The sequence below is a fragment of the Lissotriton vulgaris genome, chromosome 11, assembly GCF_964263255.1.
Source record: "Lissotriton vulgaris chromosome 11, aLisVul1.2, whole genome shotgun sequence".
Taxonomy (NCBI): domain Eukaryota; kingdom Metazoa; phylum Chordata; class Amphibia; order Caudata; family Salamandridae; genus Lissotriton; species Lissotriton vulgaris.
The window spans coordinates 458,836,047-458,908,135 of NC_141699.1; positions in this window are offsets into that span (position 1 = coordinate 458,836,047).

A 72,089-nucleotide genomic window follows, 5' to 3' on the forward strand; every position below is an offset into this window, starting at 1 on the left:
AAACTTTTTCTAATCCTGTGCTGAGTTTTTGGTTTACTATTGGCATGTGACTGATTCACCTGAAAAGAACAAGAGGGGTTAAAAATGAGTAAGTAGGTTTTAAATTGGGTGTGAAAGTAACTACGAACAAAGATGTGCCAGGACATTTTGAAGAATCATGAGTATGTTGGTGCGTAGGAACTGAGTGAGATTAGCACAGTAAGCGTGTTTTACATTTGTGAGCAAGAATAGTTTAAGAACGGGTTTATAGCAGCTTTGGGGTAGAGTCAATTGTAAAAAGTTAAAGGTTTTATTTCAGAGATAGGTGATGCTTTTCAGAACACCGGGTTGTTTGAAAAAAATCAATGGGTGAACGATATGCCTTGGCAATATTGATGATTATGGAATTGTGTCATTCAGCATGCAGTTTGTGTAACTGAGGTTTTATTTACAAAGAAATGAATAAGAGGGTGCATGTTTTTACATTGCGATCAGTTGTACAATACTTAGGTTGATGGTTTGTTTATGAATTTTTTATAGATACCCCTGACGAAGGGAAATGTCCCAAAAAGCATTGGGTGAATTACTATTAAAGTTGTGACATGAGGAAACAGCTTCTGATTATGGAAATGGTTTATAACATGGAAATGAGTATAATAAATTGATGAAAAATGAAAAAAAAAGGAGAAAAGAGAAACGTGGTTAGACAAATGGATGAAAGTAAAGAATAGAAGCATGAAATTGATTTATTCGATTCATTGTTAACGGATATGGCTGTGCATCTGGAGAGTAATCTACCAAGGCCCTAGTGTGTCTGTTTTATATTGCAACGCGCAAATAAGCGGAGCGCGAATCGAGTTTGCACGCCTACATACGACTAAAACAGTTAAGCATTGTTATATTATGGAGTAAACGGAGTGGATCTCACCACCACTAATCAGCGACGGCTCGTGGAGGGAGTTACGGTGGGGCAGGAGGGCGGGGAGGGGGAGGGGCAGGGCGGAGGTTGCTAAAAACCGGCATATGGATAATTGCAGGTAAGTAAACAATTTAATTAATAAAACGAATTTCGTAGCTCGCACTGCATTGCATTTTGCGATGCAAGGCGCACTACGAAATTCGTTTTATTAATTAAATTGTTTACTTACCTGCAATTATCCATATCCCGGTTTTTAGCAACCTCCGCCCTGCCCCTCCCCCTCCCCGCCCTCCTGCCCCACCGTAACTCCCTCCACGAGCCGTCGCTGCCACTAATGTATATAGTGTTTCTTCCCAGACCTAATCCAGGCATGCGACAGAAGGAGGTGGCACTTACACCTGAATAGGTTGTGTCCTGTTCCCACACACAGGGCTGCATACCTCCCTGGAGTGATTCTGGAGCCAGAGCTGGTGAGGGAGGATCTCTGTGCACTTCAAAGCCACTTTTTGAAGTCTCCCCCACTTCAAAGGCACCACTGGTTATAAGAACTGGGCTTCTGACCCTATCCCTTCAGTACTGTACTAGACCTGTGAAGAACTCTCCCTGACTGAAGGACTGCTGTGATGTAAAAAGGACTGCAACTCTGCTGGACTACTGCTTTGGAAGAACTGCTTTTATGCTGTGCTGCCCTGCTGCCTGCTACCCTCTGCCCAGACGGAGGAAGGAAAGGACCCATCTCAGATGAACCCAGAGTGACTCTAAGGGTTTGCTGTCTTGCCCCCTGTTCTCAGTCTCAAGAACATCAAAGATTTAAAATCATCCTCCCACAGAACCTGGACTTTGCTTGCTGCAAGTCTTTTCCTGCCAATTGATACCAATCCAGACTCCCTGGCACTTGGAAGTGGGTATAATGTGTTCCTACAAACAGAACCGGTACAACAGTGCTGTTGCACCAATCGGAACCAGAGCATCTCCCTCAACACAATGCATTGCCACTGCTGAGAACTGTAGACATTGCATCACTGACTATGAAGCACAATGTCTCCAGTTTCTAATGCATCTCCAACTTTTCACAGCTCAGCGCCAATGCTATACTGTCAAGCCTGTGCTTCAATGATGACACATCCCCTTTTGCTTCCTGCATCCCGGCCCCGTTGACAATGTATCTAAAGCACTGTAGAGGGGGTCAAGGTTGGTCCCTATATTCGACCCATGCTCCATCGTGGTCAGCCTAAACATTTGGATTCACCCCTGAGAGACCAGATAGCCGCGGTTGGCGTTTTAAGGCTTGAAGGACTACAATGTCATGTAATCTTTAAAAAAGCATACCTCCACTTATGATTATTATATTTTTGTTGTTTGGTCTTGTTTTGTTCAACAAAATATTCTCTATTGTTCCATCCTAGAGTTGAGACTTTTGTGATGTTTTCACTGTGTTACTGTTTGAAGTGTTGCACAAAGACTTTACACTTGTCCTCTTAAGTTAAGCCTGACTGTTCTGTGACAAGTCACAGAGAGTGAGCACAGGATAATGTAGGATGTATAGTGACTCTCATTGAGTAGGACTGTGGTTCCTGCTTGGACAAGGTACATAACTCTGTCAACCAGAAACCCAGTTTCTAATAGGGATGGAAGACAGGGCAAGGACATGTTTTTTTTTGTCATTACATTTGTTGATAATTATAGCCAGATCTCTGTGCCTTTGTTGTAGCTTGTATTTTTGCTGGCCGTCTATCACACATATTTTTGCATACAACGTTTGATATCTATTTTTATAAATTCCATTAAAAATTATCTCTATTCCCTCTTCAGTGATTCTATTCACTTTTATTCTGCTGTATTGATACGCCGTTGTACTATTTTGGTGTCTTGCATTTTATTGTTGTGGTGTAGCTATCATGTCCTGTAGTGGCTTTATTGCTGCATTTGGCGTTGTTGTATTGGTGCTGTTTTATTGTGCTTTTGTAATGTGTGATCTTGTTTGGATTTGTCATTTATCTACCTCAACTGCAGTCTGATGGTAGTGTGAAATTGCATAGCAATGTGAGAGTAATTGTGCAACAGCACAGGGTATAGCAGTTATTGGACATTGTGATGCTGTGACCTGGAAAGGAAGTGATGAGGGATGGTGATTTGGTGGTAGTAGATGCAGATCTTTGGTGAGAGGTGATAATGTGGCGCTAATTGCTGAGAGTGCTTTTGTTGAGATTGTATTGCAATTGGAGGAAGGTGGTAGCATAGTCGTGCAATGTTTCAGTGTGGTAATGTTCATTTGTGCTGAAGTTCTTTTACGTACAAGTGCAGTGGCAGGGTTACTGTTCTGTGGTGGATTGTAGTAGAGTGGTGGGCATCAGTGAATTTCTGGTGTAGGAAGATGGTGATTTGATGGCACAAGTTGATTATTGCCAGTTGGGCTCATGTGTTGCTATTGGTTAGTGGCATGGTGCTGTGGAGGCGATGAAGGGTGTTTGAGAGGTTAGTTTTGGTGTAATGTTGTATAGTGACAGGCAGTAGTTGCATCATGGGTTTGGTAGTGTGCAGTGCGCAGTGGTAGTTCATTGGTTTGAACTGGTAGTGCTGAAAGAATAGAGTTGTGCTGCAGAGTGCATGTTTAGAGCATTGACACCGGGTGGCCCCTTTGATGGTTGTGGTACGGTGATAGTGATGGGTAGTAGTGAAGTATTCTGAGGTGGTATTGTAGGGGTGTGAACAGTACTGCAGCTGTGATTTGTGGCAGTGGTGGCAGTACGCTGCTTTCAGGTATTTTGTAGTGATAAGAGAGAGATGACAGTGTAGTGGTAAGGAGGGTGTGAGGCACTGTATGTGGAAAAGAAAGCCTGAGATAGCAGAAAACTGTTGTTGGAGCAGTAGCATAGTGAATAGGGGCCATTATTGTGCTTGTGTGCGTCGACAGTGGTGTCGCATTAGGTGCAGAGTAGTGCTTAACTGGTAACACCAGAGAGCTAAATCATGGGAGTACAGTAGTAAGGGATGATACTGAAATTCTCTGGGGCGTAGAGTGTTTTTGTTGCGAAGGTCTGAAATAGCAGAGCAGTTGTGGAAGTGGTTTACAGTTTCAGAGATGCATTAGTGTAGTGCTAGGGTAATCGCATGGTGTTGGACTGTGAATATACAGTTCAGTACAGTTGAGTGCAGTGCTGAGGAGCAGTGGTTAGGTTTTCTGGGTGGTAGTACAGAGATAGGCAGTGTGATGTATAAAGGTAATGGGGTTGGTGGGATGTAATAAGGCACTGGCCAGAGGTAGTATATAGTGGTGGGCATGGACATTTGTTAGGATTGGATGGCAGTGTGAGGCTGAGATAAAAGTCTGCTTATTGACAAACACAAGAGGGTTTGGGGTCAGGATTTCAATTTTCATGACAAGTGTATACCGAGCTGCATCGCTAATATGTCACTTACCGAAATGAAATGCGAAGAGATGGCAAGCTTCAGGGGAACAAGGAGAGGTACCAACATACACAAAGTGACGGCAGGCTTAAAATCAAACTTGATAGGTAGCTCCCAGATTGTTGCAATCATAAAAAAGCGGTCATTGAGGACAAAGGTTACTCTAAATATGGCCATGTAGCAGGATCGTAGTTTGAATTAAGGCATAGCAACTTGTATAACATTACCAATCAGAAGTATTTCATTGTGGTAACATTGCAAACTGAAAAGCATTCTCTGTTTAATTCGTTTTGTTGTATTCCATTATTCCTAAAATATGCAATACAATATCAGTCCATACACTCTCAAGGACATATAAAAGTGGATTATATAATGGCAATTAATCTTAAAATAATATTTTTTAAAGGAATTGCTTTAACTTATTGCACTTCAACTAACAGGCTATGTTTCGATTCCAATGTTACCTTTTTGGTTAAAACTTCTTTAACATGTCTATAGGGCTCAATTCACAAAAGGTGCACAGTTGCACCTTTAGGGCCAGATGTATGACCGCCTGATTTTGTGACTCGTAATGTGCAGGAAAATAGCGAGTAGCAATTTGCGAGTCGCAAAAAGCAATGTACGTACCCAAGTGTACCTCAATTTGCTACTCACATTGCAATTTAGCGACGATTCAATTAGCGACTCACTAATCGCAAGCAAATAGTATTACCGGCTGAAAAGAGCATTTTTGCAGGCACAAATAGCGAGCGCAGCTGAAAGCTAATTTTTGCATGCACAAGTAGCGTGCGCAGTAGGTAGGGCCATATTGCATGCGCAAATAGTTATAGCTAGAACATTTTGTTTTTAAAACACTTCCTGTGAGAGGAGAAGAACCCCAAACCAGGAAGTGGTGTCCCAGGAGAATCCTGATCAAAATGTACAGCACATGGCAAGGTGCAGCAGCACAGTCCAACACTGCAAGTCAAACAAGCTAAGGCAAGCAAGATGTCCAGTAAGTCCAATGAGAAGGCAAGGAAGGAGAGCCAGCCATCCAAGCTCAAATCCTCTGAGAAAGTACTGAAAATATTGACTGAAGTATGCTGCAACAACCACAAGCAGCTTTTTGGGAGGTCATCACACACTGTACCTGAATCAGAGAAAAGGCGAATCTGGAGAGACATCCAGCTTCGCATAAATGCCCTGGGTGTGGCTGATTGGTCTCTGGACAACATTAAGAAAGGTGGTACAAGCTGCATTCCAGGGCCAAGGAGAGGGTGCCAGCATGGCTGCATGAAGCATAAGAAACAGGAGGAGGGCCATCGAACGTTCTTGAAGATTCAGCAGGAGAGGCAACGGTGGAAGGTACCCTTGAGAGAGAGGCAGTAGAGGCATATGGGACCCTCAACACTACTCAAGCTCCACCACCCCCCATAAGTGTGAGATGTGTGCCATATTAGTATGTCAACCAAAAGCCAGCTCCCCACATGCATGTCCCACACCCAGACCCAACTGCATCTACATGCTCCCTTTACATGATCCAAAAGTCATTATGCATTATGAGAAATGTCATACGTGACATGAACAGTGCAGTTGTGGGGTGACATGTCTTGTGAACTTAGTACCACCAATGAGATAGTGGCTCAGAATATACCCTTTATTTCCTCTTTGGCAACACAGATACACATCTGGGAGGAGAGCCAAGGGGAGCTGTAAGAGATGCGCAGCAGAAGCTGGTCTGGATGGAGGCAGGGCATGATGAGCCATCTTGTTTTAATGTACTGGCAAGTGCTGCGCAGAGTTCATTACAGGTGAGCATGAGCGCAAAATCCGTTCCACTCACGGATTTTGCAAATTTTCGGCAAATTCGCGATCCGCGAACTCCTGCGAATTTACCGAAAATTCGCAAATTCGCGAGCGGCGGATCCGGGGGGCAAAAGTTCAAGCCTTCAAGCTTATAACTATTTTAGGATGGCGCCGGCAAGCTGCCAGCGCCATCCTAAAGTAGTTACTAAGTTAGCTTCAACAGGAAGCACTTATAGATAAAATAAAGCAGGTGCTCGAGCACCTGCTTTATTTTATCTATTAGTGCTTCCTGTTGAAGCTTATTAAGTAACTATTTTAGGATGGCGCTGGCAGCTTGCCAGCGCCATTCTAAAAGAAAACAGGAGTGGGGGCAGAGTGCAAAAGGGCACAGCAACGAGTGGGGCAGAGGGCAGAAGGGCACAAAAAACGAGTGGGGCAAGGGGCACAAGGGCACAACCACGAGTGAGGCAGAGGGCAGAAGGGCACAAAAAACGAGAGGGTGACAGTGATGAACCAGAGGGTGCATTGCGGGCTTGCACTAAAAAACCCAGCGAACACGCAAAGTGCCCCGGGAACACGCAAAGCGCCCCGCGAACACGCCATGCACCCCGCAAACTCGCAAAAACAAAGAAATCCACAAATTTGCGAGAATTCGCTAATTTTGCGAATCGCGAATTTGCAAATTCGCAAATTCGCGAATCGCAAATTCGCAAACTTCGCCCTTGCTTAATCACAGGCTTCAGTGCATGACACAGCAGCAACACAGGAGCAATCACCATCCTATCACACTCTCAGCACAAGGGTCCGTGTCCCGCTTCCAACACAGCAGTCCAGAAGGCGGCTTCAGTCTCAGATCCACACTTCCACACACACTGGAGCAGGCACTCATCTGGCATTTGGTGGCTTGGAGCAGGCCATGTTGAGGATTCAGCACCTGCAACAAAAGCAGATCAGGCTGATTAATGCAAACCTGATCCAGGGGTTCAACAACATCAGCCACAAAATGGCTGAAAACCAGGCCCGCATGTAGGGTTAATTTGATGCCCTTACACGGGCAATTGGGCAGCTATGCACCAAGGTGTTGGAGGAGAGAGTGCAGCACCGAAGAATGGAACGTAGCATGGCACACAGAATGCGCGCAATGAGAAGGGCAATTGGTGGGCTGGCAACAGCAACAATGCAACACAGCAAGCCCACCATGGCTCTGCAAATTGAAATGGGCCACTACAGTGGTGACGTTGCAGGAGGGCTGCAACAGATTACAGCTGCAGTAGAGGCATTCCAGACAAACATGGTTGCTCCAGGGGGAGCCACAGCAGATACTCCTATGCAGCAGCAAAGCAGCAGTTGGCATCCAACAATCCCATCTGCTCGATCCCCACATGCTGGACGTAGAGGCAGAAAAGGATTCTTCATCTTGAAAAGTGCCTGTAATATTTTTGGGTGGTGCATATTTCTAGTTTACGTTGGTAATGTGGATTGCGATGGACAGGTTGTCCAGCATTGTCCATTGACATGCCCTTCAAATAAAGGGATATTCTTTTTGTGAAATTCACATTTCGTGATGTCATTTGTTGTATTTAGACTGCAAATGTTAATGACGTACTTTGCAAAATAATGTCTGGCTATGTGTTCCCTGTGCCTTCTCCCCTCTGCTGCTGAGCTTCCATCACCTGGCTGTTGGGCAGGTGGGTCAGGGTCTTCATCTCCCAAGTCTGAATCAGACACCTCCATGGACAAGCCATGCCTCTAGGCAATGTTGCGGAAACTGGCACAGGTAGCCACGATTTTGCAGACTGTCTCAGGAGCATACTGCAAGGCTCCACTACTCTTGTGTAGACAACGGAATCGTGATTTCAGGATGCCAAATGTATGCTCAATGACTAACCTGGTACCTCTATGTGCCCTGTTGTACCGCCTCTCAGGCGCGTTGGTGGGAGACAGGTACAGTGGGATGATCCATGGATGCAGGGCATATGCACTGTAACCTAGGGGGTGAAATATGATGGTAAGACAACAAGCATGCAGACCCCATAGTGCAATTGCATTTCTCAGTGGTCATGATAATCCAGTATCTAGTATATATCCTTCATCAAAGTCACCTCTCTCTAATTTCTGGTATATGCCACTGTGTCTGAGGGTGTATGAGTTGCTTGCTTCCTGGAAATTTGACAACAGTGTCTGTGGTGATGTTGTTTGCATCGCAGACAACTTGGATGTTGACGGAATGTGTGGTTTTCCTATTATGGAATATGTATTCTATGCGTGGGGGGACATATTGGCACATGGGTCCCATCTATGTGTTAAATATTGGACGGATTTGTTATCATGAGCTGAAAGCCATTTTGGCAGCCATTTTAGTTAGCCATATGCTGCCACATGCTAGCCATGTGCTCTGTCCTCCCTCAGTGTTGACTTCTCCTGTAGTCTGCCTAGAAACAAACTATATTCCGCATCTTCCACCTTTGCACATGCTCAGTTGAGCTTGTAGCTGTCCTTGCAACTGTTCCTAGTCTGTAAATGTCAGGATGTGTTTTCCAAAAACAGACACTGTTAGCTCCTTCCACTTTGTTGAGCAAGCAGATCTTGTATGCCCATATTAGTTATTTTGCATGCTTACATGAGCCAGGACTGCCCCTTGATCTTATGCTGATTATGTAACCCTAAGCATAAATAAGGCCCCAGTTTTCTGTACTCCTTAGACTGCCTCATTCAGTTGCTGACTCTTCTGTGTGACGTCGTCTACCTCATCTGAGGTGAATAAGTGTTATATTGTTATATTACAGCTTCTGTGCCAATTTCTTCTTTGTTGGTTTAAAAGGACCACATATCAGTGGGACCCCTGAGAAGGTTTGTTGTTTTCTTCATTTGCACCCGATGACCTGTGAAAGCCTTGCTATTCTATAAAATCGCATTTTTCTATTTTTCAGCTCAACATCAATCCTGGGCCGGTAGATATGTGGATGGATTTGGTTTAGCATGGCATCTAGGAAATGTTGAAAGAAACTCGAAAGTGTACTCTGGGGTGGGGTGGAGTTGCAGGCACCGTGAATGGGGAGACAGGGTCCTCTCACAAATCAATGGATGATCATCCCCCATGGAGTGCATGATGCCTCAGATGGTCCCTTGATTAAATCAGGATCCCGACGTTTTGTATAGTATTGGATTTGAACCACAGCTCATCCTTTTCCTTAGATCCACCCAGACAGGGCGTTTATCATTTCATTATTCAGAGTGTTTTCTCACTCCTCCCTATTGCTGCTATGAGCCTGTGTTGTTATCTCTGTCCCCGCCATTGATTTGTGAGAGAACCCTTTCTCCCCATTCACCGTGCCCCGCAACTCCACCCCACCCACTCACTGTCCTGAGGAAGACCCCCCCAGTAAGGCTCTTTTTCAAGGGGGTCGAAACATCGACAACTATCAAATGCCAGTCTTATCTAGAGAACTTTAATTACTGAGAAATTATATGTCACATGGCATATACGTACAGACATTGTGTACCTCAATTTTATGTTACCTGATTCATGTTCTTCTCTGGCATATGAATAATATGTGCTTGCATTATTTGTGATTTGCACTCTCTCCATCCCACTACTTCACCAGAACCGCAACCTTTCCCACCCCCACCCCTTCCCTTGGGCAATGCAATGTTGCTAGTTACATAAAAAAATGTACTATAGGTTTTCTTCCGTCTGGAGAAATTCTGACCAGTCTCGGTGTGATTAAACAACACTGAAACTTAAAGTCTGATATGATTTGTATATTTTGAATCTTTTTTACAGTTTGTCTTGACCTTTGACAATAGGTGAAGGGAGCACAACATCTGCACATATATGGGGATTGCATTGCTGCGCACAATTCTGCTTTCCAATTGTGGCTTCAGGGTGTCAAAGAGGTCTAGGATGACAGTGCTACTCAGCCTGTCATATATCTCTTCCTCTGTTTTCTCAAACGATGTCAGCCTGAGTCTGAAAATCCTCTCCTTTCACGGCCTCCTCTGCTGAGCAGCCAGTATCCACATCCTCCTTGCTATCACATACAGAGCAGCCGTTTTGTAAAGATTTCAGATGCATTCTGGGCACCTTTTTATAGGGTGGGCCAGCTTACCACCTGGTTAACTGGCAGTAAATTGCATGCCCCAACAGGCCAATTTTCGCATTTTTGCGAATGGTTTGTACATTGTATTTTGTGATTCGCAATTTGCGTAGCGCAAAAAAGATCACCATTTTTGCGAGTCGGTATTCGTTTGCATTGGAATTTTTACATTTGCGAATGCATTTCGTATATTGCGGTCGTTCGTTTCTGCATGCGCAAATCGGTTTGCGACCAATTTTACAATCACAAATTGGTCGAACATCTGGCCAAAATTTTTATATCTGTGTAAAACTGTGCTACTTTGACAACAATCTGGTAAAACCCAAGGCTGGCTCTAAAAGAAATGTTAGGAATGGATAGACAGGTCTATGTTCTCTTCACTGGTTGGATCTCATGAAAACCGATGCAATCTTTGTTTGGATAGTAAATTATTACACCTAGGTTTTTAAAGCAGACTGGATTAAAATTAATCATGGATAAATATTGGAGACTGGTTGAAACCAGATGGTTTGAAAAAAGTGTGAAAGGTAAGCTAGTCTTAAGGTACATTAACGAGAAAACATTTATTGGAAGAGAGATGTAGTTTGATTTGATTCGGCCTGTCAGTTAATTGAAACTTTATGCCTAAAAGCAATTTCTCTAGCAAATACAAAAATTGCCCCTTATGTTCAGACCTTCAGTAGTCTCTTTGTAGAACCTACTGGATAAATTACTCTTGATTGATGTTTGAGTAATAATATTAGGGCATTCCTTGTGGTACAGGAAAGATATGATGAACATGTTCACGATAACAGCAGGACAAAGCGCAAACGGTTGTACGACATGCATGCCAATACCACGCATTGTTTTTAGATTTAAAAACAATGTATTTGTGGGGGGAGACCCCCGCCCACCTACCCCCAAATTACCATAAATGCATGGTTTTGGCATGCGTTTTAACTACATATTCGCGTTAAAAAACATGCCCACCAAAAAAATGTAGGGTAAAGGCACAACGAGGTTAAAACCTTGTTGTAAAGGCTGTTCCACAGTGCAAACGATATACATGGATAAACACACAGAATTGTTCAAGGCTTGCTATAAAATGGCCCAAACGTTATAGTCCCTGCTTTAAAAGGTTCTGTATAATAAAGTTTAATGAAACAACTGCAATTTATGAGTAATGTGTATTTATGCTGTGGTTTATAGGTATTACATTAATTTATTGGTTAAGTCCTCTCTTCATGTAAATTAAAATATGGCGGAAAGTGTAGTGATCCAGGAAATAATTTTACCCCTTTGTGACTTGAAAATAATTTATATAAATATCACGCAGTAACAAATTATGCGAAAGAGAACTTTTGATTATTTCAATTGATTTCTAGTAGGAATGGCGTTAGATTCATTTGGCATGCTAATCTGGAGAAAACCAATTTGATTGACCGACTTGACAGTGCTGGGAAATCCTAATATTTGCAGAAGAGAACCTAAATGGTGGGTGAGGATTTTAATGAAGGACTTCAGATAAAGGCTATGACGCTGTGCTTTGCTTTTGTTTCCTATCGAGGTTTCCTTCGAAGCACATCCCAGTCTTGCTATCTCCCCAAAGCTCCAGCTATCTTCCTCTTTCTTTTATTTACCTCACCATGAGCAAAAGGGCTTCAAATAGTTGGTGTATCTACTCCTGTGGTGGGTGGTGGCACTCACTGTGCAGCCCCCTTCACACACATTAGACATACCTTTCATGTTGCAACCGTCTGGTTGTCCTGCACCATGTTTTTTGTCAGTGCTGGATTGCTCGCTTTGCTTCTGTTATAGGGAAACAAGTGTTTTAAATAGACTGATACTCCCTAGTACTCCGTACTTGAATTGCTCCTTGGCCTAGGAGATTGCTGGTATTTATGTTGGCAGCCAGGAAGGCTCTGCTGTATTAATATGTCTAGTCTAGTGCAAGTGCTGCTTACATAAGTGCTTTTAACAGAGGAGCGTATTCTGTTCACCACAGTACCAGCTGACAGTGAACGTTGGTAGAGGGGCAGAAGTGATGGGGTGGGAGACAAAATAAAAATACTTCCTACCTTTTTGCCGGCTGCGTCCTCTCCTACGTCTTCTTCGGCTTCGTTCTTCCTGCAGTCCTGGCAGCAGGAAGCACCTGGCTCTCAGGCTCCCCTGAGCCAATCACAATTCTGCAATGCAGCGTTGTGATTGGCCTGAGCACCGTGGTTTGGCTCCCAGACGGGGACAGGGAGGCTTTGAATGTTCATCACTAGGCTGTGTAATGCAGCCTGGTGGCGGACATGCAAAGTGAATGAAACTGAGGTTTGGGGATACCCCAAACCTGTGGGATGCACAGCTTTAAGACCCTCAGGTCTTCTCCAATACTTAACCGTTCTTAGTCAAAAAACTTTAAACAATGTATTCAAACTCAAACACATGAAGATTATTGGTTATGCTCAGTAACCTTATATTAACAATTGTGAAGATGAAGTTTGGTGCTTCTGCGCTTTACAATATTATTTGGTTCATTAAATCATAAAATCATTCCATTTGAATGCAGTAACAAATTGTTACAAACAGTGAAATTAGCAGCTTTTCATAAATCCCAATGCATTTCTGGTCATAATAGATCCTTCATCAGGGGTATTTCATGACAATGTGTTTATCTGAACATCAGAAAACAGTGGGTGGAGATCCTCTGTGTGGAACTACAACAACCAAAAATAATACAAAGATATGATAATATCATCCTTGGAACAATGTCAAATTTTTCTAATAGGATTTGCACTCAAAAGCCTGTGAGTAGTACCCAATGTACCGCATGCATTAAATAAAATGAAATGAGAAATGAATGAAAATGAAAATAAAAATGAGATGTGAATGTAGCACGACTACTCTAGTACTGATGTCAGTATGAGAATCAAACCTTTGTTATCACTAATTCTCAGTCAGTCAGTCAGTCAGTCTTTGGCAGCAGTGGGGCATACGAATCGGGAGAACCAAGCTCCCCAGAATAAAGCAGGGCTAGGAGCCAACGACACGTCCACGCCCAGGTGCTTATCTACCTCTCGCGTTTCCTGCTCCGCGGGAAACGCTCGCAGAACTGGAGTCAGTGTTTGGCAGCAGAGGGGCATACGAATCGGGAGAACCACGCTCCCCAGAAGACAGCGGGGCTAGGAGCCAACGAAACGCCGACACCCAGGTCTATTTAACTAGCCTTTCATCTTCGTCCCGTGAGACGCGCGCGGACGCGCGCCGGGCGAAGCCCGGGCCAAGGGCAGGCCTGTTTTAGCCCATTCTGGCACGGTCAAGGACGGGACGGGCCACCCCCTTAACAACAACAATTAAGGTCAGTGAGCGGTTGTATCTTCTTATTGGGTGACATTGATTGGGCATCATCTGCTAATTGATAAGAGGAGCCTTATCCATCCCCCGCAAAATTATGGCTACTTCTCCAATTACAGGTGGGAATGGAAGGAAATCCACTGAAGGGACACTAATGGGCACTCTGGATAGCTTTCTCGTAAGAGAATCTACAGCCTTGGCCCGAGATATTGAACTTACAGAAAAGAGACTATCTCTTGATACTCCTTTTGATAAGAGATCCTCAATGGGAAGTTTGGCGAAGGCCCGGTCACCGGACCCCCAACAGCTTGATACTAATGATATACTGCCCTCCCGGGGGGGGGAGAGAAGTGAGATATCACAGCCCGCTGTGCCCCTGGCACTCCCGATAGTGTGTCCCGCTACCTCGATGGTCGCAAGACCAACAACTAATTCAAATACTACTGCGAGGAGTTTGCCCTCACCTAACATCAAGACTCTGTCAGCTAGTAATGCTAAATCGGGGACATCGCAGCAATCGCTGTGTTTGACATCCAAAAGGAAGCGTACTGGGGCACAAGCACAAGCAATTAATTGGGAGAAAAGCAAAAATCAGGAAAGAGACTTTGCCCAATGAGTATTTGCCCCAATCTCCTTCCTATAGCTCTGCCATGTCACAAGTAGTTAATGAAGGAGTCAATCTATCACCAAGTGGGGGGGTGAAGCATTGGCCGAGATGGGTTCGTCTTTCTGGAAAAGGTTGGAATGTACTTTCGAGAAGATATGCTTACCAATATATGATAGACTGGACAAATTGCAGTAGACGGTGATCCTTTTGCTCCCCCCAAATGTAGCGACAATGTTGTTTTTATCGAGCCCATAATGCCCTGCACCGCACCTGCTCCCATAAACCCGGCAGGGGCTGAACAATCAGCACAGAGAGATAGGACCCAGCAAGCAGAAGCTAGTAGATCTGTAATCCAACATCAAATATTGTCTAAATCCCCCCTTGCTCAATTTGTAACTAGCCTACCAAAAATAGAACTCCCCCCAGAATCAGCCCCCCTATGTTGTGGTTTTGGCGGGGGTCCCTACACTGAATCAAGGTAAAAGGGTGACATATATGGAACTGAAGAACAAGTGTATCTTCTGGCTTAATGCTAATCGACCATTGCCAACCCATGTATGTGTAGAAATCCTATTTGCCAGAAGAGTGGACTGGGTGGGTAAGCAGCCAAAGTCTGTTGTGGGGGATTGTATAATTATCAATTTTAGGGATAGGAGGGCTGTTGAATACATCTGTAACTGTCCCTAAAAAGATTTATCATCCCAAATTCAATAATTACCCCTGACTTACTTTTATGCATCAGCGTAACTTTCACAAAGGGAAACATTTCCAAATGTGGGGACAGTGAACTGTTGCACTCTAGGGAACACAAGGTTATTCAATAGGTTTGATGCCTTATCTGGACGGGAAGATTGCAATTGACAGCAAGCATCTGAATGCTGCCCTAGGGCTAGTAAAGTAGCGTTCTCTGAGGATAATGTAGCTGAGAGTACAAGTCAACTGACCAATAATGTCAGCTCCCAGGGTGGGGTAGCTGTCCCTAAGCCAAATGAAGACAGTGTAGCCTCTACCCAGAAGGGCAGCAAAGTGCTATCTCTGCATGCACTGAGTATGAAGAATCCTTCGACATACTCGGAGCCGAATATATTGGCTCGGCAAGACCCTTTTATAGTGGGGGCTGGTAATGTTGGCAGATCTCTTAACACAGTCTGCTTGACATCGTTAATATCATGGAACTTGGCGGGCGTGGGGCCTAAATTAGCCTCGCCAGACTGGTTGGATTTTATTGATAAATTAGACATTTGGCCCTTCCAAGAGACTTGGTCTGTGGATCCCGTATTTAGATTGGGCTATCTTAATTTTCATGTTCCCGCTGTGAAAAGGCAAAAGGGTTGTCCAGTAGGAGGATTGGTGATCTGGGTTAAGTAGAAACTAAATTGTAACATCCAACTTCTTCCGGTTTCAAACTGTGATATCCTTGCAGTGAGACTTAGTTTTCCCTCTAGCCCAAACATTGATATTTTCAATGTTTATGCTAGGGGCTTACCAGGAGGGAAAAAGTCAGAGGTAATAACAGCCCTAGAAGTTCTAATTGAGACCCTGCCAACTAACGTATTGCCCTTGATAGCGGGAGATTTTAATACGACCTTTGAGCCACTGGGGCATGACGACCTGAGCCTAACAGAGGAGGAAGACTCAAGATGGGGGGTTCCCCAACTTGAGTTGAAACCCATAAGTAGATGGACAGAGGCCGCAATGCACCTGAAGGGGCTCTGCCTGGGGAATCAGCTAAAGGCCGCTAATGGCCGAACACCGTCAGACAGGATGGGAAATAGAACACATGACAATGGTCTCAGGTCTAGCTGTATAGACTACTTGCTTGTCCACCTAAAATTGTGGCACTCTCTTGTGGATATGGAGGTAAAGACCCATATAGAGAGTGATCACAACCCTCTGACCTCACTGTTTAGATTGGGACTAGATGGAGTAGCTGTAGCAACTCGGGGTATAATAGACGCAGAAACTGTTCTAGCAAACGATGAGCACCACCTTAAGTGGTGTAAAGTGGCTGAGCATCCAGATACCTTGACTGCTATTAAGTACAATGTAGATAAGGAATTGGAAATCATGGGGACAGGTGTAACTAATGGGACAATGAATACTCCTCTTATGGAAGCCCATACTAACCTTTTTGCCAAACTCAAAACATATTTCTGTAAACCGAGCTCAGATAGGAAAAAAACAAGGAAAAAACCCGAGTGCTGGTATAATAACACTTGTAGGCAAGCCCGGGCTGAGTTGGGCCTAGCACTAAAATCTAGGGATCCTAGAAAAATAAAGGTGGCACGAGGTAACTACAGGAAAACGCGGATTGGTGCAAAAAAGGTATGGGAAGAGTGTAAATGGCAGGAACTCAAGGAGGCGTGTGCATCTAAAAACTCAAAATCATTTTGAGATATGTTTAAATGGGATAGGGGTGGGTGCCTGGATTGCCCGCAGATTAATGTTGCTCAAAGTTCGTGGATTGAGTATTTTAAGCCACAATATGCTTTTGGGGAGACAATGAAAGTAATGGCATTTCCACTTTTACATATTATAAAGATGCCGCTTTTAGCTTAGGGGATGTTGATTGGGCGTTAGACTCAGTAACAGAGGGACGAGCCCTGGGTATGGAGTGCTTCCCCGCTGATTTGTTTTTAAATGATAAACAAAGATGCAGACTATATATTGTTTATCTAGCAAATGCCATAGCCCAAGGGATGGCTGTCCCCCATTCTTGGAAGGGAACAGAAATCGTGCCTGTAAATAAAAAATAGGACACGTCTATAGCAGGCAACTATAGGCCTATTAGCCTAATCGACTCTATTCAAAAAATTATGGGTCAATTGGTTGTGGGAAAAATATAGACCTGGATAGATGACAGGAACATCTTGAGCCCACTCCAGGCCGGTTCTCGCCCCAAAACAAGCACGATTGACCAAGTCTTTCGGTTTTTATCATTCTCTACTGGTGGACGGTGGTTCTGGAGAAAGGGGTTTTGTATGCTGTGTTTGTAGACTTGAGAGCAGCTTTTGATCTAGTACCACGTTGCAAATTATGGAGAGTCTTAAAAGGGCTGGGGATGGCCCCGGAGTTGTTGACCTTGGTTGTGCGCTTACATGAGGATAACTTCGCTCGAGTTCAGTAGGGAAGACAGGGAGAGGTTACGGAAACGTTCCCCATAGAGCGGGGAGTGCGTCAGAGTTGCGTCATGGCGCCTACCCTGTTCTCGCTCTTCGTGAACGGGGTGGCAGACTACCTCTCCCTAGTCCCCACTGATGCCCCTATGATGGCAGGTAACCGTGTCCCAATCCTCATGTTTGCGGACTATACCCTGATAATCTCCAAAACACCGAGTGGTCTTCAGCGGGCCCTCCGGCAGTTCGAAGATTTTTGCCTGCTGCGCGGACTAGAAGTAAATACTGCTAAAACAAAGTTTATGTCCCTCAGCGAACACAAACCTTCCAAGGTTTTTAAACCTTTTAGAGGAAGCATATATATGAATAACTGCCCACTAGAGCAGGTTGACACCTTTACCTATCTGGGGCTCACCCTGCAGAGGGATATGCGCTGGAATAGCCAACTTGAACTGACTACATTAAAGCACCAGCAACAGTCAGGACTTCTTCTGAAAAGGTTTCAAACCTTGATAACCAAACCTATTAGCCCACTTCTTGAGATATATGGGATGAAGGTACTAAGTTCGGCCCTTTATGGTTCCGAACTATGGGGGTTTGAAAACCTAAAGCGCCTAACACTAGCGGAAAATGAGTTTTTGCGAAAAGTTACTAGCGCCCCGCAAAGTACCTCTTTAACAATATTGCTGTGAGACCTTGGTAGGAAAGCAGTTAAAGACCTGGCTACCCTTCGCCCACTGTTATATTGGCATAGAATATGGACCACCTAGGAACTCCTGCACTATGATCGGGGTCTAAAGGATAATATTGAAAAGGATTCCTTCCATAAAATAAGCTGGCTGAAGGAAATTAGATCCCTTCTAGTGAGGTTGGGAATGAGAGAATTGTGTGATGACCCCTCAAATGCAGTATTTCTCTCCAAAAAAACCTTGAAGGTCAGATATTGGTAGATGATTTATTTAACAACATGCTCAAAAGGCCTTTCCTCTCACCTTAAAGGCCGATTTCTTGAATTCAAGGCTTATCCAGAGCAATGTTCCCTCTAATTTTTTTCCTCTGTGTGCGTCAGTGGAGGGTCTCTGTGCGCTGCAACCATGGCTATGTGCGCCAGGAACCAGACCGCGCGTGCGGTGCCAAATGTCACTCAAAACGTTTACTTAAAATAAAAAGTGAAAAATGGTGCATTTTCACACATACAGTGCCACAATAAGGGTCTTAAGGGCAGTTTGCAAATTGGATAAACACGAGAAAGGGCTCTGATTAACATCAATACTTAAACAAAAGCCCACAATTGCTCTTGCAGCCGCGCATTACTAACAAAACAGTAGAGCCAGTTTAAAAACACAGCGTGTACTTGTCTTTTTAAACTGGTTCGACTGTTTTGTTAGTAAAGCGTGGTGCGGGGGAGATTGTGGCCTTCTGTTAAAGTATTGGTGTTAATCAGAGCCCGTGGACAACAATAGTTTTTGCTTCACGATATTTGTGTATCACAATATTTTCCCCCGATAATACTGCCTCCTGATATTTACAGCTCAATATTTTGTCCAAACACCATAAAACCATTTACAATATTATAACCTCTACCATCTCTCATAATGTACAGTAAATGTATTAGAGCATGAGTCTGGAGTTTGTTGCCTTTATACCCCAGATTCTACACATAATTTCCACTAATGCCCTCTGTGTTAAGAAATACGCCTTGTAGAGCACATACCCAGTCACTAGTGAGATGAATGCAGGCAGGGATCCTGTGTCAAACCTGTTTTTACATCCTCACTGCCTCTGACCTTGTCAAGACGATCTTGGCCATTTAATAATCCCAGCCTTAAGGGGTCTGTTTAGAGATTTCCGAAGCAGAAGTTTCACTTGTGTCTTACAGAGCACCCTTGGCATGAAACCCGGTGCAACCCTTACCAAGCTGGGAATAAATAGCCTGTGGTACAGTGGCCCTGGTATGAAATAAGTGGTAGAGCATGCCCTCAAGAAGTATGCCTTCTAGGGTAACTATCTCAGTAAGTTGTTGGTCACTGAGCCATGTAGCAGCCCACTGTAATTTTGCTGATAAGCAATGTAATTCAAAATCCATGTATATGACTTTGCTGTTGTAATCTCTAGCCCAAATACAGTCTCAAAATTGTGCTAGGACAAAGTGATTGGGACCATGTGAGCCCTCAACTAACTTATGAACAGTAGGCCATGTCAATGGAAGCCTGGATCCAATGGATTGTCATCCACAGAGGAATGCCCAAAGATGGTTCTCAACTCTAGTTTAGCCACAAAGAGTTCCATTGCCTGCACAAATAACAATGGGCAGCCCTGCCAAGTGTCACACATCAGCTGAGGCTCTAACGCATTTCAGTGTGGTGGTCTGCATCACCGCACTGAAATGCAAAGTCACGCATAAATGGGACAGCAGCTGAGAGCTCCTTACTGACAATTATGCTGATTAAACTAAAAGAGTGGCAGCACGCTGTGTCATGCACGCTGCTCCTGGGCTTGGGGGCTGACAGTGACTGAGGGATTAGCTTCTGCTAACTCACTTGGCTGCTACAGTTTATTAATAGAAGATGGTTTCCCAGTGCTGCATTCATTGCCACGACTGATGTCACGAGGCAGTGCTGTGTCCAATAGGCGCGCTGCCTACTGAACTACTTTGAAAGTCAGCAGTACAGTATTATATTTATATAGCGGTCCCAAACAAGAGTACCTGCCTGAACCCGCGGCGTAGGTATATAGTAGTTCAGCTGACTTGCTGTGGTTGCTATTAATAAATACAATTAATGCTTCAATCATTCTGAGTTGCCTGCGCCCTCTGCCTTTGGTGTACTGTGGCTGAGAACTGTGCAGTCACGCTGTCTGCACCGCTCAGTTTTCCGCTGCCTGCCGTTAGTGTACTTTAGTTCAGTGACTTCATAGAGTTTCTAGTTGCTCAAATGGATGTCATTTTATGTTTCCCTTGTCTTTATTGCGTGACTTTGCTCTCGAGAAAGTGACACTCATAATCATTGAAATGTCACTTTTAATTACACTGAATTATGGAAATGTCACACGCAATTTGAAGCCTTGGAAGCGATGAATGGGGCAGCCCAGTAACATGCTGCGCTCTAGAAGGTATGATGCCGGATGATTGTTGGCTTTTGTTTAAGTATTTATGTTAATCAGAGCCCCTTCGCAGGCTCCGATTAAGATCAATACTTAAACAAAAGCCAACAATTGCTCTCGCAGCCGTGCATTACTAACACAACAGTAGAGCCAGTTTAAAAACACAGCGCATACTTGCAGAATGTACACGCTGTGTTTTTAAAGTGGCTCTACTGTTGTGTTGGTAAAGCGCGGGATGATTGTGGGCTTTTGTTAAAGTATTGATGCTAATCAGAGCCCGTGAAGGGGCTCTGATTAACATCAACATTTACACAAAAGCCCACAATCATCCCGCGCTTTACCAACAGCCACAAAGCAAGAAAGCCTTACCTGTACTCCGTCCCGACTCCGCCACGCCGCAATTAGAAAGTGGCTGTTTTTTAACTTTCTGGCTGTGTGCGCGCTCGACACACGGAGTGCGCGGCAACGTGTAGAGAGGTGCGCGCGCGCCCGCCCGCGCACGTTAGCGGGAACAGTGATCTAGAGTTGTAATTGTATTGGGACGCTATAGAGAAACCATTTGATCGTAAGCTCTATTTCCAATTTAGGATAGGTACCCCCCCGAAAAGGTTATTTACAGCAAAATGGGTAGGAACAACTGATGATAAATGCCCTAGGTGCAGGGACCAACAAGAATCTGAAAGCCATATCTTATTCTTCTGTCCCTCAAATGCAGCACCCTGACAAAAGTGGGTGAAACCAATTTGCCAATTAATTGGTACCCACAGACATGAAGAGGCATTGAGAATCTTATGTACGGATCCCAGTTCCCCTATTGCTATAGCCGGAACAAAGTTCTTGAAATGGGCTTTGGTTATCCGATCGAAGCAGTAGCCATAGTAAGATGAAAAGTGCTCTATTCTAACCACCCTAGCCTAGCAAAATGACTGTGAGTACATCTTTATAATGAATTATCGAGTTTCAAGACGTGACTGTTTGATTGTAAAAATTGCAAATTTGAATATTTAAAAAAAAATGATCTAATTTGTTTTTTTTAGTAATCAGTACATTCAACGGTAGCCATATGGAGTCTAATCACATTTTAAATATTTATATAAACGTATCTGTCATGTTATTTTATCTTGTAATTGCTGGATGTTTTATGGAGTACTTTTATGACTTAACTGTCGAATAAAGTTTATGAATCGAATTCTCTCTTAACTGTGAAACAGTCAAATACTTATCAACATAACCTCCACCAAGGTGTGATTTCGCTTACCAAATGCCTCAAATGATATTATCAAGGCTCAAGCTATCCCTACAATGAGGGTGTGTATTAGTGTGTAAATTAAGTATCATAGCCAAATTTATTTGAGTGCTCCTTAAGTGCTAGTGGCTTATATAAGAGCTTACCAAATGAGAAAAGGCGTTAGCCTCCGAAATCTCTGTTGCGAAAATGAAATAAGACACAGTGCAGAACCATCATTAATCCAACATGAGTCTCATCAATAATCCCAAAAAAACAGCAATAAGAATCCACACCTCAATGCTCACCCCTAGTGTTCACAACGTTCACTGCATTTGTAGTAACATAACGTGATCACAGTGCCGGCGTCTTCAAAGAGCACCAGAGAAGACCCTCGTCTCCAGACTCTCTCTTCTAAAACCAAAACATCATGTATAACCATCAGTCAGGAGGCCTCCATATTCCTTCTTATTTGGTGCATAAAGTATATGAAAAGTGCTCCTATCGGTAACGCTCACCTCCAATCTCACGTCCGATATCCTCAGTGTCTGGTGCTTTGGCAAAAAACAACATGCTCAAGAAAGTGCGTTACCACGTCCAAGCGTGTACTTCTTAAAGGGCAACCATTGCATAAAAAACGTAACCAACTTTATTGACTGCTCCTGTCCTCCCGGCAGTCACCGTCAAACTTAATACTAGTCTTATAAGAATAGAAGTTCTCGTGCTGTATTACAGAGAAGTGTTAAAAACATAATGTGAACTTATCTGTCCAATAATACCTGAATATTGCGGACTAATACACCCTTGGTGATGGGATGCTTCCACTTGCTTGCACACCTGAAAGAAACATACTCTCTCACATCCTGACATTTCTGGGCAAAGAGATATCTGTTGAAAATTAACCAAACGCCTTAAAAAAGAATCAACACATGCAATCAGTAATACAACAAGTGCAAATCCTGTACAATTACTTTGTGTACTAGTGTTTCATTGGAATAACAAATGTATATGAAAATGTATATAAAATGCGTCAACATGAATATATGACATAAACTATTCATAAGAAGCATACTAGTGCAAATCCTGTGCACATACTTTATGAACTAGTATTTCATAGGAAAAACAAATGTATGTTAAAGTGTGTCACATGAGTATATGACATGACCTATTCATAGAAATCATAATAGTTGATAGTGGTTAATCAACCCTCCTGGGATAACTGTACCCAAACAATGAATCCAAAAGGTCTCTCTACGTGCTAGGGCTGTTTGGTGATCAATACCTGATTTTGAATCTACCTTTTAAAGTACAGTGAACTCAACTGTGGAATGGTATGTGAAGTGTTCACCCAATGTTTGGCCAAACATGAGTGCAAGTTCTTGTTTCTAATTGTGCTTTTGTGTTCTAAGATTCATGTTTTAATCCTTTTTGATGTTCGGCCAACGTACACTAGCCCACAGATGTATCTAATGGCATACATCACCCTCTTGGTGTTGCAATCCGTGGTGTGTCATATGTAATTTGTTTACCCGTATGAGGATGTGAAAATCTGTCCCCTTGAATGACATTGCTGCACTGTCCGCAATTCCAACATTTCCTCATTCCTTTAAATTGTTGTTTGACTAGTGTAGAACGTGATTTTATTAATTCTCTCAAATTCTTGGATCTGTTGTGTCCAAACAGCTGTTTGTGCTGGAATACGTTGATAAAATCCACTTCCTGTTCGATCATATCCCATCTTCTTTTGATGATCGTTTTAATCTGTGCTGATTGTACCGAATGTTTTAAGACAAATACTTCAAATTTTGACGATGTTTTTTGGTCTTGATCAGAAGATCTTCACTTTTTTTGTCAGCAACGATATTAACAGCTTCTGTTAATACTTCCCCTGGATAGCCCTTCTCCTTGTATCGATTGCGTTGTTCTTCAATCAGTGATGTGCTCTGCGTAGAATCTGAAGTTATCCTTTTGATTCTGATGAACTGCGACACCGGTAAAAGTTTTTAGAGTGAATAGGGATGTGCATTGTTTACGTCAGTGTGCTTCCTATACACGAATGTGTGTAACCCTGTTGCTGTCTTCTCAATCTCAATGTCTAAAAAGTGGATTCGGCTGGTATGGATTTCATGAGTGAACTTTATTCTCGGGTTACAAAGGTTCATTTGTTGAATGCATTGTTCCAGGGCTATTTTGGTACCCCTCCAGACACAACCAGTATGTCGTCTATGTAACATAGAAAGATGATTGCATTGTCCCTCCAGATCTGGTTCTGTAAAATATGCTGATCCTCGAAGTGTGCCATATACGTGTTCGCATACGGCGGGGCCCCGGGGAATCCCTTAGATGTGCCTATTTTTTGTAAATAAAATAGATCATTCCAAACAAAGTAACTGTGGTACAACGAAAAATGTAATAACTCCAATAAAAAAATGCCAATGTCATGTCCTATGGAGGATTGTAACGGACTCCTCTCCACTGCCTCGAGACCTTCATTGTGGGGGATCAACTTATATAAGGCAGTGACGTCAATAGTACAAAGAAGTATGTCTTCTTGAAAATGTTCTCTGATGGTTTCAAGTTTCAATAAGCTATCTGTGGTATCCTTGACATATGTTACCCATGGTTGAACAAGAGGATGCAAGTGGTAATCAAGATATTGACCAATAGGTTCCTGGATGGGCCACATCCTGCTACTATGGGTCGAAATGGTGAATTGGAAGTGTTCTTATGTACTTTCGGCAACATGTACATATGTGGTGTTTTGGGAGTCTCAATTTGTAAGAAACTCCTAGTTCTTCCTGTGATTAAATCATTATCTTCTGCCTCTTGTAAAATGGACCCTAATAGATCCATGAATTCTCTTGTGGGGTCAGTTTTCAACTTCATGTAAGTCTCCTCATCATTCACATGCATGCTGACACTGTGCTCATAAAATGTTGTATCAAGAACAACCAGGGCTCCATCTTTGTCGGCCGGCTGAAATGTTATTTCTTTGTCTTGTTGCAGGGCATTGATAATGCGCAATTCTTTCTTGGTCAGGTTAGTGTGTTTGGGTTTAGTGTACTTGATTTGTTCCAAATCTTTCTTGACCAGTATTTCAAAACTATCCAAGGTCTTATGGGACACAGGCGTCATGAATTTGCTATTAGGATGACAAGGATCCAATGGTTTATCTTGATCCTCCTGTGTTATGTTCATAGAAAAATAACATTAAAGCCTTAAATTGCACATGAATCTGAAAAGTGATATTTTCGTCTCCAGTGCACTGGAAGAGTATGTGGGAACATATGATGTGCCTTTGCATAATATTCTAGTTTCTTCCTTGCTCAAATTTCTGCTAGAGATATTCATAACTAGGGACCACCCCACTTCAGATTTCTCTGCGGTCTCCCAGTCTCTGTTGTCTTTTTTGGTTTGTCCCCTGTGGATACGTTTTCTTGTTGCGCTGGAGTTTTGTCTGGTGTTGGTTTGAAGAATGGCCCTCGGCCAAAAAAGAAGGTTTAGTTGCTGAGGTTGTTGCTGTAAATTCTGTGATTTGTTCGGACACTGTTGGAGCTGGAAGTCGTTGTAGGACAAGTCTTGGTCGTTAACTACATTCTCTTTTGATGAGGTATTCCCATATTTTTTGCTGAAAAATCTTTTCCTGGGCGTAGACTTCGGCCCAAGAATACACCTCATTCAGTTTGTAGTCAATTGTGTCCCATCAGAATTTCCTGATTTTTCGTTCATGTCTTCAAGGACTTTTCCCCAATCCTCCTCGTCCATGCGATTGGTCACTTCATCCTTCAGTTTATTGATCTCTTGTGTCAATTTCATCAATGTTGTGGATATCTCTTCAATAATTAAGAGAATAAGTTCCAGGGAGCATTTGTTTGGAATAGCGTCATGAATGTCTTATTAAACTTGAAAAGCAAAGGTCTTAGAGCAATCCTCAATCCCCTGGGGATATGTTTAACTTTATGGTACTCGATAAGTGTGGTGGCGTGGAGATGCTGGTTGATTTCTTTCCTCATAGTATATTCAAGTTGACACAATAATTTACTTGTAGTTCCTGTGGTGGCTCCAAATGCCCGTGCTTCCTTAATCAATGAATAAATGGGCTCTGCTTCATCTGATGGATATGCTTTGGTGTCCGCTTGGTTTGTGGTGAGGTCTGAAATATCTTTGAATGACATGTTTCTTGGGTGCTGATACTGGGGTGGGCTCTATATGTAATTACTCAATCTCTGGGTGGACCTGCACACCTAAAGAAACGTTTTTTGGATGAAATTCAACTGTGCTAAATAATAGTTATCTGTGTGACTGCGTGCTATCTCGCTATGCAAAGTGTGCATGACTGCTTATGCAGCCTGAGAGGGCCAGCCAGGAAGTCCTGTGAACTTAAGGAGTACAAACCACTCCTCCCCCTGTGCCATCATCCCATCACACCCTACCCCAGCCCCGCAGCTAAAAAAAAGAAAATGATAATAACAATGTTATTATAATTGTATTTTTGTTGTTCTTCTCTGCAAAAGTGTGGCGCTTCTTTGCCTCAGTGGAGTAGCCGCCCCTGGTTCACCAACCTGTGTAGACCTGTGGTGAGTCGCAGCGAGTCATGTGCACTGTCTCAATGCAGGGGGAAGGGCTGGTGGTGAAGGCCAGCATCATACTCTTAATTGACAGCACAGTCCCAATTAGATTGCACGTAGTCAATCAAACTGTATTTGTAATATTGGGGACGTGCTGACCTGAAATCCTGCACATACCTGTTGGGGGCGATTTTTCCCTGCTGGCGCCTGGTCCCCCAGTTGTCTTGGGGCCAGTGACTTGCCGGGTCCACCGAGTGCCGTGAGGGGAACGGCCACTGACCGCCGGAAGCAGAAAACTACCACTCCCAGAAGCCCCAGTCCTAGCCCATGCGCCTGCCATTGGAGTCATCAGGCAGGGCCAGGGCTCCTCAAAAGGGCAAACGGTGCTCCGCAGTGCGGGACGCACTGCCCTGAAATCCTGCTCATACCTGTTGGGGGCGATTTTCCTTTGCACATCCACATTGGTTCCCCCATACATTGGTACTTAACATAAGCATGTTAAAAAAGTCTTGAATTCTTTCAGTGTGCCTGTATGTTTCTGTGCATGCTTGCAGGTGGGAATGTGTGTATGTGCCCCTTCCCTGCTGCCACAGACCTTAAAGCAGTGAAAGACCTGTGGGGTGGACATGGTGGCAGCCACAGGAATTTCAACGACCCTGCCTATCCCTGCTGTGATCTCCCTTACCAGTTATGTGTAAAGTCTATATGCCTCATTTACAAAACAAATGACGCAGCTCGTACCAAGCTGCTGCATTGTATAGGCACAGGGATGTGAGTATTAACAACAATACAACGCATATGTATGCTCTCCCCTGCGCTGGTGCATAATTTACTGCCAGGTGCCAGATCAGCCACCCTTGCATCATGTTTCAAGGGTGCCTGCGTTGCAAGGATGATTATTTTTGTGCAAAAAGGGATACCTTGCTGCACAACAACAATCATTGATGGCGTTTTCCTCCATCTAGGCATGCTGAAAGAGGAAAAATAAGGAGAATTTAAAGTATTTCTCCTTGTTGCGCCATTCCTGTGCCTCTCCTGGGGAGGCGTAGGATTTTGATGTATTCCCAGCTTTACAAAACTTTGTAAATCTGGGAATGTCAGGTTCCTTTGATATTGTGTAGGAACCCTCAGAGTAACACCCATGGAATACCCCATTCAAGCAAAGTAATGCGTGAAAGGGGCGCATATTTATATGTCCATGAAAAGTCATGCAAGGTGACATTTTGTGGCCTTGTAAGTATGGGCAAGCACACTGCTCCGCCAGAGCCTAGAAAAAAAGTGCTGCACCGGCAGCGCAATGGCCCTGTAAATGAGGCCCTATTTTCTTTAAATTGGTACTGACGTGAAGCAGCACAACTAAGGTGCACTTCTATTGATCTCCACAGTGTGCCCTACTCAAAGCTCAAACCTCGAGAGGCATCCTTTTCACAAATAGGTGTAAAAACCTACAAGGGAAAGGAATTGCCTCCAATTTCCCATTTTGGATATTGTCAGAAATAAAGGGACATTTAAGATGATGGCCTTTAACAACGTATTTTTTTTGTGGCATTTTGTATAGCGTAACTAGCCCCGAAGGTAACAGAACAGATGCTGCTTACTAATATACATATCTAAAGCATTTCAGCCTCAAAAGGATGAAAGCCTGAATCTCCCACTCTGTCTTCTACAGATTTTTTTATTTTTTTTTGTCCTCATTTGCCTTGCCTTCTTTCCAAGAAACGCCAACCACCTTACGTGTCCTACATTGAGAGACAAACAAAACGTTTTACCTCTCGCTTTCCCAGACATGATTCACTTAATGGCGGGAGATGGATTCATAAGAAGAGAGGAGGGAAGGGAGGGGGTAGACCAGCTATTACTCCATCAAGGTATTTTTCAACCTGTTGGACCAGTTACTCTATCCGAAGGAACCAACAACCCGAGGTCCATGAAGTGTAGTAGGCATAATCATAGGACCCGGGGAAAAAAGAATAAAAAACGGAAATCCTATCTCCACTGAACCAGCAAGTCCCAGAAAGACAAATTTCATTTGTTGCAAGGTCTGGCCAAGTCCACCTTTGATGTTTCATATAGTGACATTAGCCAGCCTGCATGCGATGGTGCCGTGGTATCAACCCAAAATATGCAAATTTGCCTTCTTGCCAGGAGAATTGCATATAAAAGGAAAGTCTTTGCCTGGCCGGTAACACTTTCATCTAACCAAAAATTATTAGTGGCAGAGTAATAGACAATGGTGTATTGAGGAAAGACTCCAGTGAAGACTTTACTTCTTCCCAAAAAAGACTGATGGAAGGGCAATCCTTAAACATATGTATGTCGGATGCTTCAGGGAGATTGCATTTATTACACCTCTTTCCTGGCTGGAATTTTGATAACCTTAGAGGGGAGAGGTAGACGCGATGTAATGTGAACAGATGATTACGCCTCAGCCAAGCTGGTTTAACGAATTAATACAGAAGAGTGAAAGATCTTATCCATAGCTCCTCACATTGAAGGCCTAGATCACCTCCCCAAAGCTCATCAGGAATCGTAAACTCCCCATCCACCTCCTCCAAAATGTTCCAGTACCAAATAGCCACCTCTTTTCCTCCCTCTTGCCTCTCTACCAGCTGTTGTTCCAGGTTGCTGATTTTCCCCAATTGGACACCTTTCCTACCCATAGCCTGGGCCCAACTGTCATGCTGTATATGTTTATATCTGGATAGAGCCGGGCCTACCCTTTTACGTAGTTCTTCCCATTCTACCATTGACCCCCTGCCAATAACTCACCCCATCTTACAATCCCTGTATCCTTTATGGGGGTTGCAAGACTGTCCTTCAAACATGGTGGTTGCCCAGGGGAATCCCTGAGGGGGTCAAAATTTGAGAAGTAAGAAAGCCCTATTCTATTTTTTATGTGCGCCCAGGCTCTTGCCACAGTTTGTAAGATCTTTAGCCTCGCTTTCTTAAAATATTTCTGTTCACCAAATTTAAATAAAAATCCATCAATTGGCAGGTCCGCCCCTACTAACATGACCTTAAACATTAACCCTGTAGATGAGCTTGATGGTGTTTTCAAGAGCATCCTGGAGTGGGACAGCTGGAACGCCCATGCGTAGTACTGTAAATCTGGTAGTGTAAGCCCCCCCCTTTTCCCTCCTCCTTCTCAACTTCTTCCAGGCCAACCTAGTCGCTTTGTAGTTCCAGACAAATGAATTAATCTCACGCTGACATTTGTCCAGTTGTTTAGGGTCAAAGGCCAGGGGGATGGTGTTGAAAATAAATTTAAATTTTGGAAGAATAGACATCTTAACTAAACTTGTTCTCCTATTGTATGGAAAGTGGAAGAAAAGCCCAGGATTTTAAAAGCTTCCGACATTCATTAAAGACCCGATCTAAGTTGGTGCGCACGATATTTCTGATCTCTTGAGAGATCCGTATTCCCAGATAATGGAGGGGTCGCTACAAGCTGTGAATTAGCGATATTCCAGGTCATAATTTCCATTTTGCTTCAGTTGATTTCGTATCCCGAAATCCGCCCAAGCTCTTCCGGCCTCTTAATAAGGATGGGAAATGATCAATCCGGATCAAACGTATAGATGAGAATATCGTCTGCATAGAGGGCTACCCGCTTCTCCCACCCCTCAAATTCAAAAGAGGGGCTGCTATCCTCTTCTCTCAAAACCTGCGCAAACGGCTCGATGTACAAATTGTATAGGAGGGGAGAGAGCGGGCAGCCCTGCCTAGTACCTCTCGTAATTTTACAAGGGTCTTTCAACGCACCATTGACCAACAATCTAGCCCATGGGGCCCTGTACAAGAGATCAATAACTCGGCAGAAGTCATCCCCAAACTTAAACTTCTTCGTTACCGTGGCCAGATAGGGCCTATTGACCCTATCAAAGGCTTTGGTTGCATCTAAAGTGAGGGTAGCCAAAGGGAGAGAGAAGGTGGAGGCGATGTCTATTGCTCCCACCAGTTCATGGGTAAGATCTGCCAGCTGACGCCCTTTTATACACCCTTTTTGATCTTGATAAATTATTGAGTCAATTGCGCTCCCCAATCTAGTTGACATAATGGTTGGAACATTTTTTGCATTCATTGTTCAGGAGCGAAATTGGCCGGTAGGATCCGCAATCAGTCGGGTCCTACCTGTTTTAGAGATCAGGACAATCGTTGCTTCGCTCCATGACTCTGGGGGTGCCTCCCCCTTCAGAAGAATACTATTGAAAAGGGCTATCAATGATGGAACTATGACTGCACTTAACACCTGACAAAGCTCTCCTGGTAAGCCGCCAGGGCCGGCCGCCTTCCCACGCTTTAGTTGTTCAATGGCTTTACCCACTTCTACCTCTGATATTTCCATCTCCAAATGGCTAGTCTGTGATGCTGAGAGAGTTGGTAGGGAGACCTTATCTAGCCAGGACTCCCTTGCCACCGGGTCATTCGTGATCTCCTCCTTATATATCGCCTGGAAGAATTCCTGGAAGGCACTCCCAATTTCCGTATTATAAGTCCTAGATGTGAATTTGCTTTCTAGTTTTATTTCCCAAATATAATTTTTTGCTTGATCCGATTTGGTTTTCCAAGCCAAGACCTTGCCTGCGGCTTCCCCAAATTAATTGAGAGATCTTGCTCGCCTCCCATCTCTTAGCAACCCTATCTTGTAATATATTTTCAAGCTGTTTTTCCAGCTTGGCCCGCTTCTCTTGTTCTTCTACAGAGCCTATGGAGGAACCAAGCTTTTGATCCAATACATGCATTTCTTGCTCAAGATTTGTAACTGCCTCTCTGTATGCCTTCCGTCTATTGGAGGCGCTATTGGTTATACAACCTCTCAAATAGGCTTTCAGGGCCTCCCACACCATAGCTATGGCCGCAGATTCCAGATTGATTTCCAAAAATGCCTTCGATTCTGCTACCAAAAAACTGATTTCCTCATCTTCTAGTAAAATTGTGCTGTCAAAAGACCACAAGGCATGTCTAGTCTGTTGACCATTTTTTAAGATTAATAAGATGGCTGAGTGATCAGACAGGTGGGAGGGAAGGTATTCCAACTCCGTCAGTGAGTCTTTAAGGCAATAACTAAGTAGTGCATAGTCGATTCCCGACTTATGCTTGTATTTAAAGTTTTGAAAAGAGACCCCCAGTTTATTGCCTGACCTTTCCCTCCATAAATCCGCTAGACCCAACTGTGTCATTATCGATACTAGGGTTTGCCTTGATTTAGATAATGTATAGGCTCTGGAGTTGGGTGACTTGTCAAGCTTAGGGTTAAGGACTATATTAAAGTCACTAACCCAGAAGACCGGGTCCTGGGAGGTGATCAGGTGGTTTTGAATCGTATTCAAGTAAGATGGATCATCTTGATTTGGGCCATAGTAACCCACTAATGTATAAATCAGGCCATCTGCCAAAACTCTTGTTAAAAGCCATCTCCCACTGTGATCCTCTTTGTAGTCAAAAATCTGGACTTTTGCCTGTTTTTTAAAGATAATGAGGATCCCTCTTATGTTTGCATTTTGGTTTGTACATAGGAACTTGTCCACCCATTTCAGTTTTTTCAACATGTCAATAACCTCTGTCTTAAGTAAATGCGTCTCCTGAATGTCAATGACCTGCGTGGGGGAGTCTCTCAAATATTGGAGGATTCTGTGTCTTCTGCTCCTCACACGCAGGCCATTAACATTCCAGGATAAGAACTGCAAGGAGGTCATATCAGTTTCTTACTCCATCCCACCCCATCCACCAACCCAGAAGGCCCCGATCCCTTAGATGCGACTGCTGCCAGGATTTAGTCTGGGAATATCCGCTAGTAGGACACTTAAAAGACTTCGTAGACTTTACGAGGGCTGACTTAAGAGGATTTTTAGAATTTTTCCCCCTCCACCCTGTGCCCCCCACTCCCATCACCCCTGGAAAACCCCCGTCACTCATGCTGGCCAGATGTATACCCAGGTTTACGTCCTCAAACAGACCCCCCCCCCTCCTACACCGCTTGCGCTTAGTGCGGACGCCGACTGACAACAACATATAATAGAAAAAGTGACACATAGTAAAGTGAAAGCGAAAAACCAAAGTACTTACCACCTATTGTGTTTAAGTTTTATACAGTTATGTATATATTTTTGATTTATTATTTAATTGTTATTGTTTTTTTTTTAAACCACTTTGTCACAAAATATCCGTTTCTACATTGTTGCCTTGTTGTTCTCATTTCACCAAGAAATAAAGGGGAAGAAGAAAGGATGAGCCCCCTAATCTCTCCCAGAAAGGATTGTGGCAGCAACCAAAAATATTGGGAGTTTGAGACCCTGTCACTACCCCCCCTATCATATTATCATAATGAAATGAGAGGATATTTTAGCTCCCCCCCGCGAGCGATCCCCAATGATTTCTAGTAATTTGTCGGCCTCAAGAGGGGATCGGATGTGGTACATTGTATTATTGTACATCACCCGCAAAAAGGCGGGGAACCTCATCTGTACAGTTGCCCCAACTGCTCTGAACTTCTCCATTCTTTGGCCGAGCTCCCACTGTCGGTCTAAAGTGGATTTGGATAGGTCAGACCGGACTTCAAAAGAGAAGTCTAGCGCTTTTAATGACTTAGCCTTCAATGCGAGGTTCAGGATTTTGTCCTTCAGTGTATATGTAAGAAAGTTGACCAGTATCTTTCTGGGTTTGACTCTGCCAGACGGAAAGGATCTCTGTGTATCCGCTGGATGTCTCTCTCTAGGAAGTCAGCTGCCTCGTCCAGGTTTAGGGAGTCCTTTAGTAATGACACCATGAAAGCCTTAATGTCACTCCCCTCTTTCCACTCTGGGACCTTCAAGAGCAGAAGATTATTCCTCCGAGAATAATTTTCCAGTGAATCGACCCTTTCCCTCATTGCATCCCCCTCTCTCAGTAGCATTTGAATCTTAGTCTCAGCTGTCTCCAAATTAGCTTTTAGTGACCCCACCGAACCCTCCAGGGTCTCCGTTCTTTCATATAGCCCATCTAATTTCTCCTCAAGGGTTTCACATGCTGCCCTAATCTCATTCTGGTTTAATTTCGAGACCACAAAGTCACTCCTTATCTCCTCCCTCATGGCTGTTAGAAGTGCCTCAAGAGAGCTTCCAGCCCCCTTTTCTCCCTCGACATATGCACGCTTGTCCCACTTCTTTCTCCAGTGCTATCCACAGGGCCGGTATCATCAACTGGCCCAGAATCATCTGTTCTAACCAGGGGATTAATGATCTCCTTATCTTGAGCAGCTTTGGAACTGCTTTGGGGGGGGGGACATGGGAGAGGACTCAGCCATGCTTATATTAGGGGTACTACGATCAACAGAGTTTACCGGGAGGATCTCCAAAACCTGAGGCAGTACCTTAAGAAGGAACGCAGGGAGGGGGTGATGCGAAATACACTACTTTGTATAAGCTTATTTTTACCCCCCTTCTGTGAGCCACTCAATCAATCAATCAATCATCGCATTTATATAGCGCGCTACTCACCCAGAGGGTCTCAAGGCGCTGGGGGAGGGGGGTCCGCTACTGCTCGAACAGCCAGGTCTTTGTTGCTTCCTGAAGGCGAGGTGGTCCTGGGTCAGGCGGAGGTGGGTGGGGAGGGAGTTCCATGTCTTGGCGGCGAGGTAGGAGAAGGACCGTCCCCCTGTGGTGGCTCTTCGGATGCGGGGGACGGCGGCGAGGGCGTGGCTGGTCGATTGAAGCTGGCGTTTGGGAGCGTAGAAGTTGAGGCGGCTGTTGAGGTATCCTGGGCCTTGGTTGTGTAGGGCTTTGTGTGCGTGGGTGAGGAGACGGAAGGTGATTCTCTTGTTGACCGGGAGCCAGTGCAGGTCTCCCAGGTGTCCGGAGATGTGGCTGCGACGGGGGATGTCCAGGATGAGTCGTGCTGAGGCGTTCTGGATCGGCTGGAGTCTCTTCTGGAGTTTGGCGGTGGTTCCAGCGTAGAGGGAGTTGCCGTAGTCCAGACAGCTGGTGACGAGGGCCTGGGTGACCGTCTTCCTGGTCTCGGTGGGGATCCACCGGAAGATCTTACGTAGCATGCGCAGGATGTTGAAGCACGACGAGGAGACGGCGTTGACTTGTCTGGTCATGGAGAGGTAGGAGTCCAGGATGAAGCCCAGGTTGCGTGCGTGGTCTGTTGGTTTGGGTGCGCTGCCCTGGGCGGGGGGCCACCAGGAGTCGTCCCAAGTGGCGGGTGAGGATCCCAGGATGAGGACTTTCATCTTGTCCGAGTTCAGTTTCAGGCGGCTGTTCTTCATCCATTCGGCTACCTCTTTCATCCCTTCGTGAAGGTTGGCTCTGGCGGTGGCGGGGTCGTTGGTAAGGGAGAGGATCAGCTGGGTGTCGTCGGCGTAGGAGATGATGTTGAGGTTATGCCCAGCAGTATATATTTAGGCAAAATGCTGAGATTCGCCATGAGAAGAAACAAATAATAGACGAGATACGAAATATGGAAATAAGCTTGGCAGAGGCAACAAAATATGCAAAGAATAATATTGAGAGTATTAGGCTAAAGTTGGCGAAATTACAAGCAGGCTTATTAAAAACATTGAGAGAAAGATACACTTCACAACTACAAAAATATAAATTCAGACAATATGAAGGTGGCGATCGCATTGGGAAATTACTGGCCTTTAAAACCGCGGATAGGAAAGCTAAAACCAAAATTAAAGAAATAGTAGGGAATGACTTAAATACATATGACAGAACGGATCAAATATTAAATCAGTTTGTTAAATTTTACCAACAATTGTACACTCCAGAGACATTACCTGCAAAATCAGCAATAACACAATATTTAGAAAAACACTTAACCGCATCTCAAATATTCAGTACTGAAACAATTCAACAACTTAATTCTGTAATAACACTAGACGAAATAAAACGGGCCATAGATAGTTTACCATCAGGGAAAGCGGTCGGAGAAGATAGTTTACCAGGTGAACTCTACAAACTTTGCGCACAAGAACTACTACCTCTATTTGAGAAAGTGATAAACTCAATTAGCTTCTCCAAAAAAGCACCTCCTTCATGGAAAATAGCGAAAATAATATATATTTTTGAAAAAAGGGAAACCAGAAAAAGAATGTGGGTCTTATTGACCGATTTCCTTACTCAACACTGATGTTAAAATCTTTTCTAAGATACTGGCAAATCGGCTTGCCCCTAGTATGCCTTCTATTGTTAATTTACAACAGCACGGCTTTGTTATGGGAAGGGATACTACCACACACGTTAACACTTCAATAATTGCCTTCGATGTTGCTGAAGGTACACACACCCCACTCGGTATGATTTTGTTAGACGCAGAAAAGGCTTTTGACCGAGTGGGGTGGGATTATCTGTGGGAAGTATTAAAGAAATTGGGGCTTTCCGGGTCTTACCTGGATTGGGTTATGTCCCTTTATGACGAACCCTTAGCTTTGATTAGTTATGGAGATAAAGAATCAGCGAATTTTAAAATACTAAGAGGCACAAGACAGGGCTGCCCCCTTTCCCCTTTACTTTTTGCCCTATCTTTAGAACCTTTTTTAAATGCATTAAATGACCAAGTCAACATTATTCCAGTGAGTCATGGAGGTACTGTTTTGAAATTAACGGCTTATGCTGATGACATAGCTATCTATACGAGTGATTTTAATAGAGCTATGCCAGAAATTATTAACGAAGCACAAAAATATGGCTTAATCTCAGGTTACAAACTGAACGTGAGTAAAACTCAAATTATAGCTAACTATACTCCTGATATACATATCTACGACACTTGCAGCGAAGCTACTTATTTAGGTATCAAGTTAATGGCTAAAGTAGGGAAAATATTGGAAACAAACTATGATATTTTTCTAAAAGAAACCTCCACAACTCTTAAAAAATGGCACAAAATTCCTCTTAGTCTATTAGGCCGACTAAATTTGATCAAAATGAAAATACTCCCCAAGCTACTCTATCTGTTTAGAGCCATACCATTACAACCGAACCAATTTTTTTTAAAAAAACTAGACTCCGTTTTTAGCAGGTTTATTTGGGGATACAAAAAGGCACGCAGGGCTATAAAATTTTTGACACTACCAATTTCAAAAGGGGGACTTGTTTTTCCGGACTTTAATTCATATTTTTTGGCAACCTTTTTTTTTCGAATTCGGAGCTTATTAAAGAAAGAGTCTTGCCTATTCTTTTATCAATACTTGTTAGGTACTGACTCCAACCAATTCTTGCTCCGCACACATGACCCAAATTACTACAAACGGGTGAAATTTAAGACTGCTAAACATGCTATAAATATTTGGAAGAAAATCATGCACATCAGTCAGACTTCATTTTATAATACGGAACTCAGGCTATGGGACAACCCGGGTCTTCCGGGTACTTTTTCAGATGGGACTGGGTATCGTTGGATTAATTGTGGTCTCAACACACTAGGCGACATATTTGGAAATAATGGTATGTTAGATTTTGAAACCATGAAAATATTAAATGGCGTAACAAACGATATGCATTATCGATATCGCCAGCTGAGAGACTTTTTTATCAATAAAATGAAAATAACAGCAATTACTCAGTCTGAAATTATAGAGTGTATATATTCTGATAAAACTAAATCACTTATAAAGCTGGGATATCAACTTTTAACCAAGGATAAATCCGAAAATACTACTAAAATTGCTACTAAATGGTCTCGCCGGCTAAATCGGGACATAAACCCAGAACAGATTAGTAAAGCTTTAACTCATATAAGTGATGTTGTGCACTCCTCCAACTTAAGATTGCAATCATATAGGACTATTACAGAATTATATTACACTCCAGAGAGAATATCTGCCTGGGCTCAAGGGAACCAAACGTCAGACAAAACAAAATGTGTGAAGTGTAACACTTATGCTGCTGATATAGAACACATGCTCTATTCTTGCCCGGCGTATTCTAGCTACTGGATGGGTATCATAAAACACCTTCAAGATAGTCAGATTAAGTTACCGGATTTATCCCCCCAACTGGTCTTACTTGATATCTATGAGACTAACTGTCCCAACCAAGATCTCATAACAATCTTGTTAGCCTGTGCAAGATTAATTATAGCAAGAGCTTGGATATCTAAGAACACTCCAACTGTTGCTGAGTGGCTAACATTGGTTATAGAAATCAGAACCATGGCACTTACACTCGCTAAATATAGAGGACCAAAAACTCTAGCTAGAAAGGAAAAGATCTGGAAACAATTTTTTTGAGGTATAAAAAACTGGGGGTTAATGAAGATGTATGAAGATGTACGTGAGCAATAATCAAATTACCATTATTTGTCTCCGTGAACTAGCTCTTTTATTACTAGGGCCGTCCAGAGGTTGTATAATTTAGTTCTTGCTCTACTTTCTTTTTTATTTTGTATCCCAATATCCTAACCCTTTAATTATAATTAATGTAAATTTATGCTTTCTAAAGACACCTGAAACTGTATTTATGTATAATGTTTTGCTTCTTATCGTTTCCTGCGACAATAAAAATAATTAAAAAAAAAAAAAAAGAGGTTATGCTGGCGTGCGATGTCTGCGAGGGGGCTCATGTAGATGTTGAAGAGGGTTGGACTGTGCGAGGAGCCTTGAGGGACGCCGCAGATGACTTCGGTGGCTTCAGATCTGAACGGAGGGAGACGGACTCTCTGTGTCCTTCCGGCGAGGAAGGAGATGATCCACTCCAGCGCCTTCTCCTGGACTCCGACGTTGCTGAGGCGTTGTACTAGGGTACGGTGGCAGACAGTGTCGAAGGCCGCGGAGAGGTCGAGGAGGATGAGGGCCGCTGTTTCTCCATTGTCGAGCAGCGCTCGGATGTCATCAGTGGCTGCGATCAGGGCGGTCTCGGTGCTGTGGTTGAGTTTACTCCTCTCTTTACTTTTAGCCCCCCGGGTTGCATCAATTCTATCTTCGGCCCTGACTCGGTCAACTTCAGTTACAGCCACAACCTTTGCCTCAGCCTCAGCCACAGCCTCAGCCTCAGCCCCCCCTTCCCTGTCTCCTTCCAACAAAGCCCGATCTGAATCACCTTTCTCCCCCTCCCCACATGAGCTCTCTGTGTGGATGCCGCTTCTGGGGCCCTTCCTCCGCCCTTTACCTTTTGTTGTCCGCTTTTTTGAAACGCATTTGCTCGGTTTGGGAGTCACCGCACCCTCTGTGTCTTCTGCCAAAGCCCCCACCTTACTGTTGCCGCCACAGCTAAACCGCCAAGAACCGCTGGATTCCCCTCGTTGGTTTTATCTTTGTTTTTTATTGTGTGGACAACAGGGCGAAAGTTGGTAAATGCTGGGGGAAGCCCGGCAGCCGTCGCGCCCCTTCCTCTTTCTCCACCTGAGTTTCCTCTGAGGAGCCCGCGAGCCGCCACCCTGCGGCCGCGCCTCAGCTCCACGGCTGCCCGCTTCCACTGAGGGAGAAAAGCACAGGGGAGGGGTCTCAGGCCCGCTCCAAAGCACATCAGCGTCGGGGTCGGTGCAACGCGAGCTAGTAGACAAAGAAAAAAATAAACTCCACCAATACGCGATTCAAAACTTCGGCAGAAGAAAAAGCACAGTCTGGACGCGCGTACCGCACTAGCCTGCGGCCACCATGTTTTCCAAAACGCCTTTGTCTACTACAGATTGTACAAAACTCTCTGAAGCAAGCGCTCAGAGCTAGTGCTGAGCTTTCTTAAAAGTGTAATAGTGTAGAATGCTACAGACCAGGCCCCCAGTTGTGAGTATTGGGCATTTACTACCACATTTGCCAGCCTATGAATGTTCTGTTATCCAAGTTAATTGGCAAAATAGCTCATTGATTTAAGGTACTGCTGTCATGAAAATTCCCTGGGCAGACTTGACGTTTCTCTGTAATTCTACAGTTTGATCGTCCCTTCCATTTGTCATCAGAAAAAAATAAGTGTTTATCTCAGTGTGTTTACCAGAGAACGTGAAAATTATTTTTAAACAACAATGTGATCTATGTCTTCAAAGCTATTAATGGAAGCAAGTGCAGATGCTGTGTAGGACCCAGGACTACCTCTGCTTCCCTCAGTAAGAAACCAGAATGGAGGCTCTGCATTTTAGCATCAAAGCAACAATGCTGATAATGCAGCATTAGCAAGTACATAGAGAAATACCCTCTATAGGGTGATAGCAAAGGTACATATCAAAACATAACTATGCAGGCTCCGTTCTTGGATCAGCGGTACTAGCACACTGCAGGCAGGCGTAGTAACAGGATGACATGTGCCATAGGACAACAGGGCTTTTAATGTTGCATACATTCTGCTTCCTAACAACATCAATAGCGGAAGACAAAAGGAGCTGACATACCAGTAGATTGAATAAGTTGGGTAACAATAAACATATTTATATTTAGACAGTTGGTGTTGGAATTTGGGTCTCCTGGTTACCAGTGGCGGCCAATACAATTAAGAGGTGGTAAGACAGGTGGAGTGGGAGATTGAGCTCACAGAAGGGGTACTGCGGGGGATTAATAATAAAAAAAACACCTGAAGCTGCGGGCCTCACTGCTCCACACGCCTCAGTGTTCTGCTGCTTCCTGGTCCCAGCACACACTGGGACAGCAGCAGACTCCTTGTGCAATCCATGCACTGCTCTCACGCTATGAGAGCAGGGCGGGGACTGGCCTGAGTGGGCTGATTTGATGTTCCACTCAGAACAGGGAGTCTGTGTTATTTCTCAAACTCAGCTATTCGATACAGCTGGGTTGGCGAAACCTAACTGAGCATGTATGTTTGGCCACCTAAAACGGCCGGCCAAACAGACATGCACACTTAGAAGTGTACTCCACTTCTCCCTCCCATGGCCCAGCCACACCCCTACCCACACACGCTGGCTCAGCCAGCAGGTGACAAATAAAACGATGATAGAATATCATTATAGTTTCCCCTGCTGGTTACACAGATTACAATTTATCCTGTAGACTACACCTCTGCTGCAGTGCTACATCTTTAACAGTTTTTGTGCTAGAAGATGTTTGTATGGGGCCCTTTCAGAATATATGGTTTTGTTGCAAGAAACTTGAGTCGGTAAAAGCACTATTTAGCTCAAAGAACACCAGGCACTGAGACACACCAAGGAAATGCTGGTTTTATAAATATGTGCTTTGCGGCCACTTTCCTAACTTCTCCTCTAGGCACATCCTACTCAATTTGGTAAGCACTTGTTTTTCCCATTTAAAGTACTGAGGGGGGCTGAGCAATTGGCAATTTCTTTCAGAGGCTGTCTGAATGCATGACGTACCCTGTGCAGGCAATTGTTAATGAATGCAGTGCAGATCAGGGCCATAATCCTGCTCAGAGACAAGTGGCTTTCTCTATGCCAAAAAGCATTGCCCCCCAAAACCCATGAAGAAATGTTGTAACAATGTCATTCTGTAAGTAGTGCTTGATGCCACAGACCTGCATTTTAACATCCCTGCATCTAATAACAAAATACATTTAAAAAAAGATTAATACCATAATTCTGGTCTTCCTCTGCACTACATGTAACAACTGTTACTATTTCCAAATTCGATGATTATCTAATCGGATGACCTCTGGGTTACACGCACTTTTTAAACTCACTACCAGTTTCGCAAGCATTATATGTTCCCTATCAATGTTGATGTACTATTAATAGGGGATTCAAATGCATATTTATTCCTTTGGTACCTTAGTTATTGTTAAGGAAACAACTTCAAGCAAATACTAACCAATGCAATTAGAAAAAAAGTGCTTTCAAATATTTTTTTGATTGGGTGAGACTCTCAAAGCCACAAATGTGCTGAGCTCCAGGGGCCTTATTTATGAAGGCCTTGCGCCACCGGTGCGTCACTTTTTCCCATGTTAAAAGTGACGCACCGGCGGCGCAAGGCCTTCATAAATAAGGCCCCGGGACCCTTCAGAGCATTCACTCGCACAGAAAGTCCATCACTGAGCACCTCAGGTACTGATGTGGCTGTATCAAGGAGGACTAGCACAGAGTCCTGTGAGAATAGGAGCTCTAATCTGCTTTGAGGTGCCATAGACAAGCAGCTCTGAGAAAGCTCATTAACAGATATGAATGTACATGCCATCCCTTGTCAGTTGATAACTGGAGGCCTTTAAAATGTATATGCCAAATAAAGGGGCATGAGTTTCTCTCACTGTAAAATAGAAAATACCTTGAATTCATTTCATGTCTCACCTGTGTAACTTACAGGATGTAACTTAACAAGGTTGAATGTCTTCCGCCTATTGACAGGTTCAGTGTTCATTGTGTATTATATGCAGTTTTTTTCTCCATCAGTGCCAGAAGAATGATGTGACAATTTGCAGGGGAAGGCATAGATGCAAGGGGCCTCATTTATGAAAAGTGACGCATCGCTGCGTGAAAACAGCGATGCGTCACTTTTCACTGCGCACTCCTTACGACATTCCTGATGCGTCATATTTAATGTATGACGCATCATGTCGCAAGGAGTTACAGATACGTCAGTATTTCTGACGTACCTGTAAGCGCAAAAGTGACGCATTGCTGGAGTGTGTCACAAAAGTGACGCAACTCCAGCAAAGTGTCATTTCACATTGGACAAGCCCCATGTGAAAGGGCTTGCGTCAGTCTTACGCCTGCTGTGAGGCAGGCGCAAGATTTTGACGCAACAGCGTCCTAAAAGTGACGCAGTGAAATCTCATAGATTTCACTGCGTCACTATTACGAGGCTTTTTGCAGGGGAACGCCCCCCTGCATACATTATACCTGACGCAGGTATAATGTGGCGCAGGGGTTTAAAAAGTGACGCATCTACCTAGATGCGTCACTTTTTAAATATGGCGCAACGAGGCGCATTTTTTACACCGCTGGTGCGTCACAAAAAGTGACGCACCGGTGGTGCAAAACTGACCCAAGGCCTTCATAAATAAGGCCCAAGGTATTTTAAAGTAGTTATTTTGCTTTTGTCAGAAAAGAGTATGTGAATAATGAATGCTTGTAGCTGTATTCACAGTGTACTTAACGATCCATGTGTCCGAATGGAAAGCAAACGAAATGTATTTAATTGGATCTAACACCTTGTGTCCTAAACCCATTTCTAACATTACGTTATGTATATTAAAATATCACAATAGTTGTCTTTATAACATGAATTGTTCAGAACATTATAAAAGGGCACACGTTTTTTTGGGACGATACTTTTGTTTGTGTATTTCATTATTGTGCATTTGCTTCTATTTTGCATTTGCATTATTTTGCTTTGCAGCTGTTCAATGCAATCTCACTTTAACACACTTTGCACGAATGGCACTGCTGGTTCATTTAGCTGCATATCAAACTTTCTTCACGTGCCTAATTTATGGGCTTTCTGAGCGCACAGTGAGTTTTCAAATGCATTGCTTTGGTTACCTATTTCAAGTGCCTCGGTTAAGTGATTAGTTCTTTTTAAATTGGAGCAATGTATTATTTCTTTTAACAATTTATAGGTGAGAGCCTATTCTTGATTTTCTCTTCTGTATTAATTATGCTGATGTAACTTTAATTATATTTACTGAATACACCTAATTAGAAAAAGACCAAGTGAGGTCCTTTTGGTAAATTATTTTTGCCTCAGTTTTGAGTTAATTTTTGCATTCGACTGATTCTGCAGATTGACCCTTTCTGATAGAAAGAAATTGACAGCAGGACAAAACTACTCACAGAAGATTGCTATACTAGCTGGCTTAAATCTTCCGCAGACCCTCAACCAAAGGTTGAAGCTTGTACACAACCTTGGACAAAGCAATTATAAACCCTACCAACCTTTGGAGCTAATCTGACAAAAGTGCAATGCAGTTGGACCAAAGATCACTGCAGCTCCTATGTTGTTGTTCTCCGCAGCAGCAAATCCAATTTCAGCGTGACTTGTCAGAGAAGGTATCTGTCTAGGAGGAACCCTCTTCGGCTACAGCCTGCAGCTTTGACCCTCCAATAATTAGCTCTATAGGTCTTTCTTAGGCAGAGCTATGCAGGATAAAGTGCTGAGAAAACAAATGATGGAATGGTGCACCTGTAAATAAGTGGAACAATCAGTCTTTCAGTCCATTCGAAAAATTATTGCTTTATTCAAAATACAAAGTTGTAAAATCCAATGAATAAGACACATCCAGCCAACACATTTCGTTCTAGTACTCTTGAAATTCATCAGGGCTTTTATTTGTATGTAGTTACACATTTGAATTGCTCTATTATTCATCAGTTTTCTTATATTTTTCACATGTATGTTACAACTAATTCCAATTCTGATTACTCCGTCAATAAGATAGTATTTGCTCCCCTTCTCCAATACCTGGATCAGTATTGCGTAGTGCAAGGCTATGGAAATCCGATGTGACTTGCAATGTCCGTATGTATGGCAGATGGTAGTTTGTTTCTTATGATATAGGGCCACACCTTCAACTTTCTCACAAACCACTTAAATACTCGGTGTGCAGATGTTTCATCTGAAAAAGAACGCATGTTTGCAAACATGAAAAATACAAAAAATATCTGATGCAGAATTAAACACATCATAAAAGCTGTTAGATATTTGCTGTAAAAATATAATACAATAAGTTTAATACATGTCAGTTTAAAAAAAAGTGGCAGAAGCTCGGAATGTGTAGCCATATCCAGAAAGATTCTAACTTTTCCCTACTTACCTATGGAGTGTAAAAATAAACATGATGCCATAATTATCTCCTTTCTCCTTGTCAATGTACAGCTAGAAAAACAAAGCAGAAGAAAGAAAAGCCACATTTTTTGTTTATGTTCTTCAAACATGTGCTATAATTATGCTCTATGACCTGATCTGACAGAACAAAATCCCTAAATACGTAGTGAATCCATCGATCTAACATGGCAAAAACACTCGTACTTGCCGTTCTCACTAGTTACGGTTCGCTACTATAAAATTCATAACGAAACCATGACCTTTATGAAACGGGTTCAGAATTCACGGAACCTCAGACCCTCCTTTTGCCCTTACATAGGCAATAACCTAAACTCATGTCAATCTGAATCCAGGTATATATTCATCAGATCATCAATATGTTGTTGGAGCATAATCCTATTACTTAGTAACTCTCTCGAGACAGGTCTCCTTGCACACGAAGTAGCACAATGGCCACATATAGCAGGAGCACACTGTACACAAAGACAGAACAGGAAAAGAATAGCTAAAGCCATCCCAATGATCATCAGAATCTTCCATCCCCAGGTGAACAACAATCCCCAAAACCATCCCATCAACGACCAATCTCCTTTGTCCACATGTACAGACTCGGAGATCTTATGTAGCTTGGAAATGGCCTGGTACACTGTCGGAGCATTGTCTGGAATGGAAACGCAGCAGCTCGATTGAATCAATTTACATACCCCTCCTCTATCTGCAAGTATGACATCTAACGCAAATCGATTCTGCAACGTCATAAGACGGTCCGATTGGAGCTCAGCAGTCAAATTACTAAGGGCACCAGCAGTCTCAACTATGGTGGACTCAACCTCTCTCGTCAATTGCCGTATGTTCCTACTGTTAACCATAGGTCCCCAAAACGGCAGGAAACCCCTAAGAAAGTCTCCCAATTTTTGTCCTGAAGTATCTTTCTTACTAAAGACACCTCTAACTACTCTCGTTCTGTGGTAATCTGCCGCTGCAGTATGCGTAGGGGGCAAGAGAAATGAAACATAACATGTTCCCGAAAAATCAGGTGGCAACCATGTATATTCTCTATCATAGCAGACAAAATATGTACCCTTAGCTGCTAAAAACGGTGGGGAAGTCTGGGACGTAAAAACATACGTCTCAGTGCAAACACTCTTCCCTAACTGAGCTCTCGGATTCTTGCCATTACCTTGCAGACAAAAATGACCACGATGGGGTACTATCCAAATCGGAGATGACCTTTTCCCTCGCTGCTTTTCACTCAGACTAACACCATATCCAGTCACGTTCCATCCAATATAAGCTAGTATCTCGTCTCTTGGAATAGTCTCATAGGAATTGCTTCCTCTAATCATATCCACTATTCCCTTCACTAGAGCACTATTACTCGGATTATCTTTCATAGAACGCAGGAGGTAGACTTCATGAGCATAAATAAACATCGTCCTATATGCCCATACAGATCCATTATTGCCAAATGGCAGGACCAGGTAAGGAATACCTTTATCCGTAGTATGAGGCATAAGACCACACACCCAGCAATTAGTGGTGTTCACTACTAACTGATGCTGATGCAGAAGTTGTAAACAGAGTTATTAGCGAATTCCAATCTTCTAATAGATTCATGTTCAGGTAAAGGATGAAAAGAATGTAGAGAAATAGTAGGAAAAGACATAGGTTGTGTGGTGGGTGCAAACGTCACTTGAAAGGAGAAAACAACATATCCCACCAAAAACATCATCATGCTAAGTAGAATTAAAAGACACGTTATCAAAAACATTTGCTACTCGTCAATTTACACAATCTCGTCTTAAAGTTCATTTCTACAACAGCTCTCTCGATCTCGAAAAACTCCATCCTCTAACCGTGCTGTTCGCGGCAGTTGGTTCTCTTCTGCTTAGATGTACATCGGTAAGTCCAGGGAACGCCCCAGAACAAACCAGAACCGTCGACCTTGTGTCTACACGGCTGTACACTCCAAGGCTTGATACCGCGACCCTACAGCTGAACCCGGATGGCGGTTTGAAAAAGAAAAAGAGGTCAAAACAGCTTTTCGGATGAGAGAGCGTAGTTTCAAAAGCAAAAAAGAATTATCTCTTTATTAGTCCATCGACTCTCGGTCGTAGATTATAGTGGTCTTTACCAGGCAATGTCTGATCTCGAAACAACAACTCAGGCTCAGTGGTGTCCAGTCTCAAAGAAGGAGACACAGCTTCTTGCAAAATATTGTCGTCCTCACACTCAGAGCTTGTTCCAATCAAAGGCGCATCACTGAACGGAACAAAACATGGCACAGTCTCAGTCTCTGAATTGCCAACACCCTCCTGGACCCACTGGTCGTACGGCAGAGGCAAAGGGACCCTCTTACAATGTACGCCGTGGATCCAATTCTTCTTGCTGTGAACTCTCACTGCAGTACGCGTCAACAAAAGGACTTGATGGGGCCCAGTCCATTGGGGCTGATTGTTCTTTGTCCGCTGAAAGTTTTGTATCAACACCCACGAGCCAGGATCAATGGGGTGTCCTGGGTCTTCAGATGCTGGTGGAAGTGTATCGTAAACCTGTTGGTGTAAGAAACGCAATTTAGCCGTCAAGTCATATAAATAGTCAATCAGCACAGGATGTTCAATCTCGCTAAACTTTGTCGGCCTCTGCACTACCCATACTTTAGCCGGGCGACCAAAAATGATTTCATAGGGGCTAAGGCCTACTCGAGAATGCACTGTAGTTCTTGTTGACAAAAGTGCCAATGGCAAATCATCGGGCCATTGGAGACCAGAGCTCGCCTTAATCTTGGCTAACTTCAGCTTCAGAGTGCCATTGTAGCATTTGACTAAACCAGCTGATTGGGGGTGATTTGCAGCATGAAATTTCTGCCTAATGCCCAAACCTTCACACACTCTCTTCATGATTTGACCCACAAATTCACTTCCGTTACCACTCCACACCATCCTTGGTAAACCAAATCTAGGAAATAATTCCTTGAGTAGGGCTTTGGCTGTGGACAAGGCAGTATTATCTTTCAGGGGGAATGCTTCTACCCATCTCAAAAAGGCACAAACAACTACAAGGACGTATTTTAAATTATTACATCTCTCCATGTGCATGAAATCCAATTACAGCACCTCGAACGGATACGTTGGAGGCGCAAAGTGACCAGCTGGAGTTGGAGTTCCCTTGCCAGGATTATACATCAGTCAAACCATACAACTCTTAACCAGATTCTCTGCACACTTAGGAATTCCAGCATTCTGCCATACTGGAGCCAACAACTTACAAATGCATTTTGCACTAATGTGAGCCATTCCATGCGCCATCGTAACCACTGCAAGCACATACGCATCAGGTAACAACCATCGCTGATGTTCCGACAACTCAATCCAACAACCAGTTGAATCCAATTTTCCCGTACTCTCTCTCCACACATTCAATTCTTTCTCTGTAGCTTCAGCCTGAATTGACTTCACACTCTCTATCGTATCCTCACACATTCCTCTATCCAGAACCCATCTCGCTGGACCCGCAACATACATTCGACTCGTCACATCTTTCGCCGCTTCTTTCGCAACTTAATCCACAAACGCATTACCACGACCAACATCATCGGTAACCTTCTTATGTGCACTGCATTTCACGATCGCAACTTGCGTCAGCAACGTAAGTGACTCAAGGAGCTCATTCACCAACTGTCCATGCTGGATCTTCGTCCCATAAGACGTGAGGAACCCACGTTCCTTCCACAAGCGTCCAAAGCTATGGGCAATACCAAACGCATACTGGCTATCGGTATACACAGTCACTCTCTTTCCTTTCGACAACATACACACTCTTGTCAGTGCAATCAACTCTGCTGCTTGAGCTGAATTTTGTGGGATATGTGCAGCTTCAAAAATCGTATGCAAAGTCGTAACCGCATATGCTGCAGTCGTATCACCATTCAGAAGCTTAAAGAATGAACCATCTACCCATAAGGTACCATCACACTTCGCAAGAGGAGTATCTTTCAAATCAAATCTACCCTTTGTTTCTTCCTCTGTCCTAAGAAAGTAATCATGCTGTTCCTGAACATCCGTCTCTACAGAAATCAGCAACAACAAAGCTTGATTCGTGTTGCATCGCTTTATATGCACATGACTCGCCAAAAGTGTCAACTCGTAACCTGACAATCGAGCACTAGTCAAGTGCTGTGTTTTAGTCCTGTTTAAAAAAGTATTCACTGCATGTGGAACCATCACAATCAACGTATTATCCATCGTCAAACCAGCAGACTGTCGAATAGAAACAGCTGCTGCCACTGTAGCTCTTAAACAACTCGGCAACGCTCTAGCTACCGAATCCAAAGTTGACGAGAAATATGCACATGGACACTGTTTATCGCCAAACTGCTGAGTCAGGACCATCTGCAGCTGTAAAGTTAGTCCATGTGTCACCTAACTCTTGCGCATGGTTCACATGAAGAATCTTTCCCCACAAAGGTTGAGGAACCACATTACCAAACAACATGTCTATATCGGCTAAATTCATGATGCATGCGTCAGCTATCTGTGACAACTCTTTGTAATACCCTGCAGGATTCTTGCGGGGGTCAGGTAGAGTCTGCTTAAGGGCCAAAACTTCAGCTCTCTTCCACGGGACATGTACCCAGAGGCGCTGAAAATGAGCCGGTACAGCCTGAATACCCTGATTAACATTAGCCTGAACTGCCTCTTTCCATACCGGAGGAACTTCTCTCATTGGGTACTGTCTCGCTTTTCTCCTAACAGAAGGATCAGGCTCAAACAACGACTGAGGAGGAAACACACTCCTAAACGCAAGCAACGTCGCAACTGATTTCTCAACATCGGAATCCACTATCGTTCCTTTCACAAACTCGGACTGTACATTAAACAACTCCAATGGGGTCTGACCCAACTCACTATCTTCCCATTCCTCACGGAGGAAAGTACACATGATGTTGAAGACATATCTCTGCTTCGGTGCTTTCCATTGACGGAAGACATCCATTACCGACTCTAAATCATATCTCAAAGAATTAGTAACCCATTTACGAGTCAAATGATCCAACACTGCCCGTTCTTCGGGACCAGGAAACTGGCTACGTAATTGTTTACGTGAAACGGGGTCACATTCAATGACCCAAAGAAAGGAGACAAAAGACCAGTAACAGTACTAGTCATTCCCTGTCGAACAGAAGGAGAAGTTGTCAGAAGGACAGGAGACAAAGCAGACTGAGATGAAACAAACGTAGGAGCAGTAACAGAAGAAGTAGCAAGTACAGGAGAAAAAGTCGTAGGAGTTTCAGGCGGAACTGATAGCAAAGTGGGCGGCCCTAGAGAAGGCTGCGCCAGAGGAGAAGGAACCAGCTGAAGAGGAGCTGGCGGCTGTGCAACAACCAAAGGCTGAACAGCTGGAGGTTGCGGAGGTGCCGTAGCACTCTGCACATAAGGCGGTGGTGAACTCAACAAATGTCACATCAAAGGATCCTTTTCAGGGTCCTTCGTTGCACCTTGTAGAAGAGGTGACAAAGCTGGATAACATTTATAGATAGCCATTTTATGTTGCCTATGCAACTCTTCACTCGCTTGATCTTCTTCATTATCTTTAAACTGCCTAGCAGCTTGCATTATCGATACACCCTTCTCTCTTTTATCTCTTTTAGCTTGTTTAATTGCTTTCTGTTTGGCTTCCTTACGCCAAATGCGGAAAGAGTCAAACATCGCCGGCCGGGGCTTCTTCTTAAATAGTTTAACTTCCAAATTATCTAAAATCTCCGTGTCATAGCTACCATGTTGGGGCCATTTTAAAACACTGTCTTTCCTAGTGTATCGGACCCATATTTCATTAAACGTAATAGGGCCCACACCCTGTTTAGAATAGAGCTCATAAGTCGGAGTTCCAATCGGAGGTATTTTGATATTTGATATTTTTGATATTTGATATTTATAGGATTTTGTAAAGCGCGGCTATCACTCCGGAAGGAGCATCTTGGCGCTGAGCATGCAGAAAAAGGAAACGTAGTGATGAATGAATCAGATGGCTGTGAAAACCGAGGAGTCGGATTGCTGAAATACCCAGGTTTTCAAGAGTTTCCTAAAGTGGCTCTCAGTATCAGCTAGCCTGAGATTAACGGGGAGGTTGATACAAGCTCTTGCTGCTAGGAATCGGACACGAGTCCTCCAATCGGGAATTCCTGTTACAATTACAACAAAATATCTTTCCAAGTTTGCTAAGACCAGGCATCTTCGCTCACTAATCTAGCTTAAAAATTCAAGGGATTATCAAACACGATAGTCTCGCAAATATACGAGTCCCTCGGCTTTGGCACTTGCAAGTTCAAAATCAAAGATCCCGAAGGAAACCCAAAACTATGGACTGGGAGCGACCCATTTATACTTAACTGAAGTATCGATCACATCACCAGAAGACCCGTCTATCGTCTTGTTCTACAAATCATCACAAAGGGTCCAAGACAGGGCGACAGTCAGGGCAGCAGACCTTTGTAGCCGTCAGAAAGCGGGAAGCCTCGCTGCAAAAACCTTCAGTCCACGTTCGACATGCCGGGGTCGATGAAGTGGGGGCCATCTTCCAGAATTTCCTCACGAAGCTCCTCACCATCTTCAGGCTTGGACCGGTACCACTGAAGTCGCCCCACTGTGGGCGCCAACTGTAGAACTGGGTTTTAGAACCCAGCGGCGCCAGGGGCACGCCCATAGTCTTCGGGTTCACCTGTCTTAGAATACAGAGACACAGGATACTTCTCGGTGACGTCAAAGATCAAATTTATTGGCTGCAACCAGGAACAGAAGTCTACGAAGTACAACATGGGTAGGTTCGTCAGAAACTTCTCAATTTTCGTATTGGGAGACATCGTCTTTTATGCTAAAAATCACATTCCGAACAAACACCCACTAGTTACAGTTTGTCCAATCAAAGGCAACAGTGCAAAAAGTATAGCATGACAACAAACCCACTTTTCAGTTGTCCAGCCCACCATCAATTACACGGGAAAGCCCAACATTCTTTCTCGGACAGGCTGGACAAACCCATAATAAAAGACCACAACCCATACCATAAATAGACCATAAAAGAAGGAACAGAAACAGATGAGAAGTGGGATAAGGGGTGTGTGCGTGTGCAATAAACTCAACAATGTCCTGTTCTTTGATCTTTAATCTCGATTAACTACCGGACAAGGAACTGGCTTAACAAGATTTGCTTCAGGCAACGAGGTTAGTTCGCTCAGGTCATTCAGAAGTCAGTTAACATGTACGTGTACTAAAGACTCGTTCAGCCGTAGTCATCGGCCTATGTGAGGGAAACCACAAAATGGCTGCCATGCACAAAATGGAGCCCGAGGGTTCAGAACGAAATCCCTAAATACGTAGTGAATCCATCGATCTAACATGGCGAAAACACTCGTACTTGCCGTACTCACTAGTTATGGTTCGCTGCTATAAAATTCATAACCAAACCATGACCTTTATGAAACGGGTTCAGAATTCACGGAACCTCAACTTAAGACTGCCTGGTTCATTACCATTGTGAATGAAGAAGTGAGAGGAGAGGGATAGTATTAAAAACTATGAAGGTAGGTGCTGGTATGGTTGCTTTATTGGTCCATTTCACATGTCAGTTGGCTTTCATCAGGACCAAATTGAAGCTATCTAGTATGAGGAGGCTGTGTGAGCACATAGGTGAGTATGCAGGTAAATGGAGACACTCACCTCTATTAGTCAGCAAGTTTATTTGGTCAGGGTGTTTGGATAAATCTCAAAATCAAGGATTACCAGTGGCACTGCCAGCTCCCTGAAGGAAGACACACCTCTCATGAATTAAGTTATCGGCCAAGATGGTGACCTATAACACTTTCAGCCCTCTACCTTCGTAGTTTTTAATCGTATCCATCTATTGCCACAATAAAGACTCAACACACAGGAGAGTAGATACATTTATTTCATTCAAGACTGGTGCGAACCAGACAGTCTCCCTCCTGGTGGAGGATAACGGAGCACCAGAAGAACTGGACACTCAGGTGTTAAGACCCAGTGATGATGCAATCCACCTGACCACATCAGGAGAGAATCAAGATATACCACCATTGTGTTACCGTGGTTGAGGGTCTCTATCACAATTTTCTTCGAGATTCTGCAAAAATGACTCATTCACTTTGATTATTAACATGTAAACCTGGGAAGCCGAATACATCTCTGCTACTCCCTCCTAATTTAATTTCTTTGAAAATATTAGGCTACACATGGATGACCTGGAATCATGTTGGATGCTGCAGCCCACTGGTGATGTTTACCTTACAGACCCTGGTTACACCTTGTTAGCATATAATAGGGACTTATACGTATGTTAAATATGCCACTTATATGCATACCAATTTTATTAGGTTGAAAAGAGGATCAAAAACACTTTAGCACTGGTTAACTGGGATAAAATGAACCAAGTTGTATAGCCAGGAAAAATAGGATTAAGCAAAAAGGCAGTAAGATCCAGGGTGATCCTGCAGAACGGGTACATTTCAACACTCACCCATTAACACATTTTTGCTAAAAACACACTTTTACGCCTTTTGGTCTGTAGGTCAAGGTCTATAAATGTCACTTGCCACATCTTTTGGAGATAAAATATAAAGTCAGTCTCAAATGCCATGCATTGTTATTGGATGAGGCAGAGACTTGGGGAAGCCGGTCTTGACCTTTTGTGTGCTCTGTTAGTGCTGCCAAGCTGGTTTCTGGGCTGGTGGGCAAGATATCACTTTTAACAAGGCTTCCGGCTTGTTGAGCACCAGTATTTACAGTTCCTGCTAGTGGGTTGCTGGAGGGAAAGAGGGGGGTTTTGCTGTTGGGATTTGGCAGGTTTTTTTTACCTTCCAGGAATATTTTAGCAGGGGGGGATGAAATGTCTCAATGTTTTTAGTGTCTCTGGGCGGAGCCCCCCACCTGGTTTGCCCAGCAGTTTCTCACCCACTTTCTTGTCCCCACTGACCTCTGATTTTGCTTTAGGCGCTCCTTCAGTGGCAGCAGAAGCAGCGTGATCAATTGCGTCCTTGGCAGTTGGAGTTTTTGATTTGGCGCCTCTGCGTGCCCCCCGGGCGCTCATGATGATCCTGCAGGCTTTGGGTTGCCCCTTTACGAAACAGATCCAAAGGGCCGTGAGTCCGCTGTCTTTGCCCTCGTTGGAGGCTGTGAGCGATGCGGAGTGAAGAGATGCCGCTGCCACAGCAAATTTTCAAGCGGATTGCGTTCGAGGCGGAAAAGTCCTCTGAGCAATACAGGCAACACAAGTGGGTTTTGGGCTGCCAGGCACTTCCACAGAGAGGCCCCCACCCGGGTAAAGCAGCCACGAAGTTCCCGCTACACTGTAGAGCTGGCGTGTGTGATGAGTCAGCATCCCGATGACAGGCGCAGGGCAGCTAGCCGAGTGATTACGTGTCCGGCGTTCAGCAGCCGAGCAGCATGAGCTCAGGCGGATTCCATCTTGCAAAGTATTCCATAGATAATTTAAACGTCTGCTGAAATATAAACATAATATTTTAAATGCAAGAAGAATGAAAGAAAAATAATTCATTTGTATCTTTCATAGCAAATTACAAATTGACAAGCGCAATGGAAACATATTTCGAAGACAACAAAATTATTTTAAGATGTGACCTACAAAGGATATCTTTGTGTAAGACATTAAATGTTGCTCAGCCAATTCAAGCAAAAAACAGCATGTAACTAGGTTAGCTGGATATGAACATATTTACTGAGGTACCTACAGTAAGAAAATGTGATATTAGTTGATGGGGGAGAAAGCACTACACAAGCAACAACCACAACCCTTGTCACAGGGAAACACAAAAGTAAGTAAATTAGCCTTTTCTTAACCATCTTGAAGCTTGGCACAAAGCAGTCGGGCTTAAAGGATAGGCAACGAGTAAAGTGTTAATGCAGCACACGAAAAGTAATAAAGTGAAAACACAACATAAGAAAATCTCAAACCAATTTAGAAACATAGAGTACATTTTAATAAATAAAATCAAACCAGAATGACAAAAACCCAATAAATAGAACTGGAGATATGCATCTTTAATGTTTTTAGAGAAAATAGCACCTAAGAGCATCACTCATGATTATCTGGTCGCATTATACTGGGGGAGAATTACAAGTTCAAGCCGAGTGCAATGGAGGGTGGGTTGGATACAGAGACCAAAGTATTCCTGCTGAAGACCTACCTTCTGAGACTACTGCAAAGAGTTCTGTTCACAATGGAAGAGGCCATGAGGAGCATGCTGATTGTTTTGGACAGTCGTCCCTGCAGCGTGAGGAGCAGGTCAGATATTGTAGCAAGCTGGCTCTCAACATAGTGCACTTAAAAGAAGTACTGTGTGCAGAAAGTCCAGTGAATCCCTTATTTGTTCACAGAGCAAAAAGTAGATAATACTAACGCTCTTTTTGTGGTAGTGTGGGCGAGCAATTAGGCTTATCAGAGGGTAGTGCTAAGCATTTGTTCTCACAGAGACAAGAAATGAGGCACACACTCAAGAACAAATCCGGGACCAAGTTGCTAAAATAATATAGATTTTTATATAATTTTTCAGACCAAGAACTTTGTCAGTAAGTGTTCTTAAAGTTAGAATTTTTAGAGTTTGCAAAACCAATTCCATTTGTGCTATAAACAGCAATGCTCTCGCAACCACAATACAGTGTAAAGCAAAAAAACAGTAATAACAATAAGGTAGCAAACAACAGCAGATCTTTGTGTTCTTTTTCTTTTTCAAAAGACGTATTTTATTGGATCCACATTCAGCCGACACGTGTTTCGTCGTGTTCAAAAGTGGAGTCAACACGACTCTTCAGGGCTGATAAAATAAAAACAACATGTGTATAGTACATTTCACTTATATCACATCTTGTGCACTGTTCAGTGACAAAGAAGTGCATGGTTGTGAAAGTGAGTTTTCATCCACGGGTTGTTATGTGACTAGTGTCCGTCTTTGTGAATAAAAACCATGCACATCTATAATTCCATTATAGTGATGGTGGTGCATAGCATTCGTGAGGAGAAATTATATTTTTTGTTTTTTATTAATTTAATTAAAAGGAATCGCGTGAACCTGTTTACTCATGCTCACAACGACCCCACACTTAAAAAAGGGATCAGGGTGCAACAGTGTTTATTGCTCAATTTGATAAACACAACAGTGAGTGTTAGGTGATCTAGTATTTTAGTGGGTCTAAAAAAGGATCATAAGCCTCATGCAAGTCAGATGCAACTGCTAATGTCAATTGTCGTGTACCTGGTAGATAGACCCAGGCATCTAAGGGTCGATACGAAACGTGCGTGATGTTGGTAGATGGATCTGTATATCACAAAGGTAAAAAACGGGAGAACACTAGGAGCGGGCACGTGATTGTAATTGCAGGGTGCCATGCAACGTGTCGCTAACTGTGGCTTACCCTGTGTATAAGTTGACGGGTGTTCAATATCTTTTACGTCAAGAGAACCCTAGTTCCGGGTTTGGAGCGATAAGTGAGACTGCTCAGCTATCGGTTGAAGCTCAATATGGCTCGTCAGTACCAAAATGAGACTGCATGGAAAAAAGATTTAAAGCTATAAGTGAAGCGGGAGTAGAAAAGAATTGGTAATGACAGTTAGTTTACTTTATATATAGTGTGATCAAACGCTGATTCGTGGTGTACATACCTAGACACGTGTGAGTGTCTGACTGTACCGGGAGGGGATCCACATTTAAGGTTTAGAACTGGTTTTGAGTTCGGTATCTCTGTAGGTATAACGAACTAAATGGACAAATGACAAAACAAAAACGGAAGAGGGAGTGAGAAGTCTCCAAGGGTATAAGGCTATGCATCTGCGAAGGCAAGTTCACAGAATACCGTGGTCTTACCTGTGGCTCGGTATCCCTCCTCTGTGTATTCCCGGTCGCCATGTTCCAAGGACGGACACGTGACCGGAAACCGGAAATGCTTATATAGTATTATTGCACTGACGACTAGAATGTGTCATACGGTTCATTTGTTCAACCGTAATCCACCATGTTAGGTGTGGAAAAGTACATGGTTGCCAGTCATTCGTGGGGCATGATCGGGTAGAGGCAGATTCACCTTCCCGTGTCCGAATAACTGGAATTTAAGGATAAAATTAGGCAGTAGGCAGAATCGCCTGTTTGCACAGAGTGATCGTTCACGAATTGTCTAGATTACGAGAGACTACTCTCATAATGGTAGGATTGTTACTTGATAGTAGGCTATCTGTGTTCAAATAGTTCTTAGGCAGAAAAATTGTAAACATAAATGCTCCTTGCAGCGCAAATTTAGTGCTGGAGCATGGGCTGATTTCTCATGCAGGTGGTTACCGCTGAGTACGTTCGGGATTCCCGTTATGTGCACCCCAAAGTGATCATAAAACTGTGAGGTGTGACTGATGACATGACATCCTTAATACAGAAAACCGCGATGATCTTATGAAACAATGTGCAGCTTCATGTCTTGATGGTAGAAATTAAGATACAGTTTCGCACTTACTATGTTGTTACATAACGAATAAGAAAAAATGCCGCATAGTAATCAAACACATTAAAGTCACAAGGTGCAGCAATACTCAAGCATACTGAGATGGTATTATGACTCCCACTATAGATCAATTGTATGTACATTCCCCAAACCAAGATCGTCCATACAGTTCTAATTTCAGTCTCAACGATTTCATATGTGTAAACTAAATCTGTTCAGGCAAAACATACAAGTAGTTCATGTATATATAGACTTTTTAGATCGGTGGGTGTTTAGTTCCCCAAAAAGAATTGGAGTTCTGGGTCATAGTTCAGCCCGTGTTCCACGCATTGCAGACGCATGATCCACGTAGCCTCCCTACGTCTCAGTGTAAGTTCTCTATTGCCCCCCCTAATGTTTGGAGGGATTATATCTATTCCGAAGAAGCGTACCTTCACTTCATCCTCAAGTGGTTGACATGTGCAGCGCAACCGGGTATTTAGGGTCTCTTCTTTGAATAGCCCTCATGTGTTCTGCTAGTCTCTCTTTGAGGGGTCTAATGGTGCTGCCCACATAAATTTTGTTGCATTGACATTCAATGATGTAGACCACGTATCTGGTTAAACATGTGATGTTATGTCTGATTTTATATGTGACACCATCATGCCCTGTGAACGTCTTCGTACCATGTTTACCCCAAACACACAAAGAGCAGAAGCCACATTTGTAGAAACCTAAGCTACGTGTGGTAAGCCAGTCTGGGGCTGTAGTGTTGTGTGGGACTGTGGGACTAAGTTTGTTTCTCTGAGTACATCCCTTTTTATATGTAATGGCTGGTCTCTCTGGTAGCCATTCTTTCAGGGCTGAATCATCTGTTAACAATTTCCAATGTCTGTTAAAACTTTTGGAGATAGTGTGGTGCAAAGCATTAAACTCAGTAATGAGTCTGACTTTTTGGGTGGAGGATTCCGTTTCGGTACGCTTCTTTAAACAATCTGGTCTTAAGGTGCGTCGAACCCTTTTCTCTGCAGATTTTAGAGTTTTAAGGGGGTAGCCCCTATTTAAAAATCTGTTTTCCATGTTGGTTAGACAGTTGTCAAATTCTTTTGGATCGCTACAATTGCGTCTGGCTCTCAGGTATTCACCATAAGGTATCGCCTGTATCTGGTGTGTAGGGTGAGAGCTGCAAGCATGGAGAATAGAGTTACAGGAAGTGGGTTTCCTGTAAAGTCTACTGTGTAGTTCATTTTCTTTCACGTAAAATTCCAAATCTAGGAATTCCATCTTTTCTTTACTGTATTGCATGGTGAATTGTATACCCCATGTGTTATCGTTCAGATGTTTGAAAAAGGTAGACAGCGAGTCTATTGTACCAGACCAAAGTAGAAAACAATCATCAATATATCGACCCCAATACAAAATCGAGTCGATATATGTTGAACCTTTGGGGCCCCAGATGAGATCGAATTCGAGAGCCCCCATGAACAAGTTAGCAAAGGAAGGGGAAAATTTCGAACCCATTGCTACCCCCTTCGTCTGGCGAAACCATTTACGGTCAAAGATAAAACAGTTATTGTCCAAAATTATTTCCATCATGCGTAATAACATCTTCGTGTGAGCCCACAGCGAAGCTGGTCGATTGGAAAGTGTTTTCTCCATTGCTTGCATCCCCAATTTGGGATTGATGCTGGTGTACAGAGACACCACATCCATTGTAACTATAATAGTTCCTGGTTGCCAATCAATATCTGACATTATTCCTAGGATGTGTTTGGAGTCTTGGATGTATGAAGGTAAATTTTTGACCAAGGGGACTATAAATAGGTCAACATATTCCGCTAGTCTCTCTGTAGGGCCCCCAATTCCCGAGACTATCGGTCTGCCTGGTGGGAATGGTACATTTTTATGTATTTTGGGCAGTGTGTACAACCATGGAAAGGTTGGTCTAAAAACCTTTAGATATAGGTATTCGTCATCATCCAAAAGGCCAGATTGTTTCCAGTCAAGTAGCGATTTGTTGATTAGGATTGTTAAAGGACCCATAGGGTTGTAGGAAAGTTGTTCATAACATGAATTGTCACTGAGTTGTGTAAGTATCTCGTTGTTGTAATCCACGAGATTCATAACAACCACATTGCCCCCCTTATCAGCCTCCCTAATAATGATATTAGGGTTATCGCTAAGAATGGAGAGTGCAAGACGTTCCCCTTTAGTCAGATTATCCTTGTATTTAAATTTGTCATTCAAGTTCTTAATGTTCAATTTGTTTATATCTTCCAGGACATGCATATGAAAATTATCTATAGCATTACCCCCAGATAGAGTTGGGGTCCACCTAGATTTACTTTTCAGGCCACTGGCTATTCCATAATCTGTTTCAATGTCTAGTTCTTCTAGAAGCCTCTCCATATCATAGGGACTTTCTTCTCTATCTGTTAAAGAAAGAAGAAGATGAGTTGCTTGAACATCTTTAATAGTCAAATTTCTTCCAACATCATGTGGATTCCAAAGGCGCCCTGGGTTTGTGGATTCCCTTGGAGGGGTCCCAGAAATTAACCAAAATATAGTGATTTATTTGTTATTTTCAGAACAATGGAAAAACGGGCTGCAAATGAAAGCCTCTGGGTTTTTCCCTGGAAATGGTATCAAAAAAGGGTTTGTGGGGCTGAAATCTCCGTTTCCTCAGCTTTCAGGGAATGACAGTCTTTTGTCAGGGAATCAACATTTTTCACACAGTTTTGGCATTTTTCTGGGACATAGCCTATTTTTGCTATTTTTAGAGCTTTCCACCTCCTTCCAGTTAATGGTAGAAAAGAGTTTGAAAGCAATAATGGATCCTAGAAAGCTGTACATTTTCGAAAAGTAAACAAAATTCTGAATTCATAAAGGGGTCATTTGTCTAAATCCATGAAGAATTCTTTATCGAAACTAACAGTTAAATCTTGGAATAATAGAAAATTTGTTGAACAAAACATCCTTTTGTCTCAACGTTTTCACCTATAACTTTTTCTAATCTTGACAACTCTTGGAAAGCAATATACTGTTACATCCGTTAGACCTTCCTGATTGTGGGGATATATAGGACTTGTAGTTTCACCAAGAACCCAACGAACCCAGATCCAAAAACTGAGCAGCAACTTGCAATGTTTTTTTTTCTTTTACTGGGTATAGAGCACTTTGTCTTAGAAAATGTATACATGGAAAAATCTGTATGAAAGACACCTATGTATTTCTGAATTGGGTACAAAATATAGAGTTCAGAAACAGTATATAATTGCACATTTTCAAAATTGGGAATACCCATACTAGCTTGAGAATTATTGGTCATTTTTCAAAAACATTTTTTTTTTACACAATGTCTGTCATTGAAAGGGAGAAATGCTAGAAAGCTCATTTGGTAATAACAGTTGATTTACAAATCTGAAATACCCGAAGTCTCCCGATAAAAACGGTACCTCACTTGTGTGGGTAGGCCTTGTGCCTGCGATAGGAAACGGCGCAAAATGCAACGTGGTCACACCTCAATTTTGCAGTTACAAATTGACCCTTTTATGGCAAAGTGCCTACCTGTAGTTTTTGCACCCTAGCTCTGCCGGCACCTAGGGAAACCTAGCAAACCTATTCATATTTGGAAAGTAGACACCCTGGGGAATTCAGGATGGGGTGACTCCTCTGCCTACCCTCAGGTTTTGTTACCCAGAATCCCTTGCAAAGTTTAAAATTTGACAAAAAAAACACATTTTCCTCACATTTCTGTAGTGTAAAGTTCTGGAATCTGCGTGGATCAACAAATTTCCACCCACCCAGCGTTCCCCCAGGTCTCCTGAGAAAAATGGTACCTCACTTGCGTGGGTAGGCATAGTGGCTGCGACACAAAACAGCTCAAAATGCAACGTGGTTGCACTTCAATTTCCCAGTGAAATCTTGTGCTTTTTGGACAAAGAGACTACCTTTTGTTTTTGAGTCCTAGCTCTGCCAGCACATAGGGAAACCTAGCAAACCTATACATTTTTGAAAACTAGACACGCAGGGGAATTCAGGATGGGGTGACTCGTCTGCCTACCCCCAGGTTTTGTTACCCAGAATCCCTTGCAAAGCTAAAATTATGACAAAAAAAACACATTTTCCTCACATTTCTGTGGTGGAAAGTTCTGGAATCTGCGTGGATCAACAAATTTCCACCCACCCAGCGTTTCCCCAGGTCTCCTGAGAAAAATGATACCTCACTTGCGTGGGTAGGCATAGTGGCTGCGACACGAAACAGCACAAAACGCAACGTGGTTGCACCTCAATTTCCCAGTGAAATCTTGTGCTTTTTGGACAAAGAGACTACCTTTTGTTTTTGAGTCCTAGCTCTGCCAGCACCTAGGGAAACCTAGCAAACCTATACATTTTTAAAAACTAGACACCCAGGGAAATTCAGGATGGGGTGACTCGTCTGCCTACCCCCTGGTTGTGTTACCCAGAATCCCTTGCAAAGCTAAAAATATGACAAAAAAAACACATTTTCCTCACATTTCTGTGGTGGAAAGTTCTGGAATCAGCGTGGATCAACAAATTTCTACCCACCCAGCGTTCCCCCAGGTCCCCCGAAAAAAATGGTACATCACTTGCATTGTTAGGCATAGTGGCATAGTGGCTGTGACATGAATACCACCAGCTTTTGAAAGAGGGGTTACCTGGGTTTTTGGCCCCGTGCGAGACGGCCATGTAGGGAAACCTACTAAACCCACACATTTCTGAAAAGTAGACACCCAGGGGCTTCCAAGGAGGTATGGCTTGCGTGGATCCTCCAACGTTCCTTTACCCAGAATCCCTTGCAAACCACAATTTTTGCTGGAAAAATCAGTTTTTACACACTTTTTTTGCGTGGGAAAGCCTGGCGTCACTGGGCTCACACAAATTTCCTCCCACCCAGCGTTCCCCCAGGTCTCCCGATAAAAATGGTACCTCACTTGCGTGGGTAGGCATAGTGGCTGCAACAGGAAAAGGTCCAAATTGTACAGTGGCGAATTAAGTTTTCAATTTGAGAGCGTGTGATTCAAGGAAACTGTGACAGACAATTTCAAGTTTGCAGGAGATTGTGGAAAAAAATCAATAAAATTCACCAGAAAGACATGACCATATACTTCCATGGTTTAACAATAAAATCTAAATTTAGTAAGTTATTTATAGCTATTATGTACACCGTAACAGAGTTACTCAAAAGTCAAACATTCAAGCACGGCTAACTATTCCTCAAAGACACACACATACAGGTTGGATTTGGCACGAGGGCGAGTGATGGTTCAGTACATAACATTTTATTAACAAGATATTTCAAAAAATGAAATGCTCTGTCAATAAATAAATGCATAAAAACCAAACCAGTGACTCCCAACTCGTGAGCTGTAAAGCCACGACAAGGCACCAACCATTTTACAGGCCATTCACGCACCTTTCATACCTGTTACACACCAGACCATTGACACCATCCGGAAGGAAAAGCAACACATTACAACATTCACAAAAAGGGACAAGGTACACCCTACTTCTAAAAGGGAAAACAAAAACAAATATTACTGGACAGCCATCTAAACCGCAAACACACACACATACTGGTTGGATTTGGCACGAGGATGAGTGATGATTCAGTACATACAATTTTATTTGCAAGTAATTTCACAAAAATGAAATACACTGCGTATAATTGAAAGTATGATAAACTGAACCACTGACTCACAGCTCGTGAGCTGTAAAGCCACGTCAAGGCACCAACCTCTTTACAGGCCATTCATACACCTTTCGTACGTGTGACACATACAAAACATTCACGCCGCCAGCCGCGGACCCATCACATTACAACACTCACACCAGCAGACAGCGCCATTCAAGGGCCCATCACTTTCACACGCCCATATATCTGCCACAGCAACTACACAAAATGATGGACTGCGTAGAGTGTCACTCAACTAGCAGTATATGTAGTGACCAACAGAAAGTTAGTACTCACACACCGCCAGCTGAGCGCCAGACCACCCACACCACCATCCAAGCACCAAACCATGCACACCGCCAGCCAAACATCACTCAGCGCACACAGCCAGCCAAGTACCACTCCGCGCACACCGCCAGCCAAGTACCACTCCACGCACACCGCCAGACAAGCAGCACTCCGTGCACAGACAGCCACGAACCACTCCACGCACACCATCCAGCCAAGCGCCTCTCCACACACACCGCCAGCCAAGCACCACTCCATGCACAGACAGCCAAGTACCACTCCATGCACAGACAGCCAAGTACCACTCCACGCACACCATCCAGCCAAGCGCCACTCCACGCACACCATCCAGCCAAGCGCCACTCCACACACACCGCAAGCCAAGCGCCACTCCACACACACCGCAAGCCAAGCGCCACTCCACGAACACCGCAAGCCAAGCACCACTCCACGCACACCGCAAGCCAAGCGCCACTCCACGCACACCCCAAGCCAAGCACCACTCCACGCACACCATCCAGCCAAGCGCCACTCCACGCACACCATCCAGCCAAGCGCCACTCCACACACACCGCCAGCCAAGCACCACTCCGTGCACAGACAGCCAAGTACTACTCCACGCACACCATCCAGCCATGCGCCACTCCACACACACCGCCAGCCAAGCACCACACCGCAAGCCAAGCGCCACTCCACGCACACCGCAAGCCAAGCGCCACTCCATGCACACCGCAAGCCAAGCGCCACTCCACGCACACCGCAAGCCAAGCGCCACTCCATGCACACCGCAAGCCAAGCACCACTCCACGCACACCGCAAGCCAAGCGCCACTCCATGCACACCGCAAGCCAAGCACCACTCCATGCACACCGCAAGCCAAGCACCACTCCACGCACACCGCAAGCCAAGCACCACTCCACGCACACTGCAAGCCAAGCGCCACTCCACGCACACCACAAGCCAAGCGCCACTCCACGCACACCGCAAGCCAAGCACCACTCCACGCACACCGCAAGCCAAGCACCACTCCATGCACACCGCAAGCCAAGCACCACTCCACGCACACTATCCAGCCAAGCGCCACTCCACGCACACCATCCAGCCAAGTGCCACTCCACACACACCGCCAGCCAAACACCACTCCACACACACCATCAGCCAAGCACCAGTCCACGCAGCCCACCAGCCAACCACCAGTGCATACACCACCAGCCAAGCACCATTCCTTGCACTCCACCAGCCAAGCACCATACACTCACACTGCCAGCCAAGCACCTAACCATGCACTCCGCCTGCCAAACAAAAATCCACACACACCACCCGCAAAACACCAAACCATGCACTCTGCCAGGGAGGCACCAATCCACACACACCTCCAGCCAAGCGCCAGTCCACGCACACCGCCATCCAAGCACCAGCCTGCACACACCACAATCACATTTAGAATTATTCTTTTCAAAAAACCATAAACAAATGGAAATACCTACAAATCAACTTACACAAATTCTAAAACTAAACACATTGCACTAAAGCCAAACCTTGAAACAAACCAAATTTTTTTACAGAATACAGACCAGGCAATTCACTTCACAGCTCATTAAAACTCCCAATACTTCTTTTTCGTGTGGTATGATTTAAAACAAGCTGACAGACACAATCCAGGCTTAGAAGGACAGTCAGGGCAGTACATACGAGACTCCTTCCGCACGCCTCTACGCCAACAGACTCTGCATCTTCTAGTCGGAAAGTCTTTTGCGGTAGTGGGAGGAATGAATTCAGCAAAGTGGCGATCTTTCAATCTAGCCACATCCTCCACCACTCCAAATCTAGGAACACTTGCCTGCTCCACTAGTACAAGGCTGGCTATTACAGACTCCTGAAACTTAACAAAAGGCATCTTCGACTCAGGACAAGACTTCTGGAACACAACAAAAGCATTGAAGGATGCCAAATGGAAAAGATGAATAGCCAACTTCTTGTACCAAACGCAAGCCTTTCGAATAGCATCATAAGGTTCCAACCTCTGATCTACTCTGTCAACACCACCCATGTACTTATTGTAATCTACAATGCACACAGGTTTGCGCACTTCAGCAACCTGACCCCAAATAGGCAGAGGTACAGTACTTTCGTCATGGATAGTAGTCAGCATGTACACATCTCTCTTGTCTGAAAACTTCACAGCCAGAAGCTCCCCACATCGCAATGCAGTAGACGGTCCCCTCACAAGCCTTTTGCAAACAAGTTCCTTTGGGAAACCTTTCCGGTTACTGCGCATTGTGCCACAAGCAACAGTGCCCACTTTGGCCAACTCCTTGAACAACCGCACACCAGTGTAGAAGTTATCTACATACAAATGGTGGCCTTTGTGAAATAATCCTCTACCTAGTTCCCACACAATCTTCTCAGTCACTCCAAAAGTGGAAGGACAACCAGGAGGGTTAATGCTGGACTCATTACCAGTGTACACCCTGAAATTGTAGACATATCCAGTCTCACTGTCACACAACATATACAGTTTGATTCCATAGCGTGCCCTCTTACTAGGAATGTACTGCCTAAAAACCAAGCGGCCCTTGAACAATAGCAAAGACTCATCCACTGCAATTTCTTTTCCAGGAGCAAAGATCTCAGAAAAACGATCAACAAAGTGATCAAGGACAGGCCGAATTTTAAACAGACGGTCACAATCAGGGTGATCGCCTGCCAAGGCTAAACCATTATCAACAAAATGCATCTTCCGAAGAAGAAGCAAAAACCGATCACGACTTATGACTGCTGGATATATAGCTGTTGTCATCAAGGGACTAGTGGACCAATATGAAGACATTGATGGCTTCCTTAGCAAGCCCATCAAAAAAGTTAATCCCAAAAACTTCTTCATCTCTTCAACATTTGTGGGAGTCCACAGAGTAGCTCTAGAATGGGGCTTAAGACTGGCACTGTTGTCCCTCAAAAACTGTTCTGCATACAAATTGGTTTGATCAACAATCTCTTGCAAAAACACATCATCCATAAACAACTGAAAAAAATGTATTGGCTGAAAATTCTCAGTATTCACTCTACACCCAGGAACACCAGTGAACTCTGGCAATGCCGGCTGCACCATGCCAGGGGGAACCCAGAGGCCATCCCCATGAACGGGGGGAGCAGCCACCTCAGCCTGCAGACCAGAAGCCACTTGTTGCTGTACACGTACGGGAAGCCTAACATCCACAGATACTTCTGGCTGCACATCACCAACAGAAAACATAGCATCCCCAGAAGGCTCTTGCTGCACTACACCACAGGGAAACAAAGCAGGTCCAGATGCATCTCGCTGCTCTACAACAATGGGAAGCCTAACAGCCACAGATGCCTCTTGCAGCACTTCACCAACGGGAAGCCCAGCAGCCTGAGAAGCTTCTTGCTGCACTACACCACCGGAAAACAAATCAGACCCTGATGCACCTTGCCGCTCTACAACAATAGGAGGCCTAACAGCACCAGATGCCGCTTGGCGCACCGCAGCAATGTGAAGCCTTTTGGGCGCAGGCTGCAGCCCACCTGCCTCATGCCGACGTAAAAAGAAAGGATACCTTGCAGCCCTAGGAAGTAGCACAGCTGCCTCTTGGTCCACTACCGGTGCAACAATGTCCTCCGCTACCATAGACACTTCATCAGCACTAGAAGAAGATTCTTCATCCGATGATGATGAATCCAGGCAAAGAGAAAACTCACTGCCTGAATCTTCTCCACCAACCTCCAAATCCTAATCAGAGTCAGTCTCTGAACCATGGTCAGAGGAAGACTCAAAAAGCAAACTAAGAACCTGCTGAGCAGTAATCCTGCGACTAGCCATTATCCTTACAAAGAAAGACAGCACACACAAGTGAACAACAACCTACACTGTGCAAAGTAAGAAGTAAACAAGGTAAGGCTTTCACACAAAGATCAATACAATCCAAAACAATTTCACTCTTACCAAATACAGCTACACTCACCAGCACCTACTCTGCTGAGACACAGCAAAAAAAAATGATATCCCACTAGAAAGAAAAGAAAAAAAAACAAATTAGAAATCAAAGTGCACATCAAACACTAATGCTGAAGAAAAAAAGAAACAGAGCCACACAAACTGATATAAGTACAACCTTTTTCAAAAAGACAAACATCAAGGGAAAGTAGTACAAAATACATTCACTTACCAAGCACAAGCAACTACACAAGCTGCAAAACCAACAGTGACGGACCCGCAACCTACAACAATCCAAACAGCAAAAGCCTGGAACAAGGCAAAAATGGAGAAGATAAAAAAATTACTACCACATTTCACAAACAATATAACAATTGAAAAAACCACACACAAATTTGCCCCCCAAATTTACATTTGCACAGAGGGGCCATCAAATAGGGCAAAGACCAATTGGGATTAGATGAGGTTTAACATCAAGACACTGGTTAATTTTTTGAATTTATTTTACTGCCTAACCCCTTTGGTGCCAGTCGGTCTTCTGCTCCTACCAGTACCCCCATCACACGGGGGCAGTAAGGACATTCATACACCTTTCGTACGTGTGACACATACAAAACATTCACACCACCAGCCGCAGACCCATCACATTACAACACTCACACCAGCAGACAGTGCCATTCAAGGGCCCATCACTTTCACACACCCAAATATCTGCCACAGCAACTACACAAAATGATGGACTGAGTAGAGTGTCACTCAACTAGCAGTGTGTGTAGTGACCAACAGAAAGTAGGTACTCACACATCGCCAGCCGAGCGCCAGTCCACCCACACCACCATCCAAGCGACAGACCATGCACACTGCCAGCCAAACACCACTCAGCGCACACCGACAGCCAAGAACCACTCCACACACACCGCCAGCCAAGCACGACTCCGTGCACAGACAGCCAAGTACCACTCCACGCACACCATCCAGCCAAGTACCACTCCACACACACCATCCAGCCAAGCAGCACTCGGTGCACAGACAGCCAAGAACCACTCCACGCACACCATCAGCCAAGCGCCACTCCACACACACCGCCAGCCAAACACCACTCCACGCACACCGCAAGCCAAGCGCCACTCCACGCACACCGCAAGCCAAGCGCCACTCCACGCACACCATCCAGCCAAGCGCCACTCCACACACACCGCCAGCCAAGCACCACTCCGCGCACAGACAGCCAAGTACTACTCCAAGCACACCATCCAGCCATGCGCCACTCCACACACACCGCCAGCCAAGCACCACACCGCAAGCCAAGCACCACTCCACGCACACCGCCAGCCAAGCACCACTCCACACACACCGCCAGACAAGCAGCACTCCGTGCAAAAACAGCCAGCCAAGCAGCACTCCGTGCACAGACAGCCACGAACCACTCCACGCACACCATCCAGCCAAGCGCCACTCCACACACACCGCCAGCCAAACACCACTCCACACACACCGCCAGCCAAGCACCACTCCATGCACAGACAGCCAAGTACCTCTCCATGCACAGACAGCCAAGTACCACTCCACGCACACCATCCAGCCAAGCGCCACTCCACACACACCGCAAGCCAAGCGCCACTCCACGAACACCGCAAGCCAAGCGCCACTCCACGCACACCGCAAGCCAAGCACCACTCCACGCACACCGCAAGCCAAGCGCCACTCCACGCACACTGCAAGCCAAGCGCCACTCAACGCACACCGCAAGCCAAGCACCACTCCACGCACTCCGCAAGCCAAGCACCACTCCACGCACACCATCCAGCCAAGCGCCACTCCACGCACACCATCCAGCCAAGCGCCACTCCACACACACCGCCAGCCAAGCAGCACTCCGTGCACAGACAGGCAAGTACTACTCCACGCACACCATCCAGCCATGCGCCACTCCACACACACCGCCAGCCAAGCACCACACCGCAAGCCAAGCGCCACTCCACGCACACCGCAAGCCAAGCGCCACTCCATGCACACCGCAAGCCAAGCACCACTCCACGCACACCGCAAGCCAAGCACCACTCCACGCACACCGCAAGCCAAGCGCCACTCCACGCACACCGCAAGCCAAGCGCCACTCCACGCACACCGCAAGCCAAGCACCACTCCACGCACACCGCAAGCCAAGCACCACTCCACGCACACCGCAAGCCAAGCACCACTCCACGCACACCATCCAGCCAAGCGCCACTCCATGCACACCATCCAGCCAAGCGCCACTCCACGCACACCATCCAGCCAAGCGCCACTCCACACACACCGCCAGCCAAGCACCACTCCGTGCACAGACAGCCAAGTACTACTCCACGCACACCATCCAGCCATGCGCCACTCCACACACACCGCCAGCCAAGCAACACACCGCAAGCCAAGCGCCACTCCACGCACACCGCAAGCCAAGCGCCACTCCATGCACACCGCAAGCCAAGCACCACTCCACGCACACCGCAAGCCAAGCACCACTCCACGCACACCGCAAGCCAAACGCCACTCCACGCACACCGCAAGCCAAGCGCCACTCCACGCACACCGCAAGCCAAGCACCACTCCACGCACACCGCAAGCCAAGCACCACTCCACGCACACCGCAAGCCAAGCACCACTCCACGCACACCATCCAGCCAAGCGCCACTCCACGCACACCATCCAGCCAAGCGCCACTCCACGCACACCATCCAGCCAAGCGCCACTCCACACACACCGCCAGCCAAGCACCACACCGCAAGCCAAGCACCACTCCACGCATACCGCCAGCCAAGCACCAGTCCACACACACCGCCAGCCAAGCACCACTCCACGCACAGACAGCCAAGTACCACTCCACGCACACCACCAGCCAAGCACCACTCCACGCACACCGCAAGCGCCACTCCACGCACACCGCCAGCCAAGCACCACTCCACGCACACCGCAAGCAAAGCACCACTCCACGCACACCGCAAGCAAAGCACCACTCCGTGCACAGACAGCCAAATACCGCTCCACGCTCACCATCCAGCCATGCGCCACTCCACACACACCGCCAGCCAAGCAGCACTCCGTGCACAGACAGCCAAGTACCACTACACGCACACCATCCAGCCAAGCACCACTACACACACCACCAGGCAAACACCAGTCCGATTTGCCCCAAGGGGGGCAGAAATTCAAAAACAATTACTTGCCACCAGGAAGAGACCCTTGCCCAAGGGGTCGCTTCCAAAACATATACATTGCCCCAAAACAGATCCCTGGTGCCAGTGGGGAATTTCTGTCCCCACCTGGGGGCAAAGCAACTAAAAAAACGGGCCGATTTGCCCCCCGGGGGGGGCAGAAAAACAAAAAGATTATCACAGCCCACCTGGAAGCGACCCTTGCCCAAGGGGTCGCTTCCTAAAAGCTAATTTCAAGATCCCTGGTGCTAGTGGGCATTTTCTGCCCCCCCCCCGGGGGCAAAACGGCAAAAACAACGGCCCTATTTGCCCCAAGGGGGGGGACAGAAAATAAACAACAAAATCAAAGCCCCCTGGAAGCGACCCTTACCCAAGGGGTCGCTTCCCAAAACAAACATTGCCCTAATAAAAAATCCCTGGTGCCAGTGGTTTATTTTTGCCCCCCCCCGGGGGCAAAACGGCCGAAATAACGGGCCGATTTGCCCCCAGGGACAGCAGAAAATCGAAAATAAAATGGCTGCCCACCTGGAAGCGACCCTTGCCCAAGGGGTCGCTTCCTAAAAGCTAATTTCACGATCCCTGGTGCTAGTGGGCATTTTCGGCCCGCCCCGGGGGCAAAACGGCAAAAAAACGGGCCGATTTGCCCCCAGGGGGGACAGAAAATAAACGCCAAAATAAAGGACCCCAGGAAGCGACCCTTACCCAAGGGGTCGCTTCCAAAAACAAACATTGCCAAAACAAATAATCCCTGGTGCCAGTGGTTTATTTCTGCCCCCCCTGGGGGCAAAACGGCCGAAATAACGGGCCGATTTGCCCCCAGGGGGGGCAGAAAATCGTCAAGAAAATGGCTGCCCACCTGGAAGCGACCCTTGCCCAAGGGGTCGCTTCCGAAAAGCTAAATTTTCAATCCCTGGTGCTAGTGGGGGCATTTCCGCCACACGATCGCGACGCTGTGCGCGATCGTGAGGCAGAAATGCCCTGCAAAGAGACTTCAGGGGAAAGGAAAATCTCTTTCCTCTCCCCTGATGCCTCTTTGCGGCCCCAAACCCCCACCGGACACCAGAAACTCACCTTCTCTCCAGACGCGCAGGAAGCAAATGGCTTCCCGAGCGCAGGGAATCCCTGATGATGTCAGCGCGCGCTGTGCGCGCTGACGTCATCAGGGATTCCCAGGGGGGGGGCGAGGGCGGCAGCGGAAGCTCTTCCGCTGCCGCCCCCAGCAAAACAACGAAGATCAGAGAACCTCGGGGGGAGCGCCAGCGCTTCCCCCGAGGGTGGGGCTCATGACGAGCTGGGCTCGTCATCAGCACACGACCACCGTGCACCATGACGAGCCCAGCTCGTCATCAGCATCGAAAGGGTTAATAAACTTATCCCTGAGTCCCTCCACAGGTGCAGGACCTGTAGTGGCAGAGGCCTGGTGTGTAGGCATTCCTTTCGCTAAGTTGTCAAAAAGGTCTGCTGCTGCCTTATCCCTGTCCATAATAGGGATCAGAAAAAAGAGTGAAGTAATCAAGTGAAGTAACGTGGAGGCGCCCAATCTGAAAAGGCAAATAAAGGAAACAGCTGGTAGGGTTTGAGAGAGCTTCAGATATGTTGGGCGCTCTACCTAGAGTTAACGTTACACTCAGTAGAGAAACGGTATCTAAGGCGCGGTGCGTAAAGAGCGAACGGGAAAACCCTAAACCGTTCCAAGAAAATCAGAAAGACTTTCGCAAACTATAAACAGCAATGCTCTCGCAACCACAATACAGTGTAAAGCAAAAAAACAGTAATAACAATAAGGTAGCAAACAACAGCAGATCTTTGTGTTCTTTTTCTTTTTCAAAAGACGTATTTTATTGGATCCACATTCAGCCGACACGTGTTTCGTCGTGTTCAAAAGTGGAGTCAGCACGACTCTTCAGGGCTGATAAAATAAAAACAACATGTGTATAGTACATTTCACTTATATCACATCTTGTGCACTGTTCAGTGACAAAGAAGTGCATGGTTGTGAAAGTGAGTTTTCATCCACGGGTTGTTAAGTGACTAGTGTCCGTCTCTCATGGATGAAATTCTCCTTAAACACCAGGCAGATATCAAGACCAGGAAGGCCCGTCAAATCAGAAGGGATGAGGCTGATTATAAAAATGGGAGGGTCTACACTTATGATCAAAAATATGACTCATTGATTCCCAAATCCAAACAAGGCTCCCAGACGGGTAGATCGACTATGGCGAGCTCAGTTACTTCTAGTACCTCCTCACTGAATTCTACTGGACTCGGTGAACCGGAGAATGAAAGAATAGACAATACTGATCTCATTAATATGCCCTTTTTTTTAGAGATGGAGCGCATCAGAAAGGGCAACAGAACAGCACCAACCAGGGGCGCCACAGACCCAAAACCCACAGGGGTAAGCGCAGTTCCAAACGAAGAGTACCGGAGGAAACTCAGGTCAGACACACAAAGGAATTAACCATTTCAGGTGATACGGTCCAAGTAATTAACCTTTCTTCCTTTCCCTTAACTCCGGACATGATTTCTTTACTTGGCAAAGGTTTAAATTTCAACCCATACACAACTGGTGATATCTGTCAGAGCAAAATTGACATTTTCCAATTTATACGGAATCTAAAGTTGAAGAAATATTTTGCTGGTCAATCTAATGTTACTAATCATTCGGGACCTTCTCCCACTGTTTTTGACAAAGAGGTTTTGA